The sequence below is a fragment of the Aquarana catesbeiana genome, linkage group LG03 (genome assembly GCF_042186555.1).
Source record: "Aquarana catesbeiana isolate 2022-GZ linkage group LG03, ASM4218655v1, whole genome shotgun sequence".
NCBI classification, from domain to species: Eukaryota; Metazoa; Chordata; class Amphibia; order Anura; family Ranidae; genus Aquarana; species Aquarana catesbeiana.
Window position 1 is genome coordinate 720764025 of NC_133326.1, and position 72089 is coordinate 720836113.

General features: G+C 46.5%; 2 protein-coding genes across 2 annotated transcripts; both read left to right on the top strand.

Annotated features, from left to right (window-relative positions):
* The first annotated feature begins 17349 nt into the window (after positions 1-17349).
* LOC141134371 (uncharacterized) lies at positions 17350-39156 on the top strand. Its single transcript, XM_073623938.1, has 3 exons — positions 17350-18917; positions 25297-25349; positions 36673-39156. Exons 1-3 carry the CDS (start codon positions 17350-17352, stop codon positions 38247-38249), a joined length of 3198 nt encoding a protein of 1065 aa, XP_073480039.1. The 3' UTR covers positions 38250-39156.
* Positions 39157-65378: 26222 nt separating this feature from the next.
* LOC141133721 (E3 ubiquitin/ISG15 ligase TRIM25-like) lies at positions 65379-67168 on the top strand. The gene has a single exon (XM_073623243.1). It carries the CDS (start codon positions 65393-65395, stop codon positions 66965-66967), a length of 1575 nt encoding a protein of 524 aa, XP_073479344.1. The 5' UTR covers positions 65379-65392; the 3' UTR covers positions 66968-67168.
* Positions 67169-72089: the final 4921 nt, after the last annotated feature.

Here is a 72089-nt window from a genome sequence, read left to right on the forward strand (position 1 = left end):
TTGGTTGGCGGGGGGTTGGCGGGCGTCCACAACGCATCGACGCCACGCACTATGGCTCCATCTGTGACGTCAATTCTGGCGCCGCAGTGCAGCCGTTTGAATCCCTCTGCCGACAGCACGGGTTTGGCGTCCCGCCTTGGGCGACGTGTGTCCCCGCACACGTCGACCCGCCCTAGTGCTTGTCGAGCGCGTGACGTTGGTGGCTGCCCCGCCCACCTCGGGGGGTACATGTTCGGCTCCTTCACGCACTCTCCTCTTCATCGCACAAGCGGCATGTTGCACGTTTGGGAAGCTCCTCCACTTCTCACCACTCCTTTCCAGGTACACTCCCCTGTGATCCCACGGTTTGTCTTTCCAGCACTTCCTCTCCGTTTGGGAAGCTCCTCCACTTCTCACTACTCCTTTCCAGGTACACTCCCCGGTGATCCCACGGTTTGTCTTTCCAGCACTTCCTCTCCTCTCCCTTCTCCCTTCCTCTGGTGGTTCCCACTATTTCATGGTTTTCACTGTACATTTCCAGGTCATACCCACTATCTTCCTTCTGCACCCCTGCATATGGTTGGCTTCATTCTTCCACCCCTCACTCTTCACCCAGATACAATTTTCCTTCCCCACTCCAATAACTCTTTTCTTTCATGCATCTAGATATCTCTTTTCTTGGTTTGCACCCTTGGACATGCCCTTGCGGTGGGAGGGTTGCGTTCTTTGAGGCTCCATGTGTGCGCCCCCTTGGTCGTGTGGCGGCCACCTCAGCTCCCGGGATGGACCACTTCCGTGGCCTCAGCTCTGCATGGACCATGCTCCGTTGTTACTTGTGGCATGTAAGCATTTTGGTTGACGCTATCACCAAAAATTTGTGTCAATATTCCAAATCCTTTCTAACATACTTCATGGTACATGTTTTTTAGATATCCTACAACATCCGCCCCTGAGGAAGTGTTTTTATACACAGAAACGCGTCGGGCCTTGAGGATGTAGCTGTGTGTTTTATCATGCTATATATCTGGATTTGATATTTTTAACTACAATTTGTCTATTGAACCACTGCCAATTAATTATGGGAATATGTGTTATACTTTTTTTCATGTGCTGATTATGTTATACACTATGGATTGGATGGTATTCTATCATGAACATGTATATAGATTATGGCATTTATCCATTGATCGTTTTTTGTATATAGAATATGGCATTTATCCATTGATTCACGTTATATATGAATTATACTACCTTCATGTAATTGCTTACCTCCTATTCCAATAAATTGTATTTCATTCACCCACATGAGTCAACCACTTCATTTAAAGTCCCAAATCTCCCCTTTGTTTTTATATAAGGAGGGACTTTGCTGGGGACAGCTGATATAAGCAGGAACTCCACTGGGGACACCTGATGTAAGGAGGGACTCCACTGATGACACCTGATATAAGGAGGGGCTCTGCTTGGGGCACCTGGTGTAAGGAGGGACTCTGCTGGGGACACCTGATGTAAGTAGGGACTACACTAGGGACACCCAATATAAGGAGGGACTCCGCTGGGGGCACCTGATGTAAGGAGGGACGCTGCTGGGGGCACCTGATGTAAGGAGGGACTCTGCTGGGGACAGCTGATGAAAGGAGGGACTACACTGGGGACACCTGAAATAAGGAGGGACTTTGCTGTGGACACCTGGTGTAAGGAGGGGCTCTGCTGGGGACACCTGATGTAAGGAGCGACTCTGCTGTGGACACCTGATGTAAGGAGGGACTCCGCTGGGGACACCTGATATAAGGAGGGACTCTGTTGGGGACACCTGATGTAAGAAGGGATTCTGCTGGGGACACCTGATGTAAGGAGGGACTCCACTGGGGGCACCTGGTGGCATAAAGTATTGCAACGATCTCCATTTTATTCTCTAGGGTGTCTGCTAAAAAAAATATATAATGTTTGGGGGTTCTAATTATTTCAAATTTTAAACAGCAAATGTCAGAAATAGGCTCAGTCCTTAAGTGGTTAAATACACTTTTTTGGTATTTTTTGGGTTAATCACATTTCTATTAAACATTTTGTATTTACACAAGTTCCACTCACAACATGTAGATAGCGTATTCACATATACCTATATTGTAAAAATATACACTTGGAACTTTATAAGTACTATAAATTAACATATTCACCCATATACCCATGAAGATCACATCCAAAAACAGTATACTTCTTTCATTTTTTTAAATAAAAAAAATTACTAATAAAGCCCCTTTTCCATATGCAAATAACCATTGCCATAATTGTAACAAAAGCATAATTTTAGTGTCATTTAAACTATAGAAAATAATGTTTGTTTTGTTTTTGTTTTTTACAATTGCTTTTTTAAAAGAAATATTTTCCAAATTAGGAGAAAAATCTTTTTTTTAGTTTGTCTATAGATAACAATAAATACATGTTTTATTTGCCTTCACTGGGCTCCATTTACAAAAGGAGACAACAGCACTTCTAACCAAGGGTGGGCCTCCCCTGAAGGACTAGGGGTTGAGCAGCTGACTGAAGAGGAGCCATACCCTCTCAGGATGAGACAGACGCTTGACCTCAGGAACTGTCCTTACCAATTACTGCCACACAGCCGGAACCCCCTGCCGTGGCATCTCCTGAGATACTCCTGGACTACTCCAGCTTATTAGTTGATATGTGCAGAACCGGAAAATACCTGCAGAAACCTTTGCAACCTCAACCCTTCCCTTCTTCATTCTGTTACTGGTGGCCTTTACGACAAAATTGCACTCCTGTTCTGCCCAGACCCAACCACTTCCATCTACAACAACACGCTCTCATCTTCCCTAGACGTAGTTGCTCCTCTTTCTACACGCAGAACCAGGCCCCATCTGCCACAACCCTGGCAAACAGATGACACCAGAAGTCTCAAGAGATGCAGCCGTGCTCTTGAGTGAGCATGGCGTAAATCTAAATCCCTGCAAGACTTTACCCTCTACAAATCTGCCTTTCTCAAATACAACTCCTGCCTCCACAGTACTAAACAAACCTACTACAACATTTTCATCAAAACCCTCTCATCCAAACCTTGTCAACTCTTTTCTACCCTTAATTCCTTACTTCACCCCACACTGCCCCCACCCACCAACTTGCTTGCCGCTCAACAGATTGCCAACCATTTCAAAAGCAAAATCGACACGATATGCAAGGAGATATCCAGGAATCAACTTCCTCCCCTACCCAACACATCAGCTTCAACACCACACTCAATACTCTCCTCCTTCTGCCAAGTTACCACCGATGATGTTAATAAACTCCACTCACAACTGCGACCACCTTCCCGCTCTATCCTAAACCCCCTAACCCACATGTTCAACTTCTTCCTCTCCTCCGGCACCTTTCCTTCCCTGCTCAAACATGCACTGGCACTGGTTACCCCCATAATAAAAAACCTTCACTAGACCCCACCTGTTTGAATAACTTAAGACCCATCTCCCTGCTCCCATTTGCCTCCAAGCTCATCAAACGCCTTGCTCATGACCGAATGAGTTGCTACCTCAAGGACAACAACCTTCTCAACCCCCTACAGTCCGGCTTCTGTCCGCAACATTCCACTGAAACTGCCCTACTAAAACTCTCCAATGACCTACTAACTGCTAAAACCGAAGGCCATTACTCCATACTCATACTCTTAGACCTCTCTGCTGCCTTCGACACAGTTGACCACCTGCTCCTCCTCATCAAACTACACTCCATTGCCCTCCGTGATTCTGCTTTATCCTGGTTCTCCTCCTACCTATCTCCGCGCACTTTCAGTGTCACTTACAACTCCATCTCCTCCACTCCTCTTCCTCTTTCTGTTGGGGTAACCCAAGGCTCCATCCTTGGGCCCCTCCTATTCTCACTCTATATCTTCCCTGGGCCAGTTGATAACCTTCCATGGCTTCCAATACCACCTCTACGCCGATGACACCCAGATCTATCTCTCCACTCCTATACTTACCCCCTTGATCTCCTCACGGATCTCAAACTTACTGAATGACATATCGGTATGGATGTCACACCACTTTCTCAAACTCAATCTTTCTAAAACTGAGATTGTTATGTTTCCTCCTTCCCGGTCCCCCCCATGACTTGACCATCAAGATCAACAGCACAACCACTGGTCCCTCCACACATGCCAGGGTGCTGGGTGTAATCCTTGACTCTAACCTCTCCTTCAGCCCCCACATTCAATCACTGGCTAAATCCTGCCACCTTAACTTCCGCCAGATCTCCAGAATTCGACCCTTCCTGACTAATGACACCACAAAGCAACTTATTCACTCCTTAATTATTTCCCGCCTTGACTACTGCAACTCTCTCATTAATGGCCATCTCTCTTACTCAGGCTATCCCCCCTTCAGTCTATTATGAATGCTGCTGCTAGACTCCTACACCTCACTAATCGATCTGTGACTGCTGTTCCTCTCTGACAATCCCTTCACTGGCTTCCCCTACCCCACCGTGTAAAATTTAAAATGCTAACCACGACATACAAGGCCATCCACAACAGCGGTCGTCTGAGGACTCGGAGGCCTGTAATGCTGGCTGCACAGCCTGCTAAATGCTGCTAAGGGAAGCACGCTACGGACTCGAGACGCTTGCTTGCTGGAAGCAGAAGAGGATGGAGCTCTGTGGAAACCAGAAGTTCATGAGGGTAAACGTCCCTGCCTCACAATATCATTTCATTTTCGTTTGTTAACCACTTCTCGACTGGCTTATGTCGATATACAGTGGCAACGTGGTTCGTTCCTGCGAATCAACGTATGGATACATCTTTACTAGGGATGAGCCGAACACCCCCCGGTTCGGTTCGCACCAGAACCTGCGAACGGACCGAAAGTTCGCACGAACGTTAGAACCCCATTGACGTCTATGGGACTCGAACGTTCGAAATCAAAAGTGCTCATTTTAAAGGCTAATTTGCATGATATTGTCCTATAAAGGGTTTGGGGACCCGGGTCCTACCCCAGGGGACATGTATCAATGCAAAAAAAACTTTTAAAAACGGGCGTTTTTTCGGGAGCAGTGATTTTAATGATGCTTAAAGTAAAAATAAAAAAAGTGAAATATTCCTTTAAATATCGTACCTGGGGGGTGTCTATAGTATGCCTGTAAAGTGACGCGTGTTTCCCGTGTTTAGAACAGTCCCTGCACCAAATGTCATTTTTAAAGGAAAAAATCTCATTTAAAACTGCTTGCGGGTTTAATGTAATGTCGGGTCCTGGCAATATGGATGAAAATCAGTGAGACAAACGGCATGGGTACCCGCCAGTCCATTACCAGGCCCTTTGGGTCTTGTATGGATATTAAGGGGAACCCTGCACCCAAATTAAAATAAGGAAAGGTGTGGGGCCACCAGGCCCTATATACTCTGAACAGCAGTATACAGGCGGTGCAAACAAGACAGGGACTGTAGGTTTGTTGTTAAGTAGAATCTCTTTGTAATTTTGAACGGGTACATTTTTAACGTGTTTAGCTTCAGCCAAAAAATCTTTTTTAAGCTTTTTGGAAAACATAGGGAAGGATTATCACCCCTGTGACATTTGTTTTGCTGTCTTTCCTCCTCTCCTCTTTTTCACCTCACTTTTTGTCCCAATGTAAAATGTTTTTTGAAAATTTGGGTTTTTTTGTGGAACAAGGATTGGAAAGCATCAGTGGAAAGGAGAAATGTTTTTCCCATATTAACTCTTACAGGAGAGAATTTCCCTTCCTAGGGGTAGATTTCATCTCACTTCCTGTTGTCTCCTTCCGTTTGCAAGTAGGAGTCGTTTGTAAGTTAGTTGTTTGAAAGTAGGGTCCTGCCCTATATATTCAGCAGAAATTTGGGTCTTAGGTGTTGCTGTGGCCACAACACTGTAAGCCCTCACAGGGCTCTGCTGTGAAATATTAGATCAAGAATTGTAATTACATGCCCCTGTTGAACAGGAGCTGAAAAATTAGGCCTTAGGCACTGGTGCTGGTGCCACAACACTGCAACCCCTCACAGACACTCTAGTTGGAACACAGGTACGAGCCCTGCTGCAAAGTATTGCATCAAAAATTGTAATTACACGCCCCTGTGAAACAAGGGCTGAAAAATTGGGCCTTAGGCACTGGTGCTGGTGCCACAACACTGCAACCCCTCACAGACACTCTAGTTGGAACGCAGGAACGAGCCCTGCTGCAAAGTATTGCATCAAAAATTGTAATTACACGCCCCTGTTAAACAGGGGCAGAAAAAATGGGCCTTAGGCACTGGTGCTGGTGCCACAACACTGCAACCCCTCACAGACACTCTAGTTGGAACGCAGGAACGAGCCCTGCTGCAAAGTATTGCATCAAAAATTGTAATTATACGCCCCTGTTAAACAGGGGCAGAAAAAATGGGCCTTAGGCACTGGTGCTGGTGCCACAACACTGCAACCCCTCACAGACACTCTAGTTGGAACGCAGGAACGAGCCCTGCTGCAAAGTATTGCATCAAAAATTGTAATTACACGCCCCTGTTAGACAGGGGCAGAAAAATTGGGCCTTAGGCACTGGTGCTGGTGCCACAGCACTGCAACCCCTCACAGACACTCTAGTTGGAACGCAGGAACGAGCCCTGCTGCAAAGTATTGCATCAAAAATTGTAATTACACGCCCCTGTTAGACAGGGGCAGAAAAATTGGGCCTTAGGCACTGGTGCTGGTGCCACAACACTGCAACCCCTCACAGACACTCTAGTTGGAACGCAGGAATGAGCCCTGCTGCAAAGTATTGCATCAAAAATTGTAATTACAGGCCCCTGTTAAACAGGGGCAGAAAAAATGGGCCTTAGGCACTGGTGCTGGTGCCACAACACTGCAACCCCTCACAGACACTCTAGTTGGAATGCAGGAACGAGCCCTGCTGCAAAGTATTACATCAAAAATTGTAATTACACGCCCCTGTTAAACAGGGGCTGAAAAATTGTGCCTTAGGCACTGGTGGTGGCGCCCAGAACCAAAAATGTTCTTACAAGCTATCAGCGTGATGATTGAGGAGGAAGAGGATAATTACTCAGGGATAGTCACTCAGCATCAGCATAGGCAGTCTTTGAAGGGATCTGAGATTTCAAAAAAAATGATTCGGTTACATCAGCATCAGGTGCTTGGTAGCTGGTGGTGATCCAAGACTGATTCATTTTTATGAAGGTCAGTCGATCGACCGAGTCGGTGGACAGACGCACCCTGTGATTGGTTACCACGCCTCCAGCAGCACTGAATGTGCGTTACGAAAGAACGCTGGATGCAGGACAGGCCAGTAGCTCAATTGCATACTGTGCAAGCTCTGGCCAGTGATCCATCCTCAAGACCCAGTAACCCAGAGGATTTTCGGTGGGAAAGGTGTCCAAGTCTGATCTTGCCCCTAGGTATTCCTGCACCATGTAAAACAGACGCTGGTGATGGTTGCTGGAACCGATCATACCTTGGGGCTGCGGACCAAAAAATTGTCTGAACGCATCGGTCAGACGGCCACCTTCTCCACTGCTCCTTCTTTGACTGACCGAAGCCTCAGCAACACGTTGTCCAGAAACAGGAGTTTGTAACCTCCCAGTCTCTGGGAACGCGTTGCACAGACCTTTCTGCAAGGCCTCCCGAAGATGTTTCACCCTCTGCTCCCTCTGCGATGGCAAGATAAGGTCCGCAACCTTACCCTTGTAACATGGATCAAGGAGGGTTGCCAGCCAGTATTGGTCCTTCTCCTTGATACCACGAATACGAGGATCCTTACGCAGGCTTTGCAGGATCAGGGAGGCCATGCAGCGTAGGTTTGCTGAGGCATTCGGTCCGGAGTCCTCTGGGTCACTAAGGACGACATGGTCCGCAGCCACCTCCTCCCAGCCACGTACAAGTCCATGTGTTTCTTGGGACTGATCCCTTAAAGACTGCTGCTGATGCTGAGTGCCAGGCTCCACCTCCATACTGACACAATCTTCCTCCTCCTCCTCGTCCTCTTCCTGTGTGATCGGCGGGCACGCAGGAACACTGTCTGGATAAAGGGGGCCTTGAGAGCTAAGGAAGTCCTCCTCTTCCTGCCTCTGTTCTGCCTCAAGTGCCCTGTCCATTATTCCACGCAGCGTGTGCTCCAACAGGTGGACAAGGGGGACAGTGTCACTGATGCATGCACTGTCACTGCTCACCATCCTCGTGGCCTCCTCAAATGGTGACAGGACAGTGCATGCATCCCTGATCATGGCCCACTGGCGTGGGGAAAAAAAAACAAGCTCCCCTGACCCTGTCCTGGTGCCATAGTCGCACAGGTACTCATTGATGGCCCTCTGCTGCATGTGCAGCCGCTGCAGCATGGCCAACGTTGAGTTCCACCTGGTTGGCATGTCACAGATTAGGCGGTTCTTGGGCAGGTTAAATTCCTTTTGGAGGTCCGTCAGCCGAGCACTGGCATTATATGACCACAGACTTTCCTGGCCTGCCTCAGGACATCCTGTAAGCCCGGGTACCTGCCCAAGAACCGCTGCACCACCAAGTTAAGGACGTGAGCCAAACAGGGCACATGGGTCATTTGTCCCTGTCGGAGGGCAGAGAGGAGGTTGGTGCCATTGTTGCAAACCACCATTCCTGCCTTAAGTTGGCGTGGCGTCAACCACCTCTGAACCTGCCCCTGCAGAGCTGACAGAACCTCTGCCCCAGTGTGGCTCCTGTCCCCCAAGCACACCAGCTCAAGCACCGCATGGCATCTTTTGGCCTGCGTACTTGCGTAGCCCCTTGAACGACTACGGAGCACCGCTGGTTCCGAGGAAGAGGCCATGGAGGAAGAAGAAGAGGAGGGGGTGGAGGAGAGAAGTGTGTCACAATCATTAGCATTTTGGAGGCGTGGTGGCGGAACAACCTCCAACACTACTGCACCTTGTCCTGCATCCTTCCCAGCTGCCAGCAGAGTCACCCAATGCGCCGTGAAACTTAGGTAACGTCCCTGTCCATGCCTGCTGGACCATGAGTCAGCGGTAATATGCACCTTACCGCTGACCGCCCTGTCCAGCGAGGCATGGACATTGCCTTCCACATGCCGGTAGAGAGCCGGAATCGCCTTCCGTGAGAAAAAGTGGCGTTTGGGTACCTGCCACTGAGGAACCGCACATTCCACAAACTCACAGAAGGGGGCAGAGTCTACCAACTGAAAAGGCAGCAGTTGAAGTGCTAGCAATTTTGCCAAGCTAGCATTCAACCGCTGGGCATGTGGATGGCTGGGAGCAAACTTCTTTCGGCGGTGCAGCAGCTGGGGCAGGGAAGTTTGCCTGGTACAATCTGACGTCGGTGTACCAAAAGCAGATTGCCCACAAGTACTTGGCTGTGACACACCTAATTCTACACCTTCATTCCTCTCAGTGCAGGTCTCAGAGAGGACTGAAGGTCTAGTGGGGTTGGAAATCTCAGCTGATGAGGAGCAAGGAGAGGTCCTCTTTGTTCTTTGGTGTGGGTCTTTTAGATGCGCTTGCCAACGAACTGCATGGCAGGTCAACATATGTCTGGTCAAGCATGTGGTACCCAAGCGGGAGATGTTTTGGCCACGTGAGATACGCTTGAGACATATGTTGCAAATAGCAGCGGTGCGATCTGATGCACTCGTCTCAAAAAAGGCCCACACCAAAGAACTTATTGAATAACGCGCAGAGACTGCAGCGCCCTGCACATGTGATGCAGTCAATGTGCTGCCCTTAGGCTGACCCCTGGAGGGCATCCTGCCTCGTTGGTGATGTGCTGCCTCCTCCTCCTCCTCCTCCTCTCTCCTATCAGGCACCCACGTTAAGTCAGTGACCTCATCATCCCCTCCCTCCTCATCACTGGAGCAAACCTGGCAGTATGCTGCAGCAGGGGGAGCATGACTGCCAGATTGCTGTCCTTCTTGGGCACCCCCTCTGTCCGTGCTCATGTTACTGCCTTCATTGAGCTCAGTATCATCATCAGAGCCTTCCAAACGCTGGGCATCCTCCTGGAGCATGTACCCAACACTGTGGTCAAACAGTTCGAGGGACTCCTCAGGAGGACATGGTGGAGCTAGGGAAGGAGTCACTGATGACATTGAGCCGAGGGAAGAGGCCGCTGCTTTGCCAGACAAAGCACCCTGGGCATGGGTGAGAGAGGATGAGGATGGCTTGGTCATCCACTCGACCAAGTCTTCCGCATGTTGCGGCTCAACACGGCCAGCTGCCGAAAAAAAGGCCAAGCGTGTCCCATGGCCACGTGCTGATGAGGATGCACCGTCTCCACGACCAGCACTAGACACAGAGCCTGCTTGCCCTCTCTTATTGGCTTGTGACTGTCTGCCTCTCCTTCTTGGCCTTCCAGACATACTAATGGCCTGTAGCTGCACTAAGCTGGGATATATATATATATATATACTGCAGCTAGCAAAATCAACTGCCTGCCTGTAGTATGATAACACCACCAACCTTCTACAGGTAGCTTTAGCTGAACACTGTGAGGTGGACGCAGGGCTGTCTTTAATATGGTTTGGGCCCTGGGCAAACTTTTTTTTTGGGCCCCCCCCTCAATGCAATTTTGCTCTTCACCACAACATCTCAAAAAACAGACACACACATATAGTTATCTAAATGAAACTTTGCAGACCCCCTTCACAGCAGTCCTACAGTGTCCTCAGTTTCCTTTCATGTAACAGCACTCCATTACACTGCAGACATTTTCACATTATAGTGCCCCTTTACACATCACAGCACTCCCATTACATTAGAGTCCCCTTCGTGTCATAGTGCCCATTCACACATCACAGCACCCCAATTACATGGCAGCCATTGTCACATCACACATTCACATGTAGGTGTTTTGGTGGCCCACATTTGCGCAGGCACAGCAGCCCATTCATTTGAATGGGCTGCCATGCTTTTCGTTTCCTGCAGAAAAAAAAGTGCATGCAGCATTTTAAAAATGCAGTGGCCTTGAAATCCATTCTGCACCATGCGACTTACCTGCAGTTACTGCACACACAAACGCACCGTGTTTTAAAAGTGTGGCCTAAACATCTAAAAATGCAGCAAGTTTGCCAGTGCAGGAACTGCAGGCAAGTCACATGGTGCAAAAGCAGAATGCACAGACAGTGCTGTATTTCACTGCTTGATGGGTAAAGGTGTGCGCAGCGTAATACATGATGCATGCACATTTTTCTTGCAGAAAACGCAGGCATGGCAGCCCATTCAAATGAATAGGCTGCTGTGCCTGCGCAAATGTGGGCCGCCAAAACACATACATGTGAATCAGCCAGGCCCAAAATAAGCCCATCGAGCAGTTAAATACACTAATGCTATCTATGTGCTGTAATGCTGTGTGCTCTGTAATAAAAAATACAGCCACAGCCTCACTCAGCCTCAGTGGCGGCTGGTGCTCAAAATTTTTTTTGGGGGGGCGCAAAAAATTTTTGAAAAAAAATCATCAATTGCAGCCGCTGTGCCATCAAACTCTGCCACTGTCCTATCAAATGCTGCCACTGTGCCCATAAAACGCTGCCACTGTGCCTTCAAACGCTGCCACTGTGCCCATCAATTGCAGCCACTGTGCCAAACGCTGCCACTGTGCCATCAATTGCAGCCACTGTGCCAAACGCTGCCACTGTGCCATCAATTGCAGCCACTGTGCCAAACGCTGCCACTGTGCCATCAATTGCAGCCACTGTGCCAAACGCTGCCACTGTGCCATCAATTGCAGCCACTGTGCCAAACGCTGCCACTGTGCCCATTAAACGCTGCCACTGTGCCTTCAAACGCTGCCACTGTGCCATCAAATGCTGCCACTGTGCCCATTAAACGCTGCCACTGTGCCCATCAAACGCAGCCACTGTGCCCATCAAACACTGTCGGTGTGCCATCAAACGCTGACAGTGTGCCCATCAAATGCTGCCAGTGTGCCCTTGATTGCCCCCAGTGTGACCCCCCGGCCCGCTTGCCCGGCACTTACCCTGTCTTGGTGAGGCAGCGGCTGACAGCGACGAGCCGGGTGCATCATGCGTCTCCTGCCATCCTCATCTCACGTCCTCTCCTCCTGATAGGCGTCTAATAGCGGTGCCTGTTGTTTCAGCCAATCAGGTGACAGGTAACAGACCTGATTGGCAGAGAGGCGGTTTAGTGTTAGGAAAGTGAATATTCATTCGCTTTTCCAACACAGCTGAGTGACCTGCGAGCGCCCAGCATGGCGCTCGCAGGTCACTTTTTTTTACGCCTATTAGAGCCTATGGCTCTAATCAGGTGCTTAAAAAAAACCCCCGCCGCTGTAATTCAGGCGCCCAAAAAGGGGCCTGGCGCCTGAATAGGGGGTGGCAGTGGCAGCCATAGATAGATTCATGCAATGCATGAATCTATCTATTGGTGCTAGAGGGGGTGGCAGGTTTTTAAAATTCCTACTGTTCTACACATGGGGTACGGGAGCCAGGGGAGGAGAAAGAAGACCTACCTTGTCCTCCTGGCCAGCTCAGCTCCGAACCCGATCAATTCCTCCACACTGCTGGTCTGCTGCTATTGCTACTTTCACTCCAGGCACCAGCACTCTCTCTGACAGAACTCCACAGTCTCCACTCCGCGCCGCCATCTAACTCCTCCTACCGAGGCCTCTGCAGCTGCTCCTCTGAGTCCGATCACATACACGCTTGCAGGCAGAATAGCAAGGAGCGGGGCCAGAGCGTCAGGGGAGCTCAAGGCCCCGCCCACCCACGGCTCTCTCCTTCATCGACACTAATGCAGCACTGGCACTGCTGCACAGTACTGTGTGCGTCGCTGCTGATGCCAGCTGATAACTGTCTGTGACAGACAGACACAGGGCCGTCTTTACCGCAGACAGTGGGGATTTTTAGCGCCGATTTGCGGGCACGGCATGGGCTTAAGGGGCAGCTCTGCTTTGGGCCCCAAACAGTAAAAGGGCCCTGGGCAGCTGCCCCGTTTGCCCTGCGGTAAAGACGGCCCTGGGTGGACGCACCCCACTAACTTGTAGGTTTAGCTGAACACTGTGAGCAGGACGCACTGCACTAACTGTAAATAGTCTAGCTGCCTGACTGTGGTACTAACAGGATCAAAAGAACACCAGTAATTTTCTTCAGGTAGCTTTATATACTGTAACAAGACAAGCCTGCCTGTCAGTAGGAAGATAACAGGAACGGATCTAGCTGAACACTGTGAGCAGGACGCACTGTACTAAATGTAAATAGTCTAGCTGCCTGACCGTGGTACTAATAGGATCAAAAGAACACCAGTAATTTTCTTCAGGTAGCTTTATACACTGTAACAAGACAAGCCTGCCTGTCAGTAGGAAGATAACAGGAACGGATCTAGCTGAACACTGTGAGCAGGACGCACTGCACTAAATGTAAATAGTCTAGCTGCCTGACCGTGGTACTAATAGGATCAAAAGAACACCAGTAATTTTCTTCAGGTAGCTTTATATACTGTAACAAGACAAGCCTGCCTGTCAGTAGGAAGATAACAGGAACGGATCTAGCTGAACACTGTGAGCAGGACGCACTGCACTAAATGTAAATAGTCTAGCTGCCTGACCGTGGTACTAATAGGATCAAAAGAACACCAGTAATTTTCTTCAGGTAGCTTTATATACTGTAACAAGACAAGCCTGCCTGTCAGTAGGAAGATAACAGGAACGGATCTAGCTGAACACTGTGAGCAGGACGCACTGTACTAAATGTAAATAGTCTAGCTGCCTGACCGTGGTACTAATAGGATCAAAAGAACACCAGTAATTTTCTTCAGGTAGCTTTATATACTGTAACAAGACAAGCCTGCCTGTCAGTAGGAAGATAACAGGAACGGATCTAGCTGAACACTGTGAGCAGGACGCACTGTACTAAATGTAAATAGTCTAGCTGCCTGACCGTGGTACTAATAGGATCAAAAGAACACCAGTAATTTTCTTCAGGTAGCTTTATATACTGTAACAAGACAAGCCTGCCTGTCAGTAGGAAGATAACAGGAACGGATCTAGCTGAACACTGTGAGCAGGACGCACTGCACTAAATCTAAATTGTCTAGAAGATAATAGGAACGGATCTAGCTGAACACTGTGAGCAGGACGCACTGCACTAAATGTAAATAGTCTAGAATTTAACAGGAACGGATCTAGCTGAACACTGTGAGCAGGACGCACTGCACTAAATGTAAATAGTCTAGAAGATAACAGGAACGGATCTAGCTGAACACTGTGAGCAGGACGCACTGCACTAAATGTAAATAGTCTAGAAGATAACAGGAACGGATCTAGCTAAACTGAATACAGTGTATATATATATATATATGCAACACCTGGGATGCATATATATACACAATACACTGTAAGTGCAGCTAACTGACTGACTGTTCTGCCTAATCTATCTAACTCAAATCAAATGACACTGTCTCTCTGTCTATCTCTTTCAACGCCGGAACACACACTACACAGGGCCGCCGTGCAGGCGGCCTTATATAGTGTGGGGCGTGTACTAAATCCCCTGAGCCATAATTGGCCAAAGCCTCCTTGGCTTTGGCCAATTACGGCTCTCTGTTCAGGCGGCGCTGTGATTGGCCAAGCATGCGGGTCATAGTGCATGCTTGGCCAATCATCAGCAAGCAATGCACTGCGCTGCCGCAGTGAATTATGGGCTGTGACGCGCCACACGAATTTGGCGCGAACGGCCCATATCGTTTGCAATTCGGCGAACGACCGAACAGCCGATGTTCGAGTCGAACATGGGTTCGATTCGAACACGAAGCTCATCCCTATTCCAGACATACTAATGGCCTGTAGCTGCACTAAGCTGGGATATATATATATATATATATATGTACTGATACTGCAGCTAGCAAAATCAACTGCCTGCCTGTAATATGAGAACACCACCAACCTTCTACAGGTAGCTTTAGCTGAACACTGTGAGGTGGACGCACCCCACTAACTTTTAGGTTTAGCTGAACACTGTGAGCAGGACGCACTGCACTAACTGTAAATAGTCTAGCTGCCTGACCGTGGTACTAATAGGATCAAAAGAACACCAGCAATTTTCTTCAGGTAGCTGTATTTACTGTAACAAGACAAGCCTGCCTGTCAGTAAGAAGATAACAAAACGGATCTAGCTGAACACTGTGAGCAGGACGCACCCAACTAGCTTGTAGGTTTAGCTGAACACTGTGAGCAGGACGCACCCCACTAACTTGTAGGTTTAGCAGAACACTGTGAGCAGGACGCACCCCACTAACTTGTAGGTTTAGCAGAACACTGTGAGCAGGACGCACTGCACTAAATGTAAATAGTCTAGCTGACTGACCGTGGTACTAATAGGATCAAAAGAACACCAGTAATTTTCTTCAGGTAGCTTTATATACTGTAACAAGACAAGCCTGCCTGTCAGTAGGAAGATAACAGGAACGGATCTAGCTGAACACTGTGAGCAGGACGCACTGCACTAAATGTAAATAGTCTAGAAGATAACAGGAACGGATCTAGCTAAACTAAATACAGTGTATATATATATATGCAACACCTGGGATGCATATATATACACAATACACTTTAAGTGCAGCTAACTGACTGACTGTCCTGCCTAATCTAGCTAACTCAAATGAAATGACACTGTCTCTCTCTCTCTATATTTCTCAGCACACCGGAACACACTGCACAGGGCCGCCGTGCAGGCGGCCTTATATAGTGTGGGGCGTGTACTAAATCCCCTGAGCCATAATTGGCCAAAGCCTCCTTGGCTTTGGCCAATTACGGCTCTCTGTTAAGGCGGCGCTGTGATTGGCCAAGCATGCGGGTCATAGTGCATGCTTGGCCAATCATCAGCAAGCAATGCACTGCGATGCCGCAGTGAATTATGGGCCGTGACGCGCCACACGAATTTGGCGCGAACGGCCCATATCGTTCGCAATTCGGGGAACGACCGAACAGCCGATGTTCGAGTCGAACATGGGTTCGACTCGAACACGAAGCTCATCCCTAATCTGTCCCTTTAAGGGTGATAGCAGGCGCACGCGCGCTGCACGATGGGGAACCCAAAGTGCATGGCCGGTGGGCGCGATTGCCGCCGTCCATGTGTGATCGTGTGCACGAGAGCAAGAACGGGGATTTGTGTTGTAAACACACAAATCCATGTTCTGAAAGGAGCGATGAGACATATTGTTTGTTCCTACTAAGTAGGAACAACGATATGTCTCCTCCTCTAGTCAGTCCTATCCCCCCACAGTTAGAACACACTGAGGGAACACACATTTAACCCCTTGATCGCCCCCTAGTGTTAACCTCTTCCCTGCCAGTGACATTTACACAGTAATCCGTGCATTTTTAATGCTCCGATTGCTGTATAAATGTCAATGGCCCCAAAAATGTGTCAAAAGTGTCTGATTTGTCCGCCGCAGTGTCGCAGTACTACTAAAAATCTCAGATCACCGCCATTACTAGTCAAAAAATAATAATAATAAAAATGCCAAAAAATGCCATAAATCTTTTCCCTAGTTTGTAGACGCGACAACTTTTACGCAAAGCGATCAATATACGCTTATTGCGAATTTTTTTTTAGCAAAAATATGTAGAAGAATACGTATCGGCCTAAACTGATGAAGAAATTTGTTTTTTAAAAACAATTTTGGGGAAATTTATTATAACAAAAAGTAAAAAATATTGTTTTTTTTTTCAAATTTGCCTTTTTTTTTGTTTATAGCGCAAAAAATAAAAACTGCAGAGGTGATCAAAGAGCACCAAAAGAAAGCTCTGTTTGTGGGTAAAAAAAGGACATCAATTTTGTTTGGGTACAGCGTCGCACAACTGCGCAATTGTCAGTTAAAGCGACACAGCGCCGTATCGCAAAAAAATGGCCTGGTCATTGAGCAGCCAAATCTTCCGGTCTGTAAGTGGTTAATGAAAATGTAATTGATTTTCATCAAAGTTTTTGTCAGTGGATGAAAATGTGGTGTACTTTTTGTTTTTTGTTTTCGTCACTTTACAAAAATGGCGCTGACTAAAATTTTTTGTCGAAAATGTTTATGAAATTAACACTGATGAAGAGTCAACATAGGACACACATAAGACCCGCACTAGGTGTTGGGCAGGTTTTATTCTGGTACTGGGAGGGAGGTAACAGAGGTACGCTGACTGGTAACAAACTATCTGTATGCAGTATATTGTATAAATACAAAAATGTCTTTTATATTCCCAGGAGATGAACATTGTCCTACATGAGATGTTTTTATTATCTGTGTCCCTCCATGTAACTATTTCTATGAATACAGTACAAGTCACAGCCCAGCATTACCCTGTGTAGAGGACGTGACCCTCCCAACTGCATTCTTCCCCGGTGTCAGAGATTTTAGTTTCAATTCCTCATCTGCTGTCAGCGATGGCGTCTGGTGATCTGAGAGCTGAGTTGAAATGTTCCATCTGTCTGAACATTTATAACGATCCCGTAAACCTAAGATGTGGACACAACTTCTGCCGGGTCTGTATTGATCGTGTGCTGGATACACAGGAGGGGTCTGGAGGATATTCCTGTCCTGAATGCAGAGAGAAGTCTCAGGATCGGCCTGCACTTAAGAGGAACATAACACTACGTAACATAGTGGAGAATTTCCTGTCTACTCAGCCAGATCGGGAGGAGTCCGGGGTCTTCTGTACTTACTGTGTGGACTCTCCTGTACCTGCTGTTAGATCCTGTCTGCACTGTGAGGTTTCTCTGTGTGATAAACACCTAAGAGTCCACAAAAAGTCCCCAGAACACGTCGTATGTGACCCCACCTTGTCCATGGAGAGCAGGAAATGCTCCGTCCATAAGGAAGTTTTGAAGTATTTCTGCAGTAAAGATCATACATACGTGTGTGTGTCCTGCTGTCTGATTGGAGAACATAAAGGACATGAGATGGAGTCACTGGATGAGGCTTCTGAGAAGAAGAAGGAGACACTGAGGAATGTTCTGCAGAAACTTCTGATAAAGAGAGAGGAGACGGAGGAAAGAGTCCAGAGTCTGCAGGAACACAGGAGGAAAGTAGAAGAAGAAGCACCTGGTGACACCGAGAGAGTCACTGCCCTGTTTAGAGATCTCAGGAGACGTCTGGAAGACCTGGAGAAGAGAGTCCTGAGGGACATCTCCGGGAGGGCAGAGCGGATCTCCATCTCTATCCGGGATCTGGAAATAAAGAAGGAGGAGCTGTCCAGGAAGATGCGTCACATTGAGGAGCTGTGTAACATGACGGATCCACTGACTGTCTTACAGGAATCAGACACAGGTGACTTGTGTGATACTGAGGATGGAGATAATGAGGACAGAGAGAGACATGAGGAACTCCTCCATGATGGAGGGCGTCTGGATGTGGCGGGGGTCTTACACACAGGTTTATCTGATATAATAACAGAGGTAAATGTATACTCCTATATACAGGGAGCTGCAGACATATTACTGGATGTAAACACAGCTCATAATGATCTACAGATATCAGATGACAGGAAAACTGTATCCAAGTCAGATATAAACCAGAATCATCCAGAAACACCAGAGAGATATCAGAATTATCCTCAGGTGTTGAGCAGTCGGAGTTTCTCCTCAGGGAGACATTACTGGGAAGTGGATGTCGGGGGATCAGATAGATGGAGAGTCGGGATGTCTTACCCCAGTATAGAGAGGAGAGGACTGCAGTCAAGGATTGGAAGTAATAAGAAGTCCTGGGGATTGTACAGGAATTGTAATCAGTATTTGGTGATACATGACAGTAAATCGATCCCCTTACCCACCAATCTCTCCAGTAACAGAGTCAGGATAGATCTGGATTATGAGGCCGGGCGGATCTCCTTTTATGATCTGTGTGACCCGATCCGACATCTCCACACCTTCACCACCACCTTCACTGAGCCCCTCCATGCTGGGTTAGGTGTATGGGGAGGTTGTATAAAGATCTGTGGGGGGAAACGGGAGATGTGAGAGCTCCGCCCTGAGACTGATGACATCATAGTAAGGGAGGGTCAGATCGGTTAAATATTCATCCAATGGGGCAGATGGTGGGGACTCCAGTCAGTGTCTCTTTTATTGTAGTTTGGGGTACAGTACAAATCAGGGTGCAGGGTTACAGAAATAGGAGGCCGTGCTACAAAATCATGCTGATCTGCAATGTAATAGAGGAAATAAATGAGTAGAATAGAAAAAGTCAGTTTATACTGTAGGTGTGAGATTTTTTTTTGGTTTGTTGATGTACAAAGTAACATTATTGTGTGACCGGGTGTACCCCTCTCAGGAGGACTGAACCCCCAGAAATGTGGGGGAGGGGAGATAAAGTTTAGGGTTATGCCCTATACACACGGTTGGATTTTCCAATGGAAAATGTGTGATAGGACCTTGTTGTCGGAAATTCCGACCGTGTGTGGGCTCCATCACACATTTTCCATCGGAATTTCCGACACACAAAGTTTGAGAGCAGGATATAAAATTTTCCGACAACAAAATCTGTTGTCGGAAATTCCGATCGTGTGTACACAAATCCGACGCACAAAGTGCCACGCATGCTCAGAATAAATAAAGAGATGAAAGCTATTGGCCACTGCCCCGTTTATAGTCCCGACGTACGTGTTTTACGTCACCGCGTTTAGAACGATCGGATTTTCCAACAACTTTGTGTGACTGTGTGTATGCAAGATAAGTTTGAGCCAACATCCGTCTGTAAAAATCCAATGGATTTTGTTGTCGGAATGTCCGATCAATGTCCGATCATGTGTACGGGGCATTAGAGTGAGAAAAGAGAACAAAACGGAAACGTCTGTCATCTATCTCCTCTATACAGGGTTGGGGGGTCTGAGCTCTGCAGTGCTCTATGTCGCCCCCTGGAAATTTACACCAGAACATGTTTTTATTAATGACTCATCTTAATACAATCAGAGTTCTTGTACTCTGTGATGTCATTAAATCCCAATAGAAATTTCAGCTTAACCCCTTGGCGCCAACTCCTCCCAGCCCATTAAGGGGTTTAGGGTGGCAGGAGGTGGGGCGGGGCTTATAATCCTGGGACCGCTGTGATTGGCTGTCACGGGGGACACAGGATTGGAAAGCTCCCGATCGCAGCTTTCTGTTTGCCACCAGAAATGTGCCGGCACTGGGCGCGCTCTCGGCACAGCTGTATTTGCCATATTGCACACAAATATGCAGCCGCTCAGTACCAAGGCTCACCCTCTGAGAGGCGGCATATTTCCATACTGTCGGCACCAACAGGTTAAATCTGATAAATACATTCCAAGGGCTTCAAACCAAAAACTGTGCAAAGTTGTTTTTTTTTTTTTTTTTTTTTTAGAAAGCAGCCACAGCCTAAGTAAAAAAAGCCTTCGCCTTTCCAAAATGCTTCAAAGAAGAACCCTTGCTCTCTGTGTGGAAGCAGCTGTCTCTCTGCAGAGGTCCAACCTGCCCATTTCTGAGTCACAACTAGTCACAGCCAATTAACAGGGAGTATGAGCTTTACGAATTGGAGAGATCTAGATTTGACTCAACAGAGGGTGTGTCAGATCTCTGCAGAGAGACCACTGCTTCCACACATGGCAAGGGTTCCGCGCAGGGGGCTGGTGTTTCTACTCAAGTTTGATTTCATTTTGAAATAATTTTATGTACATTTTTATGAATAATTGGGGCACTTTAATACAGGAGGTTTGTTACTGGCCAGATCACCAGGTGAAAAAAAAGAGGGAAAAAAGCGTAAAAAATGCCAAATGCAGCCGCCACGTCTAATGATTGGTAAGCTGCAATATATGCCATTTTTGATTTCGGGTTTATTATACCACTTTAATTGGTAGAGTAATTCTAGTAGAAGGTTGGTGTCATATTGGGATAGGACATACATTAATGTTTTGGTCACATACTACACTATATTACCAAAAGTTTTGGGACGCCTGCCTTTACACACATGAACTTTAATGGCATCCCAGTCTTAGACTGTAGGGTTCAATATTGAGTTGGCCCACCCTTTGCAGCTATAACAGCTTCAACTCTTCTGGGAAGGCCGTCCACAAGGTTTAGGAGAGTATCTATGGGAATGTTTGACCATTCTTCCAGAAGTGCATTTGTGAGGTCAGGCACTGATGTGGATGAGAAGTCTCTGCTTTAATTCATCCCAAAGGTGTTCTATCGGGTTGAGGTCATGGCTCTGTGCAGGCCAGTCAAGTTCCTCCAACCCAAACTCACTCATCCATGTCTTTATGGACCTTGCTTTGTGTACTGGTGCACAGTCATGTTGGAACAGGAAGGGGCCATCCCCAAACTGTTCCCACAAAGTTGGGAGCATGAAATTGTCCAAAATGTCTTGTTATGCTGACGCCTTAAGAGTTCCCTTTACTGGAACTAAGGGGCCAAGCCCTAAAATGTGAAAAACAACCCCACACCATAATCCCCCCTCCACCAAATAATTTGGAGGGGTGGCCCAATACTTTTAGCTATATAATGTGGATGAGTGAGTTTGGTGTGGAGGAACTTGACTGGCCTGTGCAGAGTCCTGACCCCAACCCGATAGAAAACTTTAGGGATCAGCTAGAGCGAGCCAGGCCTTCCTATCCAACATCAGTGCCTGACCTCACAAATGGGCTTCTGGAAGAATGGTCAAACATTCCCATAGACACACTCCTAAACCTTGTGGACGGCCTTCCCAGAAGAGTTGAATCTATTATAGCTACAAAGAGTGGGCCAACGCAATATTGAACCCTACGGACTAAGACTGGGATGCTATTAAAGTTCATGTGTGTGTAAACCCCAGATGATGTCTAAGCAGACAAAACGCGTCGGATCGAGTCCTGCCAGTGCCAACATCATTGCGCTAATCCATGTCTCTGTAGGAGCCCTTTTATCTACATTTGAAATGTGAGTGTTCCTGTTTACCCTCTTTTTAGTAAAATCTATTTTTAAGTGATATCACACTATGTGGAACCTTTCTTTAATTTTTGGTTTCATGGTGTGAGTACGTGGATACCCTTTGGTCCTCCTTCCCTCCATATGAACTTCATCCGAATCTTTTACTGTGAACTTGCCAATGACCAGTACTGTTCAGACCCAGAATTGTGATGGTGGTGACCTGGATCTGTGATTGTTTCCACTTTAAACGGTGAATATCACCACAAGCCTGCATGACTTAAGAGGTATATGTCCCTTTAAGTCCACTGTTTCCGGTAAGCCTTCACACAATTGGTGGTGGTTCCTCTCACAAGATCCCCTTTCTGTCATGTTCCCACTGATGCCTCCTGTGATGTCAACTTACTGACCGCGTCTATTGACACCGGGACTTTTTCACTCAACCCTTCCCCTCCTGTTTTGTACACTTTTTTTCACATTGGTGGACACTATTTATTCATTCATTTTTTGTTTTTATATCCCACTTGTGTTTTTACACTCATATTGTGTTATATTTGGTCACACATATATTATCATTATTTTTCAACTGTATATGTAAGCGCTGCATTTTCTTTTTGGGCCATTAAAGTTCATGTGTGTGTAAAGGCAGGCGTCCCAATACTTTTGGCAATATAGTGTATGTATTAAGGGAGGGGGTGTAAGTAAGGTTTTATCCAATCACAGGCCTGTCTGTAAGGAAAAGTGTGTGGCTTGTTCGATGTCTTATAGCTGCATATATCCAGATTGATCTTCAGTGCATACCCAAATGTTTATGGGGCTCTCCACACACAATCAATCATTTCCTCTTTTTCTGTATCATTTTCTATCATTTATAATTTTTTCACTTTTTTGTTTTGAAAATAAAAAAAAATAAAAAAATCACAAGAAACTCTCAATGGTGTAAATCAGCGGTCCCCAACCTCCCCGGCACCAGGGACCAGGTTCCTGGAAGACAGAATGGGGGGCAGCCTGTCACTTCAGGGGGGTTGGGGTATGCAGCCGTGTTGCCTGAAGTCAGCTCACAGGTCTTACCAGTGCTCTATGATGGTGAGGAGCCTTTCCCTGGCCCGGCTCTCCTCCCCTTTCTCCTCATCTCTGCTCCTCTTCTTCCCAAGGTGACCAGAGAGGGGAGGGAGTACTGGTGCTGGGAGAAGGGGAGCGGGCACCCTCCGGTGGTTGGAAGGTGGCATTGCAAGTTGTGCTGGCTCAGTCTACCCACTGCCCCCCCCTCCGCCCCGCGTGGTGCGGCCCCAACAGGCCACAGACTGGCACCGGAGTTGGGGACCTCTGGTCTAAAAGAATAATGCAGAAATATAGGACATATGTGAATTGGCCTTTATTTATGTCATGTCATTTGCAGACAATTTAACCTTTATCATATTTTTCTTTGTGAATGTATTTTTTTGTTAATGTTTGATTAAAAAAAAAAAGGAAAAAGAAAACAATTCCATGTTTGATTCCGGTATGGATTTCTCGTCTTTCCTCCCCTTCATACCTGTGCTCAGATCCCAATATCTTATACATATATAAAACCCATCAGGTGCTAAAGGGGTGTGGCTACAAATTCTGGATGAGCCCTCTGCACATTGCTAGATACCGTTTCTATCCTACAACTTGTGTCTATCTGCCCCATATTGGCACTATATCCACTGGAGTATTTGTATTTTACACAGCAAATATTCAATGCACTATGGAAACCTGGTGTACAGAACACCCCCAGAAATGTCATTTCCTGCCGCTGTGATTGGCTCACTGAATATCTCACATTTGCACACAAGTACATTATTAGGCACCCCCTTCTTTTTGGTTGGAATACTTTCAAAGGGTTAAATATTTCCAAAAGGATGCAAACACAGCAACTGTCCTCAATAGAATACTTAAATTGCACCAGGTGGTTATAATTAGTACTAGGGTTGCACCGATACCACTTTTTTAAGAGTACAAGTACCAATACTTTTTTTTCAAGTACTCGCGGATATCGATTAACGATACTTTTTTTTATGTCATGTGACAGTGGACTGTGTCAGTAGTTTTTTATTTTTTTTTTTTACAATTTTATTTTTTACAATTTACATATTTTTTGTTCTTTTTTTTTGCAATGCTTTCTTTTCATTTTTTGGGGTGGGGGGAGAGGGGAGGGGACGTGCCAGTGTTTTTATTTTTTTATTTACATTTTTACCTTTTAACCACTTCAATACCAGGCACTTTCGCCCCTTCCTGCCAAGGACAATTTTGAGCTTTCAGTGCTGTCGCACTTTGAATGACAATTGCGCGGTCATACAACACTGTACCCAAACTAAATTTTTATCATTTTGTTCCCACAAATAGAGCTTTCTTTTGGTGGTATTTGATCACCTCTGCAGTTTTTATTTTTTGCTAAACAAACTAAAAAAGACTGACATTTAAAAAAAAAAAAAGTTTTTTCTTTGTTTCTGTTATAAAATTTTGTTTTCTCTTTCACTGACGGGCACTGATGAGTCGGCACTGATGGGCACTGATGAGTCGGCACTGATGGGCACTGATAGGTGGCACTGATATGCAGCACTGATGGGCACTGACAGGCGGCATTGATGGGCACTGACAGGCGGCATTGATGGGCACTGACAGGCGGCACTGATTGGCACTGATAGGCGGCACTGATTGGCACTGACAGGTGACATTGATGGACACTAATAGATGGCACTGATGGGCAGCACTGATTGGGCAGGTACTGACAGGTGTTAATGCTGGACACTGATTGGCACTGTGATGGACACTGATTGGCACTGTGATGGACACTGATTGGCACTATGGTGGGCACTGATTTGCACTGTGGTGGGCACTGATTGGCACTTTATTGGTCACTGGCAGGGGGTTATGATGGGGCACTGAATTGGCACCAATTGGCAGCTTATTGGTACATTTGATGGGGCTGTGCTGATAATCAGTGTGCTGATTATCAGCACAGACACCCCCTCTGACAGGGAGAGCTGCCGATCGGCTCTCCCTGTCAGCGCGAACCCAGAAATGCCGTTTAGCGGCACTTCCTGGTTCACGTGATGCTCAGCTGTGATTGGTCGCGCGCCAGTATGTTATCCTGCTTGACGTCATATGATGCCCAGTCAGGATAACAGAACCACTTTCCGGTCGTCAATCTGTTATAGGCCGGGCGGGAAGTGGTTAAATACTTATTACAATTTTTTTTATTATTATTATAATTATTATTTTTTTTTTATCAACCCTGTTGGGGGGGGGGGGGCTTTGCTGAGATATTAGGGGTCTAAACAGACCCCTGACATCTCCCCTTTGAGACAGGGAAAGGGATTGAGGACACAGATTCCCCAGTCCCTTTCTCTGCAGCCAAAGCTGCACTGAAAATGAATGGACAGGAGACAGAGGCTCCTCTCCATTTATAGTTGCTAACTGTATTTAGACCTTAGTCCCGGTCTTACTGTATCACAGGAAATGTCCCGGGAAATCTGTGTTTTCCCGATTTTTCTCCAACGCTGCTAGAGGTCCGTGGCTGGCACTGGTGAATTGTCTCTGCCGCCCCCCATTTTATAGAAGACCAGCTGAGCTTTTATGTAAAAGGTCACTCACCCAGGGGAGGAAACAAGAGGTGGAGCCCAGGCAGGCCCGGATTTACTCCCTTTGCCGCCCCAAGGCCGGGTCCTTCAATGCCGCCCCCCCCCACACTCACACACACACACCACCATTCTTGTCCTTTATCGATGATTGCTACAATAGATCAGTTAAAAACATATCTCCACACACGAGAACACTGAAAATAACTGACTTTAATTGTACAGACTAAAAATACTTTAGGGTAAGCGCGCGAGGGGTAAGGATTTTTTGCGGGCAATTTTTCAGGGCAATGGCTGGTGTTAGTGCTTCAATCATCTCCGGCACCATGGTTGTTATGGTGTCAGGATGAATGAAACACATTATTTCTATCATTACATTGTAATATAAACTGAAATAGTTCAACTCACCATAATGCAGAATCATTGGGAGCCCTGAGCGTGTCACTTGCCACTATGCCTGCCACCAGATGGGGATGTCACTTGCCACGCTGCCACCAGATGGGGATGTCACTTGCCACGCTGCCACCAGATGGAGATATCACTTGCCACGCTGCCACCAGATGGGGATGTCACTTGCCACGCTGCCACCAGATGGGGATGTCACTTGCCACGCTGCCACCAGATGGAGATGTCACTTGCCACGCTGCCACCAGATGGAGATGTCACTTGCCACGTTGCCACCAGATGGAGATGTCACTTGCCACGCTGCCACCAGATGGAGATGTCACTTGCCACGCTGCCACCGGATGGAGATGTCACTTGCCACGCTGCCACCGGATGGAGATGTCACTTGCCACGCTGCCACCGGATGGAGATGTCACTTGCCACGCTGCCACCAGATGGAGATGTCACTTGCCACGTTGCCACCAGATGGAGATGTCACTTGCCACGCTGCCACCAGATGGAGATGTCACTTGCCACGCTGCCACCGGATGGAGATGTCACTTGCCACGCTGCCACCGGATGGAGATGTCACTTGCCACGCTGCCACCAGATGGAGATGTCACTTGCCACGCTGCCTGCCACCAGATTGAGATGTCACTAGCCACGCTGCCTGCCACCAGATGGAGATGTCACTTGCCACACTGCCTGCCACCAGATGGGGATGTCACTTGCCACTATGTCTGCCACCAGATGGGGATGTCACTTGCCACTATGTCTGCCACCAGATGGGGATGTCACTTGCCACTATGTCTGCCACCAGATGGGGATGTCACTTGCCACTATGTCTGCCACCAGATGGGGATGTCACTAGCCATGCTGCCTGCCACCAGATTAAGATGTCACGTGCCACGCTGCCTGCCACCAGATGGGGATGTAACTTGCCACGCTGCCTGCCACCAGATGGAGATGTCACTTGCCACACTGCCTGCCTGCCACCAGATGGAGATGTCACTTGCCACACTGCCTGCCTGCCACCAGATGGAGATGTCACTTGCCACGCTGCCACCAGATGGATATGTCACTTGCCACACTATGGAGATGTCACTTGCCACACTGCCACCCTATGGAGATGTCACTTGCCACACTGCCACCCTATGGAGATGTCACTTGCCACACTGCCACCCTATGGAGATGTCACTTGTCACGCTGCCTGGCTGCCACCAGATGGAGGAGGGTGGATTAGCGGTGCGGGCAATGAGAGATGTCATCTCCCTCCCCCGCCGCCGCACCGCTGACATTACTCCTTGATCTTTTCAAAAATGGCGCCGGGCAGCGTAATCACGCTACTGTGCATGCGCCGGCCAGCCGAGCATGTACGAGCTTTCCCGAGCCCGGCCGGCTTCGGAACGGCGCATGCGCAGTAGTGGGCGGCTCGCGGCCATCATTTCTAAGGGCACCGGTGCCCTTAATCGACTCAACGGGCAGCCTGAAGGGGGGGGGGCGGCTGCGAAATCACCGCAGGAGCGGCGCCGCCCCTGCACCACTGCCACCCCGAGGCCTGGCCTCGGTGGCCTTGTGGCAAATCCGGCCCTGAGCCCAGGTGGCTGCCAATAGAAATGGAGCTGCTGCCAACCCCCCGCCCCCCCAGGCTGCTGCCGGTCTGTGAATTGTTGTGGGAAAGGCTGCGGGGTGGGGGGTAGGCAACAGCTCTATTTCTTTTGGCAGCCACCCAGGCTCCGCCTCTTATTTCCTCTCCTGGGTGAGTGACCTGTTACACGAGAGCTGGTTTTCTGTAATGGCGGCAGAGTTCAAACCATGCATGATTATCCGACGAGAGGCAGAGCCAATGCACTCCGCTGGGGACATCTGATGTAAGGAGGGACTCCGCTGGGGACACCTGATGTAAGGAGGGTATCTGCTGGGGACACCTGGTGTAGGGAGGGACTCTGCTGGGGGCACCTGGTGTAGGGAGGGATTCTGCTGGGGGCACCTGATGTAAGGGGGGACTCTGCTGGGGACACCTGGTGTAGGGAGGGACTCTGCTGGGGGCACCTGGTGTAGGGAAGGACTCTGCAGGGAGCACCTGATGTAAGGAGGGACTCTACTGGGGGCACCTAGTGTAGGGAGGGACTCTGCTGATTTACCAGCTCCTTCTTCTGCTCTCCATCCTTCCAGATCCGAGACAGAGGGGAACCAGAGGAGCATGGAGGACATGGCGGGGGACCGGAGAAGCAGGGAGAACATGGCGGGAGACCGGAGGAGCAGGGAGGACATGGCGGGGGATCAGGGGAGCAGGGAGGACATGGGGGGGATCAGGAGAGCAGGAAGGACATGATGGGGGACTGGAGGAGCAGGGAGAACATGGTGGGGGAGCAGGGAGGACATGGCGGGGGACCGGAGGAGCAGGGAGGACATGGTGGGGGACCAGAGGAGCAGGGAGGACATGGCGGGGGACCAGAGGTGCAGGGAGGACATGGCAAGGGAAAGGAGGAGTAGCGAGGACATGGTGGGGGACTGGAGGAGCAGGGAGGACATGGTGGGGGACTGGAGGAGCAGGGAGGACATGGAGGGGGACCAGAGGAGCAGGGAGGACATGGAGGGGGACCAGAGGAGCAGGGAGGACATGGAGGGGGACCGGAGGAGCAGAGAGAGGGGACATGGAGGAGGACACAGAGGATAGTCAGGGGCAATGGGTGCGGCAGTGGGGAGAGTTACAAGCACCGATCTCCCTGTATAGATTTCAATAAATCAGGCCGCAGGAGTAAAAGGTGGAGAAGCGGCTGTCAGCTGCTTTATGGAAATCTATACAGAGAGATTGGTGCTTGTAACTCTCCCCACCGCCACACCGATCACCCCTGAGTGTCCAGGTATCGGGTCAAGGCTTCGGAGCATTTTCAGGTACAAGTACTCCTACAAATGCTCAATATCAGCACCGATACAGATACTAGTATTGGTATTGGTGCAACCCTAACTAGTACCCACTCCTCCCATTCAGGAATTAATCTGGAAAGGACATGGTGGAAAACACAGCTTTTTCTTTGCAACAAAAAAATAAAATAAATCAGCAACAGTGTTTTTTTTTTTCTTTCAATAAGTTTTTATTAAATGTATGCAAAAGCATTAGAACAATGCATAATTGAGAACAGGTAATAAGAAATACATAGCGGCTAAATCCAACAGTGCTCTTACATTTCAATGTAGAAAGATGGAAACAGAATTGCGATTAACCTCTTGTCTGCCGGGTACTTTCACCCCCTTCCTGCCCAGGCCAACTTTCAGCTTTCAGCACTGTCACTCTTTGAATGACAATTGTGCGGTCATACAACACTGTACCCAAACAACATTTTTATCATTTTTTTCACACAAATAGAGCTTAATTTTGGTAGTATTTATCACCACTGTATTAATTTATTTTTTACTAAAGGAACAAAAAAACACTGAAAATTGTGAAAAAAAAAAAATTTTTCATAGTTTGTTATAAAATTTAGCAAACAGGTAATTTTTCTCCACTGATGAAGCTGCACTGATAGGCTGCACTGATGGGCACTGATAGGTGGTGTAGTGATGTAGAAGTAAGAGGATGATGATTATTCATTAATTATTTATATAATGCGAGTCATTTTCGCAGCAACCCAGTTCTTCCAGAGAGGTACATTTGTTGAGTCCAACACTTCAGATACTTGCAACAGATGACAAATATTACAATGAACAGCAGCCTTCAGAGTCCCATCCCTCCCAGCATATATTAGCAACCATAGAGACTCTACAATGCAACATAATATGCACCTCAGTAGCTTCCATGCATTCAATAATGTGTATTATAATCTAGACCTGTGCTCTCATCTCATGGGGAAAGAATGTAAGAAAGAATGACTGCCTCCTTACCAAATTGCAAACAGCCCCCTTTGAGTCTTTTACTATTCTTTTCAAGTCTGGGCACAAAAATCTACATTTTACAATCCCCTGTAGGTCACTGTTTTGGCCCTTTTGAAAAATGCAACTTGCCTGCCAGCTGTGTTAGGCCATAAATCATAGCCTACAGTACACACCTATGTGCACATAAAAAAAGACTGTGTGTCTTAAACGGGTGACCCCGCCCCGCTCTGACACCAGGGGGGAAGCCATAGGGAAGTCCCCGTGCATCAGAGGGGGAGGGGCCACCGGGTGGCCCCGCCCTCAGTTATATAAGAGCTGTCACAAGAACAGAAGCGTCACACAGCGGGAGACTCCCATTGTGGCGGATCGTCCGGAGGACGAAGCGGGGAAGAAGAAGTCAGAGGAAGATGCCAGAGGAGAAGACCGGAGGAAGAAGCAGAGGACCGGAGGAAGACCAGAAGAAGATGGCAGAAGAAGCAGGGAAAGAAGAAGACATTTATAAAGAAATTGTCAAAAACTGGCTATTGTCTTTTTTAACATTTTTGACACTTTTTTTGTGAAATGATAGGGGTACAGTTGTACCCCATTGCCAATTCACATGGGGGGCTGGGATCTGGAGGTCCCCTTGTTAAAGAGGGATTCCAGATTCCAATAAGCCCCCCACCCGCACACCCCCACAACCACCGGGCAAGGGTTGTGGGGATGAGGCCCTTGTCCCCATCAACATGGGGACTTCCTCCCCATGTTGAGGGCATGTGCCTGGTACGGTTCAGGAGGGGGGGGCGCTCTCTCGTCCCTCCCTCTTTTCCTGCGGCCTGCCAGGTTGCATGCTCGGATAAGGGTCTAATATCCATACGAGACCTGAAGGGCTTGGTATGGAATTTTTGTTTAAATTTTGGTTCTGGGTTCCCTTAATATTCTTACTAGATCCAAAGAGCCTGGTAATGGAATGTGGGGGGATCCCATGCTGTTTTTTTTCAATGACGTTTATGTGTATTACTGGGACCGACAATTCATTATATCTGCGAGTACTTTTAAATGACTTTTTTTCCTTTAGAAATGTTCTTTTGCTCTCGGACTGTTCTAAACACGGGAAACATGTGCCACTTTACAGGCATACTATAGACACCCCCCAGGTACGAAATCTAAAGGAATATTTAACTTTTATTGTTTCACTTTAAGCATTATTAAAATCACTGCTCCGGAAAAAACGTTAGTTTTTAAAACTTTTTTTGCATTGATACATGTCCCCTGGGGCAGGACCCGGGTCCCCAAACACTTTTTATGGCAATAACTTGCATATCAACCTTTAAAATTAGCACTTTTGATTATTCATGTTCGTGTCCCATAGACTAACGGTGTTCGCATGTTCAAACTAATTTTTTGGCTGTTCGCATGTTCTGCTGCGACTGAACCGGGGGGGGGGGGGGGGGTTTGGCTCATCCCTATATACAATTATATATTGTAACATTGGGGACTGTTTAGCTTAGTGTAGAGCATACCAGTGAGCGGAGTCCACACCAGATATGCCGTTTTAAGGGCTTGTAGGCCCACTTTTATTAAAGAAAGAAAATGTCCACCCAGAATTCCCACGCAGGGGTTTCAACTTCACAGCAGTAATGTAGTAATAAATGAAAAATACCAAGCCACCTGGCTCTCGAGCAGCACCGCTGCTCAGGCTTATGCTTCAGCCCTCTTGGCTCTATAAAGGAGTTCCTGTACAAACCCTGTACCACAGCACTCTTTTCCAGCTTCCTTGGTGTTCCAAACTGATCAAACCAATCCGGGTGGCATTGTCAGCAATGAGGGCGAATGTCCGTCCTCCCCAGAGGCTGTCATTCCACAGCTGTGGTTCCCGGAGGAAATCCTAGAACCACCCAATGCACGCACCTGGCCTCAGGGAAGGCCATGCCATCCCGATGACTCTTACCTCCTGGAAGGCGCAGTTCCCCTGGGTGGCAAGCTAACTCTGCTGGCCAAGTTGCAAAGACTATTTGAAGCACACATGCACCTTCCCGTATGTCCCTGAGCAGTTGGTCTCGCAATTAAAGAAGGGCAGGTTTCTCTGGGAAAAGTTAAGACTACAGGAACACCTCCAAGAATTCCTGTAGAAGAACAAATTTATCAAAGTTAGATATATCAAGAATGGAACATTGGGCATCATATTTACATTGACCGGGTCGAGCTGGTTATGCAGCACTATGCATACCCGGTTGTACACCAAGTCGATGGGAGACACCCAATTACGGGAGAGAGGGTCCTTCTTCCGGACCCATACTATTATTTCTGAACTGTGAACTCTTTGCATTTATCTGTTCCTGTTATAACTATATTTATTGCTGTTTTGCTGCATGTGTTATTTTTGATGTTCCAACATGGTTTTGTACATTATGGAAGTGTGATGTGTTGTTTAGCCAGGATGACTTGCAAAAAATAAGGGGCAAGTGTAAGCTGTTTGAAAACTAGTTAGACAGGTACCAGTTCAGACTGGGTTGGATGAGGGTTAAACTCTTTGTACCAGTTTATGGACTTTTGAACTTTGGACGGCCCATTTGAGGTATAAATTTGGGGGAAGGCTGAAGCCTCGAGCTTGGGAGGGTTTGCTCTGGTTACCCGCACATCCCGTTGTTTTGTTGTTGCTGCTGATTCCGCTCCTAGAGGAGGACCACTGATACTGTGGATCCCGGGATGCCACCAGACATGGACCATGCCACCAGCTATAGACCATGCCACCAATTATGGACTATCATTCTGAAATTGTATGCCTGGGCCATCTGATAGTTAGTAGTGGTCATGAAAAGAAACCTTTGCACTTTGTTTTGTTATCTCGTTTGCAATATAGAGATTAGTAAAGACTGTTAAACTTGTCCTTAAGCCTGGTCTGAAGTCATATAAAGGGGAGCATAATGGGGCTGGTGTATACAAAGAACATGGCCCTGTTTAAAGCACATATGAGGTGTGAAGTGCACGGTATTACAGTGTCAAGCAAGCACAAGAAGGAAGAATAAGGCTGTCACTAAAGGCAACCAAGTTCACAATGTAGAGTCACAAGCAACCAGTGGAGGTGTGGTACCTCGGTTAGGTGGGGTATCTTCTGGTAGTGAGAGGGGGGCCTCCCTCCCTAGCGGTCCATCTCCCAGGACAACCGGGAGTAGACAAACATTATGGAAGCTCTCATCCTGACCAATAGGTACGGTACATGAAGAGCAGTGTTAATTTTGGCATTGATTTTTGATTTAGTTTTAATTATAGTCTTTTGACTAAAATGCCATTTTAGTTTTAGTCCCATTTTAGTCATCTGCAGTTGTTTTAGTTATATGTTGGGCACAGTGGCTGCATTTGATGGGCACAGTGGCAGTAATTGAGGGTACAGTGGCTGCATTTGACGGGGCACAGTGGCTGCATATGATGGGCACAGTGGCTGCATATGATGGGCACAGTGGCTGCATTTTAAAGGGCACGGTGGCTGCAATTAATGGCAGGGTGGCTGCATTTGATGTTTTTGTTTCAGTATTTTTCAGAATTTTTTAGTTGGTTTGCGCCCCCCCCAAATATTTTGAGCACCAGCTGCCACTGCCTGTAATGCTGCACAGTGCTCTGGATGGTGGTCTGAGGGGAGGCCTGTAATACACAGTGCTCTGGATGGTGGTCTGACTCTGAGAGGCCTATAATGCTGTACAGTGATGGATGGTGGTCTCAGGTCTGAGGAGAGGCCTGTAATGCACACAGTGCTCTGGATGCCGGTGGTCAGAGGAGGCCTGTAATGCACACAGTGCTCTGGACGGACGGTGGTCTGAGGGGAGGCCTGTAATTATAATGTACACACTCAGTGTGCTTTCTGCTCTGGACGGTCATCGTCAGGAGTGGGACTCTCATTGTGAGGCCTGTAATACACAGAGCTGCTCTGGACGGTCGTCTGAGCACTCGGAGGCCTGTAATGCTGGCTGCACAGCCTGCTAACTGCTGCTAAGCAAAGCACGCTACGGACTTGAGACACTTGCTTGCTGGAAGCGGATGGAGCTCTGTGGAAACCAGAAGTTCATGAGGGTAAACGTCTCTGCCTCACAATATCATTTAATTTTCATTTGTTAACCACTTACCAACCGGCTTACAACGCTATACGGCGGCAAAGTGGTTCGTTCCCGCGAATCTCCATACATCTGTCCCTTCAAGGACGATAGCAGGCACGCGTGCGCCCGCTGCATGGCGGGGAACCCGATGCGCCTGGCTGGTGGGCGCGATCACCGCCGGCCACCCGCAATTGTGTGCATGAGAGCAGAAACAGGGATTTGTGAGTGTAAACACAGAAATCCCTGTTTTATCAGGAGAGAAGAGACATATTGTTTGTTCCTACTAAGTAGGAACAGCAATATGTCTCCTCCTCTAGTCAGTCCTATCCCCTCACAGTTAGAACACACTGAGGGAACACATTTAACCCCTTGATTGCCCCCTAGTGTTAACTCCTTCCCTGCCAGTGACATTTACACAATAATCAGTGGATTTTGTATGTATGAATATAAACGGTATAACATGTCACAACAGTATACATATCTCAATGGGAGGGGGTGGGGTTTAAAAAATATCACCGAACAGATGTATTACCTGGGAGCATATCTCCTCGTACTGTCCTGGTTTCTAAAGTCACCAGACCCAGTACGGCATATATTCCACTACCCCATCAGAGCAATTCTGACAGCATGTAATATAAGATGGTGAGTTGTCCCATGGGTCTCGCCTCTAATGATTTTCCTGATTTTCAGAATGTGGAGAGAAATAGAAAAGAAGAAGAAAAAAGCAAAAGTATAGGTTAGGAAAATTAGAGAGGGTATGAGTCAGGGATAGAGGGAAAGGAGGGGGGAGGTCATGAACATGAGTCTACAGAGTATCCCCCGGTTCGGTGCGGGCATCACACAAAGTCAATTTAAAAAGAATATTCATAAGGAGAGGGGCCTTGAAAGTCAGGCTTCTGTATCATTTCCCAGGAGGGATTGACCCTCGCCCGAGAACACAAATAGGTTCCACAGGGTCCAGGTTTTGGAATATTGTTCTCTCTGATGTCTGGCAGTAAGGATAAGGTCTTCCATTTTGTTTATGTCCATGACTTTTCTAAGCCATAGGTCAATGGTCGGTGGGTGGGGTGATTTCTAGAGAAGGGGAATACATGCCTTGGCAGCGTCAAGAAGGCGGCGGATTTTTTATACATTTTCGCAGGGGTCTCCGAAGCATGTAGGAGGAAAAAGGCCAGGTCGTTTGGAATAGATCGTTCCGTAAACTTTTGCCTAATTTGACATATTTTCCTCCAGAAGTCTGCCAGTTTAGGGCATGACCAGAAAATATGTAGAAGACTTCCTCGCTCACTCTGGCATCGCCAGCAAAGGTCAGAAATCAAGGGGAATTATTTATGTAGGTGTCCCGGGGTTCTATAGCATCGCGACATGATTTTAAAATTGGTCTCCTGTTCTTTTGTGCAGTTGGAAGATTTGTGTATGAAGCAGAGGATGTGGAGGCTCTGGTTTGGGTTAAAGTGACCATCTAACTCCCGTTCCCACCCGATCAAGCATGGGGGTTGGAAATCATCTGGAGGTGTGATCAGCAGCTTGTATACGAGTGAGAGTGTATGTGGTAAAGGTCCAGTCTCTGAGCAGCAATCCTCAAAGATTGTGAGCGGTTGGCTAGGGTCTCTAGGGTGTGGTAAAAATTTCAAGAAATGGCTTAGCTGAAGCGCTCTCAAAAAATCTAGGCAAAAGGGACCCACAGGGTCTCTAAGATTCGTTATGGACACCCATCTACCCATGGTCCGGGAGTGTGAGGCTTCATAATGACCTGATCTGATCAGATTCTGAAAAATCCCATCGCAAAGTCCAGGCGTAAATTGTGGGTTGCCCAAAATCGGGGCTAGAAGCGAGTTCATAGACGAGATAGCGGCCCAGGAGAAAAGGTTAGCGCAAATGCGTGAGGTAGGACCGATGAGAGGGTGTCCTTCTTAATCGTGGTCGTTTGAGGGGCCCAGATGAATTCTATAAATAGTGAGTGTGTCAATTTAAAGTCAGCTCATCTCTAAGCCTTAATGATGAACTTTGCTCATGACTGCAGTTCCTGCCGGGCCCCGGGCACTGGTGCTCATGGTGTAAGGGTGTGCTAGGCCCCCCCACCCACCACGTGGTGTAGTCAGAGTATCAGTCACAATCTGAGTTCCACCACCATCTCTCATCTTTCCTCCCCTTCATACCTGTGCTCAGATCCCAATATCTTATACATATATAAAACCCATCAGGTGCTAAAGGGGTGTGGCTACAAATTCTGGATGAACCCTCTGCACATTGCTAGATACCGTTTCTATCCTACAACTTGTGTCTATCTGCCCCATATTGGCACTATATCCACTGGAGTATTTGTATTTTACACAGCAAATATTCAATGTACTATGGAAACCTGGTGTACAGAACACCCCCAGAAATGTCATTTCCTGCCGGTGTGATTGGCTCACTGAATATCTCACATTTGCACACAAGTACAGTATTAGGCACCCCGTTTGTTTTTGGTGGATATCTTTCAAAGGGTTGAATTTTTCCAAAGGTATGCAAACACAGCAACTGTCCTCAATAGAATACTGAAATCGCACCAGGTGGTTATAATGAGTGCCGACCCCCCCACTCAGGAATCAGTCTGGAAAGGACATGGTGGAACACACAGCTTTTTCTTCAGAACAAAAATAAAAGGAATCGGCAACAAAGTTGTTTTTTTTTAAATGCTTGTAATCTTTATATATCATCCAGATAGCAGTATATTGTATAAATACAAAAATGTCTGTTATATTCCCAGGAGATGAACATTGTCCTACAGGAGATGTTTTTATTATCTGTGTCCCTTCATATAACTAATCCTATGAATACAGTACAAGTCACAGCCCAGCCTCACCCTGTGTAGAGGACGTGACCCTCCCAACTGCATTTTTCCTCGGTGTCAGAGAATTAAATTTCAATTCCTCATCTACTGTCAGCGATGGCGTCTGGTGATCTGAGAGCTGAGTTGGAATGTTCCTTCTGTCTGGACATTTATACAGATCCTGTAAACCTGAGATGTGGGCACAACTTCTGCCGGGATTGTATTGATCGTGTGCTGGATACACAGGAGGGGTCTGGAGGATATTCCTGTCCTGAATGCAGAGAGAAGTTTCCGGATCGGCCTGCACTGCAGAGGAACATAACACTACGTAACATAGTGGAGAATTTCCTGTCTGCTCAGCCAGATCGGGAGGAGTCCGGGGTCTTCTGTACTTACTGTGTGGACTCTCCTGTACCTGCTGTTAGATCCTGTCTGCTCTGTGAGGTTTCTCTGTGTGATAAACACCTAAGAGTCCACAAAAAGTCCCCAGAACACATCTTATGTGACCCCACCTTGTCCATGGAGAGCAGGAAATGCTCCGTCCATAAGAAGATCCTGGAGTATTACTGCACTGAGGATAATACCTGTGTCTGTAAGTTTTGTGTGATTGGAGAACACACAGGACATAAGATGAAGTCACTGGATGAGGCTTCTGAGAAGAAGAAGGAGACACTGAGGAATGTTCTGCAGAAACTTCTGACAAAGAGAGAGGAGACGGAGGAAAGAGTCCAGAGTCTGCAGGAACACAGGAGGAAAGTAGAAGAAGAAGCAGCTGGTGACACCGAGAGAGTCACTGTCCTGTTTATAGATCTCAGGAGACGTCTGGAAGACCTGGAGAAGAGAGTCCTGAGGGAAATCTCCGGGAGGGCAGAGCGGATCTCCATCTCCATCCGGGATCTGGAAATAAAGAAGGAGGAGCTGTCCAGGAAGTTGCGTCACATTGAGGAGCTGTGTAACATGACGGATCCACTGACTGTCTTACAGGAATCAGACACAGGTGACTTGTGTGATACTGAGGATGGAGATAATGAGGACAGAGAGAGACATGAGGAACTCCTCCATGATGGAGGGGGTCTGGATGTGGCGGGGGTCTTACACACAGGTTTATCTGATATAATAACAGAGGTAAATGTATACTTCTATATACAGGGAGCTGCAGACATATTATTGGATGTAAACACAGCTCATAATAATCTACAGATATCAGATGACAGGACAACTGTATCCTGGTCATATAGAAAACAGAATCGTCCAGAAACACCAGAGAGATTTCAGTATTGTTCTCAGGTGTTGAGCAGTCGGAGTTTCTCCTCAGGGAGACATTACTGGGAAGTGGATGTCGGGGGATCAGATATATGGAGAGTCGGGATGTGTTACCCCAGTATAGAGAGGGAAGGATGGCATTCAGTGATTGGAAAGAATAAGAAGTCCTGGGGTTTGGACAGGTCTGGTAATCAGTATGAGGTGATACATGACAGTAATAAGATCCCCTTACCCACCAATCTCTCCAGTAACAGAGTCAGGATATATCTGGATTATGAGGCCGGGCGGATCTCCTTTTATGATCTGTGTGACCCGATCCGACATCTCCACACCTTCACCACCACCTTCACTGAGCCCCTCCATGCTGGGATATGGGTATATAGAGGTTGTATAAAGATCTGTGGGGGGAAACTGGAGATATGAGAGCTCCGCCCAGAGACTGATGACATCATAGTAAGGGAGGGTCAGATTTGTTAAATATTCATCCAATGGGGCAGATGGTGGGGACTCCAGTCAGTGTCTCTTTTATTGTAGTTTGGGGTACAGTACAAATCAGGGTGCAGGGTTACAGAAATAGGAGGCCGTGCTACAAAATCATGCTGATCTGCAATGTAATAGAGGAAATAAATGAGTAGAATAGAAAAAGTCAGTTTATACTGTAGATGTGAGATTTTTTTTTGGTTTGTTGATGTACAAAGTAACATTATTGTGTGACCGGGTGTACCCCTCTCAGGAGGACTGAACCCCCAGAAATGTGGAGGAGGGGAGATAAAGTTTAGGGTTAGAGTGAGAAAAGAGAACAAAACGGAAACGTCTGTCATCTATCTCCTCTATACAGGGTCGGGGGGTCTGAGCTCTGCAGTGCTCTATGTCGCCCCCTGGAAATTTACACCAGAACATGTTTTTATTAATGTCTCATCTTAATCCAATCAGAGTTCTTGAACTCTGTGATGTTATTAAATCCCAATAGAACTTTCAGCTTAACCCCTTGGCGCCGGCGCCTCCCAGCCCTTTAAGGGGTTTAGGGTGGCAGGAGGTGGGGCGGGGCTTATGATCATTGCCACCAGAAATGTGCCGGCACTGGGCACGTACTCTCGGCACAGCTGCATACTGACGGCACCAACAGGTTAAATCTGATAAATACATTCCAAGGGTTTCAAACCAAAAACTGTGCAAAGTTGTTTTTTTTTTTTTTTTTTTTCAGAAAGCAGCCACAGCCTAAGTAGAAAAGCCTTCGCCCTGCCAAAATGCTTCAAAGAAGAACCCTTGCTCTCTGTGTAGAAGCAGCTGTCTCTCTGCAGAGGTCCAACATGCCCATTGCTGAGTCACAACTAGTCACAGCCAATTAACAGGAAGTATGAGCTTTACGAATTGGAGAGATCTAGATTTGACTCAACAGAGAGTGTGTCAGATCTCTGCAGGGAGACCACTGCTTCCACACGTGGCGAGGGTTCCGGGCAGGGGGCTGGTGTTTCTACTCAAGTTTGATTTCATTTTGAAATAAGTTTATGTACATTTTTATGAATAATTGGGGTGCTCTAATACAGGAGGTTTGTTACTGCCCAGATCACCAGGTGAAAACAGGGAAAAAAGCCTAAAAATAAAAGAAAATGAATGCAGCCGCCACATCTAATGATTGATAAGCTGCAATATATGCCATTTTTGTTTTTCAGGTTCATTATACTGCTTTAATTGGTAGAGTAATTCTAGAAGAAGGTTGGTGTCATATTGGGATAGGACATACATTAATGTTTTGGTCACATACAACACTATATTATCAAAAGTTTTGGGACGCCTGCCTATACACACACATGAACTTTAATGGCATCCCAGTCTTAGACTGTAGGGTTCAATATTGAGTTGGCCCACATAGACACACTCCTAAACCTTGTGGACGGCCTTCCCAGAAGAGTTGAAGCTGTTATAGCTACAAAGAGTGGCCAACTCAATATTGAACCCTACAGACTAAGACTGGGATGCCATTCAAGTTCATGTGTGTGTAAACCCCAGATGACGCCTAAGCAGACGGAACGCGTCGGGTCGAGTCCTGCCAACATCGTGGCGTTAATCCATGTCTCTGTAAGAGCCCTTTTATCTGCATTTGAAATGTCAGTGGTTCCTGTTTACCCTCTTTTTATTAAAATCTATTTTTTAAATGATATCACACTATGTGGAACTTTTCCTTAATTTTTGGTTTCATCATGTGAGTACGTGGATTCCCTTTGGTCCTCCTTCCCTCCATGTGACCTTCATCCGAATGTTTTACTGTGAACTTGCTGATGACCTGTATGTTCAGACCCAGAATTGTGATGGTGGTGACCTGGATCTGTGATTGTTTCCACTTTAAACGGTGAATATCACCACAAGCCTGCATGACTTAAGAGGTATATGTCCCTTTAAGTCCCCTGTTTCCGGTAAGCCTTCACACAATTGGTGGTGGTTCCTCTCGCAAGATCCCCTTTCTGTCATGTTCTCACTGATGCCTCCTGTGATGTCAACTTACTGACCACGTCTATTGACACCGGGACTTTTTCACTCAACCCTTCCCCTCCTGTTTTGTACACTTTTTTCACATTGGTGGACACTATTTATTCATTCATTTATTGTTTTTATATCCCACTTGTGTTTTTACACTCATATTGTGTTATATTTGGTCACACATATATTATAATTATTTTTCAACTGTATATGTAAGCGCTGTATTTTCTTTTTGGGTCATTAAAGTTCATGTGTGTGTAAAGGCAGGTGTCCCAATATATTTGGCAATATAGTGTATGTATTAAAGGAGGGTGTAAGTAAGGTTTTATCCAATCACAGGCCTGTCTGTAAGGAAAAGTGTGTGGCTTGTTTGATGTCTTATAGCTGCAAATATCCAGATTGATCTTCAGTGCATACCCAAATGTTTATGGGGCTCTCCACACACAATCAATCATTTCCTCTTTTTCTGTATAATTTTTTATCATTTGTAATTTTTTCACTTTTTTGTTTTGAAAATCCCCTCAAAAAAATCACAAGAAACTCTCTATGGTGTAAATCAGCGGTCCCCAACCTCCCCGGCACCAGGGACCAGGTTCCTGGAAGACAGAATGGGGGGCAGCCTGTCACTTCAGGGGGGTTGGGGGATGCAGCCGTGTTGCCTGAAGTCAGCTCACAGGTCTTACCAGTGCTCTATGACGGTGAGGAGCCTTTCCCTGGCCCGGCTCTCCTCCCCTTTCTCCTCATCTCTGCTCCTCTTCTTCCCAAGGTGACCAGAGAGGGGAGGAAGTACTGGCGCTGGGAGAAGAGGTGCGGGCACCCTCCGGTGGTTGGAGGGTGGCATTGCAAGTTGTGCTGGCTGACTCTACCCACTTCCTACTGCCCCTCTCCCTCCCTGTGGGGTGCGCCCCCAACAGGCCACAGACTGGCACCGGAGTTGGGGACCTCTGATCTAAAAGAATAATGCAGAAATATAGGACATATATGAATTGGCCTTTATATATGTCATGTAATTTGCAGACAATTTAATCTGTATCATATTTTTCTTTATGAATGTATTTTTTGTTAATTTTTGATTAAATAAAAAAGAAAAAGAAAACAATTCCATGTTTGATTCCGGTATGGATTTCTCGTCTTTCCTCCCCTTCATACCTGTGCTCAGATCCCAATATCTTATACATATATAAAACCCATCAGGTGCTAAAGGGGTGTGGCTACAAATTCTGGATGAACCCTCTGCACATTGCTAGGTACCGTTTCTATCCTACAACTTGTGTCTATCTGCCCCATATTGGCACTATATCCACTGGAGTATTTGTATTTTACACAGCAAATATTCAATGCACTATGGAAACCTGGTGTACAGAACGCCCCCAGAAATGTTTACCCTTTAAATATTTATTACAATTTTCTTCTTCTTCTTCTTTTTTAATCAGCCCTGTTGAAGGGGGGGGGGTCTTTGGTGAGATATCAGGGGTCTAAACAGACACCTGACATCTCCCCTTTGAGACAGGGAAAGGGATTGAGGACAGAGATTCCCCAGTCCCTTTCTCTGCAGCCTCAGCTGCACTGAAAATGAATGGACAGGAGACAGAGGATTTCCCGGGACATTTCCAGTAGTTAGACCTTTGTCCCGGTCTTATTGTATCACAGGAAATGTCCTGGTAAATCTGCATTTTCCCAATTTTTCTCCGCCGCCCCTAGAGGTCTGAGGGCCGGCACTGGTGAATTGTCTCCGCCACTCGCTGTTTTACAGAAGACCAGCTGAGCTTTCGTGTAACAGGTCACTCGCCCAGGGGAGGAAACAAAAGGTGGAGCCCGGGTGGCTGCCAATAGAAATGGAGTTGCTGCCAACCCCCGCCCCCCGGGCTGCTGCCGGTCTGTGACCTGTTGTGTTAAAGGCCTTGGGGTGGGGCGTTGGCGGCAGCTCTATTTCTATTGGCAGCCACCCAGGCTCCGCCTCTTGTTTCCTTCCCTGGGTGAGTGACCTATTACAAAAGAGCTGGTCTTCTGTAATGGCGGCGGAGTTCAATTCATGCATGATTATCCGACAAGAGGCAGAGCCAAGGGACTCTGCTGGGGACAACTGATGTAAGGAGGGACTCCGCTGGGGACACCTGATGTAAAGAGGGACTACACTGGGGACACCCCATATAAGGAGGGACTCCGCTGGGGACACCTGGTGTAAGGAGGGACTCTGGTGTGGACAACTGATGTAAGGTGGGACTATACTGGGGACACCTGATTTAAGGAGGGTCTCCGCTGGGGACACCTGATGTTAGGAGGGACTCCATTGGGGACACCTGATGTAAGGAGGGACTCAGCTGGGGAAACCTGATGTAAGGAGGGACTCAGCTGGGGAAACCTGATGTAAGCAGGGACTCAGCTGGGGACACCTGATGTAGAGAGGGACTCCACTGGGGACTCTTGATCTCTTGATGTAAGGAGGGACTCTGCTGGGGACACTTTATGTAAGGAGGGACTGTACTGGGGACACCTGATGTATGGAGGGACTCCGCTTGGGGCACCTGGTGGCATAAAGTATTGCAACAATCTCCATTTTATTCTCTAGGGTGTCTGCTAAAAATATATATATATATATATATATAATTTTGGGGGTTCTAATTCATTTTAAATTTTAAACAACAAATGTTAGAAATAGGCTCAGTCATTAAGTGGTTAAATACATTTTTTTTTGGTATTTTTTTGGGTTAATCACATTTATAATAAACATTTTGCATTTAAACAAGTCCCACTTACAGCATGTAGATAGCGTATTCACATATACCTATATTGTAAAAATATACACTTGGAACTTTATGAGTACTATAAATTAATATAATCGTCCATATACCCATGAAGATTACATCCAAAAACAGTATACTTCTTTCATCAGCATAAAAAAATAATAATATAAAAAAAATTACTAATAAAGTAGAAGCATAATTTTAGTGTCACTTAAACTATAGAAAATCAGTTTTGTTTTGGTTTTGTTTTTTTTACAATTGCTTTTTTTAAAAAGAAATATTTGTAAAATTGGGGGAAAAATCTTTTTTTTTTATTTTGTCTATAGATAACATTAAATACATTTTTTATTTGCATACACTTGGCTCCATTTACAAAAGGAGACAACAGCACTTCTAACCAAGGGTGGGCCTCCCCTGAAGGACTAGGGGTTGAGCAGCTGACTGAAGAGGAGCCACACCCTCTCAGGAGACACTTGACCTCGGGAATTGTCCTTTCCAGTTACTGCCACACAGCCGGAACCCCCTGCCGTGGAATCCCCTGAGATACTCCCGGACTCCTCCAGCTTATTAGCAGGGATGGGGTGTCTGTTCGGGTCGAACATGAGTTCAACTCAAGCATTGGCTGTTCGCCCGTTCGCCGAATAGCGAACAATTTGGGGTGTTTGCGGCAAATTCGAAAGCTGCAGACACCCTTTAAAAGTCTATGGGAGAAATCAAAAGTGCTAATTTTAAAGGTTAATATGGAAGTTATTGTCATAAAAAGTGTTTGGGGACCCGCGTCCTGCCCTAGGGGACATGTATCAATGCAAAAAAAGTTTTAAAAACGTCCATTTTTTCGGGAGCAGTGATTTTATTAATGCTTAAAGTGAAAAAATAAAAGTGAAATATTCCTTTAAATTTCGTACCTGGGGGGTGTCTATACTATGTTTCCCGTGTTTACAACAGTTCGAGAGCAAAATGACATTTCTAAAGGAAAAAAGTAATTTAAAAGTGCCGGCTATTAATGAATTGTCGGTCCCAACAATACACATAAAAGTTCATTGATAAAAATGGCATGGGATTCCCCCACAGTGCATTACCAGGCCCTTTGGGTCTGGTATGAATATTAAGGGGAACCCCGAACCAAATTTTTTTTTAAAAATGCATTGGGGTCCCCCAAATTCCATAACAGGCCCTTCAGGTCTGGTATGGATATTAAGGGGAACCCCGCACCAAAATAAAAAAAATGGTGTGGAGGTACCCCTCAGAATCCATACCAGACCCTCCAGGTCTGGTATGGATTTTAAGGGGAACCCCGCACCAAAATTTAAAGAAAAATGGTGTGGGGGTCCCCCTAAAAATCCATACCAGATCCTTATCCGAGCATGTAACCTGGCAGGCCGCAGGAAAAGAGGGGGGGACGAGAGAGCGCCGATATGTCCGCCATAATGTCTCAGTCACAATAAAAATTTCAGATCACCGCCATTACTAATAAAAAAAAAAAAATAATAATAATAATAATAATGCCATAAAACTATCCCCTATTTTGCAGACACTAAAACTTTTGCGCAAACCAATCAATATACGCTTATTTTTTTACCAAAAATATGTAGAAGAATACATATCGGCCTAAACTGAGAAAGAAATTCATTTTTTTATATATTTTTTGGGGGATATTTATTTTAGCAAAAAGTAAAAAAAAATATTGCTTTTTTTTAAAAAAAATTGTCGCTCTTTTTTTGTTTATAGTGCAAAAAATAAAATTTGCAGAGGTGATCAAATACCACCAAAAGAAAGCTCTATTTGTGGGAAAAAAGGACGTAAATTTTGCGCAATTGTCAGCGAAAACGACGCAGTGCCATATCGCAAAAAAATGCTTTGGTCAGGAAGGGGGTAAAATATTCCGGGGCTGAAGTGGTTAAGAGACAATAAATCGGGGGTGTGGCCGGCAGCCGAGGAGATGGCATCTTGAGGAGTGAGCTCCGTGAGAATCCACAGCAATCCAGCAACTAACAGCGACACAGAACGGCATGGAAAGGTGATATTGATAGCCCAAACACTCAGCTATCACCCTCCAGCAATATGTACAAAAGAAAGCCCGAGAGGGGTCCCAAAAAGCTGACGGACTTTCTTGGCCTAGCCCAGGACCGCGGACCACAAGATGGCGGCACGGCCTACACCTCGAGGCGCGGCCGTGGCGGATGCAGAGTATCCAGGAACGATCGGCAGTACATGGCATCATCCCCAGGAAACAGCAACAGATCCTCACCGAGCCGAACCCCTGTGCAAAGCCCGCAGAAGGCGTCACAAAAAAGGTCAGTGGAGCACAAATATCCAGGTGATCTGGGGGGACATGATACCACACAGGACAGTACAAAAGAATCGATTGGCCAAATGCCTGACTTTCCCACTAACTAATGCATGACCAGCCACTAACTGACACCATGATGGGAGACATGCTTGTCACTCTAATGCCGCGTACACACGAGCGGTCTTTTCGACCGGACTGGTCCAACGGACAGAATCCGGCGGACAATTCGACCGTGTGTGGGCTTCATCGGACCTGCAGCTGACTTTTTCGGTCAAAAATCTGAGGGACTTTAGATTTGGAACATGCTTCAAATCTTTCCGACGGACTCGAGTCTGGACGAAAAATCCGCTCGTCTGTATGCTAGTCCGACGGACAAAAACCGACACTAGGGCAGCTATTGGCAACTGGCTATAAACTTCCTTATTTTAGTCCGGTCGTACGTCATCACGTACGAATCCGTCGGGCTTTGGTGTGATCGTGTGTAGGCAAGTCCGGTCGTTAGAAAGTCCGTCGTAACTCTGTTAATAGTCCGTCGGAAAGACCGTTGGACCTTTGTTGTGGAAAAGTCCGCCCGTGTGTATAAGGGGCTCACTGCACAGGGACCTGATGGAATGCACAACTCAATTGAAAGCTGAAGTTGCTGCTATTGGGGACAGAGTATCTCCCGCAGAGGACAAAATGGGGGAATTTGCCACGGCCCATAATGAGCTGGTTGATGCTTATAACGGTGCGGAGGACGAAATACTAGCGATTAAAAAAAAAATGGCTGACTTAGAAGACCGCACAAGGAGGAATAACGTAAAGCTGAGAGGGGTGACTGAATCTATAGCACCAGCAGACCTCAGGAAATATGTTCAGCAATTCATTTCTACATTGCTGCCGGATATACCAGAGAGGGAGGTGATTGTAGACCGGGCACATCGTCTGCCTAAACCCAAGCACTTGCCTGATAAGGTACCAAGAGATGACATTGCACGCATTCATTTTATTCATGTGAAGGAGGATTTGATGAGATACACCAGAAAGAACTCCCCCCCCAAACCCCACCTGACCCCTATGAGGATATTTCTGTGTACTCTGACATATCACAACACACCATGCTGGATTGGAAGAACCTCGCCACGCTGACTAAACTATTTCCAAACCACAAAATACCCTACACATGGGGGATTCCAACCAAAATGATCATAACAAGAGATAACAAGACCTATGCCATTACTAATCTGGAGAATGGATTAAAATTAGCCAAGCAGTGGCAGCTTATCCCGGATGAAGGAGAGGCCCCCAATGCTTCTCCAACTCACAAGATTTCCTCTGATTGGCTAAAAATCAAACCAGGGTGAAAATACAGTTGATCGGCACTTGTACCTTGCAATACCTCACGTCTTTCTGTAACAAATCACAGACAGGATTCTGGATCTCAGGGGGTAAAGACCCCCCACGTGTTGAAGCAAATGTTTTCGCACATTGTGAACTGTTTCACAATTTTTATATGTTTTCTTGTTTTTTTCTTGTTTTTTTGTCTGTTTTGCATGTACCTACAAGCTATGATGTACTCCAACATTGGAAGTCGCATATGAGCTCGGTACAACTAAACTTACAACTTGTACCATCTACAGGTAATAACAGAAAACTGCACCATATTACCACATGTATTGACCCTCACTTAGCAATGACTCCACAAAATAACCATGACAATTAACCACTTCAGGTCCGGGCCATAGCCGAATGACGGCCACAGCGCGGACCTCAATTTCCGGGAGGCCGTCATAGAACCTCCTCCCCTGTGCACACACACATCACGCACCCTGCAGGGCGCGCTGTGATCACCGAGTCACGGAGACTCGGATGATCACAGGTCTGAGTAGGGGGCCGGTCCCGGCCCCTTACCATGTGATCAGCTGTCAGCCAATGACAGCTGATCACATGATGTAAACAAAAGCTCGGTAATCGTTTTTTTTTCTCCTCATGCTGTCAGATCACCGGCTTATGTTAAAGGGACATCAGTCCTGAAGAGGAAGGAGGCACATATGCCTCATCTGTGCCAGCCAGTGCCACCTGCCATTGCCACCTGCCAGTGCCCACAAGTGCCACCTATCAATGCCCACAAGTACCACCTATCAATGCCCACCAGTGGTGCCAATCAGTGCCAACTAGCAGTGCTGCCATCAGTGTAAGCAATCAGTGCCCATGACTGCCACCTATCAGTGCCCATCACTGCCACCTTTCGGTGCCCATCAATGCCGCCTCATCAGCGTACATCAATGAAGGAGAAAAATTACCTGTTTGCAAAATTTTATAACGAAATATTAAAAAAATATATATATATCTTTTTTTAAATTCGGTCTTTTTCAATTTTTTTTTAACAAAAACTAAAAACAAAATAGGTGATATAATATGACCAAAAGAAAGCTCTATTTTTGGGAAAAAAAATGATAAAAATGTCATATGTGTACAGTGTTGTATGACCGCGCAATTGTCATTCAAAGTGCTGAAAGCTGAAAATTGGTCTGGACGGGAGGGGGGTTTAAGTGGCCGGTAAGCAAGGGGTTAAAGTGATTTCACGCACATGGCCTGAATAGCCCATTTAAAAGAAGGATTATGTGGAAAGAAGCTAAACAGCTTAAAGGTGATATCCTATACATACAGGAGACACATTTTTCCAGGGACAAACAGCAAAAATGTTCAGATAAATCTTTCCCTCATATATTTCAAGCTTGCGCCCAAACTAAAAAACGTGGCACAATGATTGCAATCAATAAATCAGTAGCATTCAAACTTCATACATCTATAACAGACTCCAAAGGCGGGTACATCATTCTGGTTTGTGAACTGAACAATTTGTTATATACTATAGTCAACTTGTATGCACCAAATACTGGACAAGCATCATTCTTAAAAGCTCTTCACCAAACAATCAATAAGAACAAACAAGGAGCTTTGCTTGTGTAGCCGTCACATTTTTGCTTAATAATTCAATGTTAGGTTACAGCTTAGTATTTGGCGCCATCTAGAGACCAAAATTGTGAATGGATTGATTTTATTTTTTCTTTCTGAAGAATGTGAGAAGATGATAGGAAGTGACTATCTTGTTTACATTTCCACATTAACTTGACCTACCCACAAGGCCTAATGAGGCCTAATGAGCACCAAGAGAACCGAACTGCATTGTGGGAAGGCTATAAAAGGACTCGGCGTGGCCATCTTAGGCCTCCTGGGAACGTATGGCCAGCCTGTGAGGATCTGTGTGGAGGTCTCCAGCGAAGCACGGCCTACACCCATTGCGGAGCGATCCGATCAGCAACCCTGCAGCACATCAGTGAGCTGGACTGACGGCGAGGTGAAACTGAGGAGGATCCAGGCTGCCTGTCGGGGCCACCTGAGAATCCCAGAGCATCTCGCTGAGCGGAGCGGAGCAGCGTAGCGGTGTCGGCCGGCCGGAAACAAGACCCAGAACTGTTCTACATTGCAGACCTGGTCGTGAGAGGGCTGCTGCCCAAAGTTTCATTGATGCACTTTCACACATCTTCACTTATAACATAGTGTTGCTGGGACCTGTAGTCCCACAGAGGAAATTCAAAGAATTAAGACTGAGTTCAATACAGGCCTCAAGCCTGTACTTCATTCCAATTCTGACTCTGTGTTATTTGCACTGAGATAGTTGCAGTACTGTTATACCACAACACTAATTCAACATTCAGTTTGCTGTGACTCGGGAGTTGTTAACCATTGGATTACAGTTAAACCTTCACATAGCTAGCAGAAGAAAGAAGAAAAGAAGGACTGTCCCATAAAACGCAAGGCTTTGCATTATATTATCTCTCATGGTTATTGTAGTATCAAGCAGTGGGAGCTCCCTAGGTATTGTGCTATGATTTGTTAAAATAGCATTTCTACAGTTACAGAGCGTGCTGAGAGTGGGGCAGTGTCCATAGTGAAGTCAGTTCACTCTGTCATTGGTCCCGTCTCATAAACGCATCGCTAAAAGGTTCATTTAACCACTTCAATACCGGGCACTTATACACCTTCCTGCCCAGACTAATTTTCAGCTTTCAGCGCTGTCGCAGTTTGAATGACAATTGCGCGATCATACAACACTGTACCCAAACTAAATTTTTATCATTTTGTTCCCACAAATAGAGCTTTCTTTTGGTGGTATTTGATCACCTCTGCGGTTTTTATTTTTTGCTAAACAAATAAAAAAAGACCGAAAATTTTGAAAATAATAATAACTGATGGGTGGCACCGATATGCAGCACTGATGGGCATTGATAGGCGGCACTGATGGTCACTCATGGGTAGCACTGGGTGGCACTGATGGGCACTGCTAGGTGACACTGATGGGCACTGAAAGGCTGCAAAGATGTGTTCTTATGGGTGACACTGATGGGCACTGATAGGCCGCAGTGCTGTGCACTGATGGGCACTGATAGGCGGCACTGCTGGGCACTGATACGTGGCACTGATGGGCACTGATACACGGTACTGATACACGGCACTGATACGCATCCCTGGTGGCACTGTCAGTGGTAGGCATTGTGAGTGGGCACTGATTGGCAGCTGCCTGGGCACAGATTGGTATTTCCCTGGGGGTCTAGGGGGCATACCTGGTGGTCCAGTGTGGATGGCTTCCCTGGTGGTCCTGGGTGGGATTCGAGGGGGGGCTGTGCTGATAAACAATCAGCACAGACCCCCCCTGTCAGGAGAGCAGCCGATCAGGTCTCCTCTACTCGCGTCTGTCAGACGCGAGTGAGGAAAAGATGATCACCGGCTCTTCCTGTTTACATCGTGATCAGCTGTGATTGGACACGGCTGATCACGTAGTAAAGAGCCTCCGTCAGAGACTCTTTACCTAGAACGGTGTTGCGGGGTGTCAGACTGACACCCCACAACAACGATCTCCGCTATGGGGCGCGCAGCGGCTCAATATCCTGAGGATGTCATATGACGCCCAGTCAGTATATTGAAACCACTTTGCCGCCGGCGGCAAGTGGTTAAACACTTTCCATTTGCGTAATACTCTATATTGTGAATTGATCCTGTTGGCTGTCACACTACGTTGGTCTGACAGTACATCTGCTGTAATCATTATTTTGAAGTAGATATAGTAAAACATTGTTCTTGGTTAAGTATTCCTGTGTGGAGTGTCGCTTCCTTTGAATTGCTGACCAGGTGGAAGCTGGAGGTTGAAGGTAAAGACAAAAGGTATATTATATTGTATATTGTGAAATTGTCTGTAAGTTTCTACCGCACACTAACATTACACCACAGCTGTGTCAAGGGGACTGAGTCAAAATGAAGGGGGCGTAATAGCAGAGTACAGGCCCAAATCAAATACCAACAGCTCCTTCGGGGGTCAGTGCTACACTTGTTTGCAGGGACTTTAATTGTGTTGTGGACAAAACCTTGGGCTGCTCCTCCCATCAGAGCATACACAGATATGAGCTAAAACCATTTCTTGAAGAGACCAATCTCTATGATACTTGGAGATGCACAAACTCCTCAGAACGGGACTACACATACTTCTCAGCCCTTCATAATTCCTACTCAAGGATTGACCTGATGTTATCTGACCTCACCATTCTACAAAGAACTTTAGAAGTGAAAATACATGTGATAACTTGGTCAGACCATGCCCCAGTGACCATTACCATACAAGAACAGTACTCATGCAACCCTGCCTACCTTTGGAGAAATAATATTTCCATCCTCTCTAATCCACTCCATAGGGAACAAATTTCTAAACTAATTACAGAATATTTTCAGATTAATAACAATACAGAAGTGAATGTAATGTCATGTTATGGTGTGCTCAAAAAGCCTTTTAGTAGAGGCTTGCTGATCCAAGCTGCGGCAAGGGAAAAGAGACAGAAGACTAAAATTCTTACCAAACTATCAGCAAACTTAAACACATTGGAGACCCAAAACAAAGCCCCTCCCCCATCATCAAATCTGAACCCTAATGCCCCGTACACACGATAGGTTTTTCCAGTGGAAAATGTGTGATAGGACCTTGTTGTCGGAAATTCCAATGGAAAATGTGTGATAGGACCTTGTTGTCGAAAATTCCAATGGAAAATGTGTGATAGGACCTTGTTGTCGGAAATTCCAATGGAAAATGTGTGATAGGACCTTGTTGTCGGAAATTCCGACCGTGTGTGGGCTCCATCACACATTTTCCATAGGAATTACCAACACACAAAGTTTGAGAGCAGGCTATAAAATTTTCCGACAACAAAATCCGTTGTCGGAAATTCCGATCGCGTGTACACAAATCCGACGCACAAAGTGCCACTCATGCTCAGAATAAATAAAGAGACGAGAGCTATTGGCTACTGCCCCGTTTATAGTCCCAACATACGTTTTTTACGTCACAACGTTCAGAACCATCGGATTTTCCGACAACTTTGTGTGACCGTGTGTATGCAAGACAAGTTTGAGCCAACATCCGTCGGAAAAAATCCATGGATTTTGTTATTGGGAATGTCCGATCAATGTCCGACCGTGTGTACGGGGCATTAGAATGTAGGCAAAAACTTTGGATAGCCCTATTAGCAGAACACACAACATCATTAAACAGCTTTAAAGCCGCCTACTACACACGCGACAACAAGGCCAATTATATACGAAAAAAGCAACAAAATTCTAAATTAAGCTCTATCACTGAGCCCCATACAGGTCAAATAGTCTACCATCCTACTAAAATCACCCAACGCATTCCAGAAATATTATAGTGACCTATACAACTTAAATTCGGACCCCAAAACTCCACAACCAAATGATCTCAGTATAAACGCCTTTCTTAATTCTGTAAACTTGCCCAAACTTGCCCAGAAAAAGAAGTATTAGACACAATTAGATCACTCCCAGCATATAAATCTCCTGGTTGTGATGGATTCTCTGCAGAATACTATCAGGCCTTTGTAACAATTCTGTCTCTGCATTTGCAAAAACTGTTCAACTATGCAGCATCAAATGCCTCTTTTCCCAAAGAAATGCTGGAGGCCTCTATTATAGCCAAAACCAGGTAAGAAGCCGGATTGTCCTCAAAACTTCAGACCAATTTCGTTGCTAAACACTGTATTTAAAAATCTATGCAAAACTCATTGCCAATCGCCTGGCTATAGTGACCCCACACACACCTCCCAACTTTTGAAGTTGAGAATGAGGGACATTTAGGGGGGAGATTGACCTGTGGTGAGCGTACTGCGCCGCAGTAAAAAAGTGGGTGTGTTTTAAAAGTGGGTGTGGTTAAATTATGATGGCTGAGAGGGGACAATCTGGCATCCCTGTGTGCCTCTTCCACTACACCCCTTTATCTACGGTGGCAGCACCTGGGAGTGTAAACATACTGCGCCCACAATGCTTTGCTTCACAGCTTCGCCCCCCCTAATAAATGTGACCCATTCAAGTGCATGGCACTGCTCTGCAAGTGCCCCAAACCTGTGTGCAACACGGCTGCAGCATGCTAGTGCGGGGCTGAAGTGGTTAATGCAGGTGGTGAAGAGGTGATACAATACCTCTTTATCGCCGGTCAAATATTATCTAAAAAGCAATCCAAAATGTCGATCACCCTTCAGAGACCAGAGTGTGAACAAACCCTTAAAGGTAAAAGAAATATGTTGCGCTAAAGTGTGGTGAAATAATAAATAATTAATAAATCAAGATATGTGTAGGTCCATGGACATGAATAGAGCCATATAGTGGCACTTAAAAATGAATATAGTGATAATAATAAACCCAATTTAAACACACAAAAAAAAAATAAACTATACATAGTCTCATTAAGGTATAGTATATGCAACCAATACAACCTTATATTAGGGTGCAAAATATAAATCAATACAACCAGGCATGCTGCAGTGAAAACAAAATCTAATTCAGCGAACCGCTGAATTTCTATGTAATGAACACCCACGCTGCCCTATCATTTACGGCCTACCAAAAATTCATAAAGGCACAAATCCTTCGAAATTTAGACCCATTGTATCTGGCACAGGGTCGATCACCCAGCCTCTGGCCCAGTTCCTCAATCATCTCCTACAACCTTTGGTAAAAAAGCTACCAGCCTATATAAGAGATACAAAAGACTTTTTGGAGAAACTCAGTGCATTTACAGACTTTGGTGAAGGATGGAAACTTGTGACTATGGATATTGGATCCCTATACACATGCATATCCAATGATGCAGGATTGCAGGCTGTTCAACATTTCCTGACCAACGAGGAATCCACACTAATACCCAAAGAGTTTATCACCAAATGTCTTGATTTTGTACTTTCAAACAACTATTTCATGTTTGAGGGCACCAAGTATGCACAGATCTGAGGTACAGCTATGGGGAGCTCAGCAGCCCCATCTTTTGCCAATCTTTTTGTAGGCCTACTCGATGAACAGTACATTTATCCATCCGATGCCTTTACCAACCATATTAAATGTTGGTTTAGGTATATTGATGACATTTTTCTTATTTGGACCAGTGAGGACGTCCAATTCTTTGACTTTGTTGATTTTGATTACCACAAGTTTCTGGAAAGGGGGTATCCTGCAGAAGTCCTTGACCAGGCATTAACCAAGATAAAGACTACCCGTACCGGGCCCTCTGGGCCTTCCGATCGACCTCTGTTCATACACACGTTCAACCGTGAATCTGACCATATTAAACGGGCCATGACAAAAAACCTACATATTCTACGAGCTGACAACGCATTGGCATATGAACTTAAAATGATGCCCCTAATCACACATAGACGCGGCAAAACCCCTCGTGACTTCCTCGTACAAGCGGATCCTAGGCACAAATACGCTAAAACCATACCGCTAATTTTCCAGAAGACTGGCTCCTACAAATGCCACAATTGCAATGTTTAAAATTCCCTTATATGCGGCAAACATTTTATGCACCCCCGTAGGGGTAACCGCTTTCGCATAAGTGAGTACCTGAACTGCAACACCGACTACTGCGTTTACATCCTTAAATGCCCATGCACACTCACTTATGATGGCAAAACAACCGGCCCTTTCAAAAGGAGGTTCCAAAAACATAGAAGTGATATTAGACTCGACCTATCTCAAACTGGGGATGATATACAGATCGATCATAATAAAACAGTGGCTGCACATTTTTTCAAACACAAACATCAGATACATGAACTAAGAGGTATGGTCATAGAACATGTCCATCAACCCATTAGAGGTGGTGACCATAACCGTCTACTACTACAACGTGAAGCCTATTGGATCCACACACTGGGCACGGTGCATCCTGGAGGACTCAATGCCAACTTATCATTCACATGCTTCTTAAATGAGAGATAACAGACTTGTGTTTGTGTTTTCGAATGATGGTTGAACCCTTTTCCTTTTTTCCTTTTTTCTTTGACCGTTTGATCCTTTTTCCTCCTTTTTCTTTCTTTTTGATTATCTCAGTGATGACCTGATGATAAATTCATGGCATTTTATTTAGGGATCATTATGAAATTGTGGTGACTCCCTCACCTGCAATTTTCCCTGCAATACACGTACTTTAAATTTCCTTTTGTATTTAGCCTTTCATGTTCTCCGCAAATGTCATCATAGCCCCCCCCCCCTTTTTTGTCACCTTTTCTTTTCCCTTTTCTCTTTCTTTTTCCTTTTCTTTTTCCCCTACTCATGATCCTGCCCCCCCCCCACCTCCCCCTAGCCTCTTGCTTTTCGATTCTTTTCCTTATTCTGTGTTTTTTGTTTTCTCTTTTTCTCGTTTTTCGTTTTTCTTATTTCGTTTTTTCCGTTTTTTGTTTTTTTCCACCTCATTTCCACCTCATCTTCCTCTCATTTCACTCTTATCTTCATTTATATATTTCTTTTTAATTTTCTTTTATCAATTTTCCTTTCTTCTCTATTTCTTTCTGAATTTCTCCATTCCCTTATTTTCTATTATTATTTTTTATTTACTTTTTTTCTTTTTCTTCCCATTTATTCTTTTCTATTTTTTATTTATTATTAATTTTTATTTTTATTCTCTTTCTTCTTTTTTCTTTTTTCCATTTACTTTTATTATTATTTATTTATTTTTTCTATTTATATTTTTTCTTTTTTCTTTTATTTCATCGTTCTCTTTAATCCTTTTTCCACTTCTTATCTGCACTTCAGCAACATCCTTTCTGAGTATCATTTCTCCTTGTTCCCTGTCTGTCACTTTTGCTTCGTCTGTTTAAACTCTTCGCTTCTATTTCCTTCTCTTCTCTCTTCCCACTCTCTCTCCTCTATTTCGTTCCCACTTCTTGCACTCTCACTTCACCCAACTTACTCACCTCCCGTGATTTGACACATCCCAGCTTAGGGGCGGGGCCTGCCGACGTCACTCGTCTCCATGACATCAGCGGCCCCAGCACAGCAGCGTCCTTCGTTGCTCAGTTACGACCGGCCCATCGCGCAAGCGCAGTCGGCGACCGCTGTTATCTCCCTCACACGCTGGTATGCCAGGGACTTCAGCGTCTCCTGTTGCCCCAGCTACCGCTGCATGACGCAATATGTTTACTATTGGAATCTCGCCCCACAGCATCCGATCCCTACACTAGCGCCGATCCGTTGCAGGATCGTGCACTGCAGCCTGATGTTCCCCAACAGCTGTTCCGTCCCCACAACGGTTTGCAGCATTATCGAGGAGGTACCATGATGACAGTTTTACAATACTTTTCTCTGTACCCTCCTTTGTCATTTGCTTTTCTTTCATTCTTGAAAACTTTTTTTTAAACATTTGTTAGTGTCTTTTTGGCGGGATTTATGACGTCATACCAGTCGGGGGGTGGGAGGAGTCTTTGTTTTTTTTTTTTTCCTTTTCTCTTTTTTCTGATTGGTTGATGTTTCTTTATATATTTTTCACAGTTTTTTTCACATTTATCACATGCCTGACGAAGGGGTCCTGCGTGACTCCGAAACGTTGCACTCTCCTTGTGTTGTGATTGTGTAATAAATTACACGTTTGGACGCTATCTACGCCGTTCCATGGTGTGCTGGCAAATAACTTCATTGTGACTTGAACCAGTATCCAGCTGGTTGTTGCTGCAGCACCCATATCCGTGAGCTCATCCAGGAATGTGTGCGATGGCAATATGAAGTATTAAACGCGGCATGCAAACGCAGCAAAACAAGCATTTCTAAACGCCGGTTTCAGCTTTTAAAAAGATGTGTTCAGCAGCGTCTCGTGTGCATGAGGCCTGACACGGCACATACATTGGCACAGTTTCCTATCCTCTTCCTGCAGCTTACTGTCAGCTCATCACTCTACAGCTGGGCACCAGATCTCCAGCACCGTACCCGGGAGAGCAGTGGGCTGGTTGTAGGATAGGATGCTGGAGAACAGGGCTGTGCCACCTTTTCTTCAAGACAAACCCAAAACATTGAAGCTGAAAGTCTGCTGGACACGAGGTTCACACCGAGGGCGGGTTTGGAATCTTGTCTATTCCAATCGCTCCAGAAGTTGCCAAAAGTCATGCAGAAACGACTTTTGGGAATCTGTGCCAGCGCCGCACCAATTCAGATGGTGCTATTGCTGGCCATAGGATTCGATTTGGCGTGTGATTTGACATGTCACAACAAGAACCCAGGCTCAATATCCAAGAAGCTTTATTGCAAGTAGTGCAAACTCACAAAGCCAGACTGTAGGAACAGACCCTCTCCTACTCCTTCAATGTGCTTCTCCTCAACAGGGGCTTATGGTGACCATACACAACACACAATGTCATTGTACAATCTCCTTTAGACTTCTCAAAACAATGTAATGTGAGAACACTACTAAACAATGCATCGCATTTATATAAAATAAACAGATTCTTACACTATATAGTTCTTGGCAGATCTAAAGCGGATTGTACAGTCACATCGTACAGATTGTACAGACACAGGCGGTCCTGGCAACCAATAACTGGAAGGAAGATTGAGGGGGCTGGGAGAAGCTGGCAGAAATCCTTAGTGGCTGCAGTGAGGATACTCCCACTGAGTGGAGCCCAGTGTCTGAACTCGCTTGTTCTGGCACTGGACTCCGAGACTCCAGCCCAGATCCGCGGGGCCCCGGGACTTACTTCAAATTGCAGGAAGGTCTCGCGGAATCCAGGACAGTTGGGAGGTATGACCCCCCACATCTGGTAAAAGCAGACCAGGTAGGCTTTGTAAAGGGGCGCCAAGCTCCAGATGGCACACGTAGACTCTACAACCTGATACATATAACAGAAACTCGCGGAACCCCCACCGTAGTCCTGACGCTAGATGCCAAAAAGGCATTTGACAGGGTGCACTGGGGGTTCCTGAGCGTGACCTTGGAGAAATTTGGCTTTAACGGCCTTATGTATTCTGCAATTATGGCATTAAACACAAAGCCATCAGCTAAAGTATTTACTTCTAATGTTTTATCAGACAAATTTCGCATTACAAATGGTACCCGTCAGGGATGCCCTTTGTCTCCCTTGACTTTTTTCTTTAATGATGGAGCCCCTGGCGGAGACCATTAGAACTTGCGACGCAATTTATGGGACCAACATTGGGGGATACTCCCACAAAAATTGGGTTATTCGCTGATGATGTTGTCTTAGCGCTGACCAGTCCGGCTTCCTCACTTGAAAAAGTACAATCGATCTTGCATGACTTTGGGTTGGCGTCCTACTATAAGCTCAATGCAAACAAATCTACTATCCTACCCATAGGGCTGACAAGTAAGTTGAAAAACATCTCAAAGCAACACTCCCATTTCAATGGGCATCTAATAACCTAACATACCTTGGGGTCACACTGACATCACCATCAGCTTCCACGTATGAAGCAAACTTCCCTAAGTTGATAGGCATTATTTAACAAGATCTGCAACATATATCCAAATTTGAATTATCCTGGAAGGGGAAGATAGCCGCTATGAAAATGATGACTTTACCTAAGATAATATACCATTTTAGAACTATACCGATAACTATACCAGAGCGCTTCTTTACAGAAGTGGATAAACTATTTCGACAATGTATATGGGGTACAAAAAAGATCAGAATTTCATATCCCCTATTAGGGAGGCACAAGTCTAGAGGAGGGGTGAACTTCCCCAATCTTAAAAACTATTATTTAGCGGCCCGTCTAGATCAGATGAAAGCTTGGTTCCACCCACATACAGACAAATTGTGGGTTCAGATCCAGAAGGGCGCGGTGGGGAATAAACACTTGCCTACCTTGCTGTTGTCAAGCTTGACCCATATAAAACTAAACTGTAAGGCCTTTCCCTCAGTGGACTCTACTATATTAGCATGGAACAAGCTACATACCACACTACCACAAGATGAAATGGATACATGCACTGATTTTCCAATACAAATATACGAATGTATCATTCCGAACGTAAATAGCCAACCATGGATCAGAGAGGGAATACTGACCTACAAAGAGTTGTTATCTAAACAACCTAGACCCATATCATTCTCTCATATTCAACTTACATATTTTCAAAGAAATAACCCAAATATATCTTATAATATTCACAGAGAAACCTGGTCATATTTGATGTCTAGCCATGACAAGCCCAAAGGGATGTCATGGTTCTACAACAAGCTACAATATAGGGGATCCTTTCAAAAATCTTCTAACATGCAAAATTGGGAAAAAGAGATTGAAACCCCATACACACATAGAGAATGGAAAAGCGCCATTCAATCTCACTTTCGCTACTCCCGTTGTGTGAACCACTGGGAACTGATGTTGAAGATGTTATACAGGACATATGTAACCCCAGTCAGGCCGGCACCAATTTATCCAGGCTCATCTCCTAATTGTTGGAGAGTGTGGAGAAAAAGGAAGCATTTTGCATATTCTATGGAAATGCAGAGGAGTGAAAAGCATTTGGAAATCAGTCTTCTCCCTAATTACTAAGGTCACTGGCCTAATTATTTCACCGTCACCTCAAATGGCTATACTTATCATAGGGATACACACAATACCTACGCAATTCAGACCTATAGTCATGCATGTTCTAATAGCAGCAAAGCTAACTATTACCTCTAAATGGAAGTCTTTAGAAGCTCCTAATCTATCTGAAGTCATTTATAGAGTTAAACTGCAATATTCTTATGAAAAATACTTTGCTATACGGACTCAAAACCTACCCAAATTTAAACCCCACTGGGGCATTTGGATTGGGAACTACCCAACTGACGTTTAGTGGCATATTTTAATCTATTTCTAAACATATTATTTTCTATTATTTCTTCTTGATTTTCTTTGGTTTGTTTGATTTATGTTCGGATCTCTGAATTATAATTCTAGAAAAATTGATTACACGGTTTAAAATAACCATATAGTCAAAGGTAAAACACTGTAAAGGGTGCGGCCCCGTACTCCAAGGCACAGTTATCTCCCTTTAAGGTAAGGTGACCAGATTTTTAAAATGAAATCCGGGGACATTTTTTTTTTTATTGGCAAATAGTAAACTATTTTATAAGCATATTTTCCTCAAATTATATATGCAGTGTATGTGGTATGTGTTTATGTAATGATTGTATGATATATACAATTATTTCTGGAAATCATTTCATACCAGCCCCATAGCATTATTATGCCAGCCCAACCGCATAACGTCATTATTTTCTTGTTCATAAAAGGGAAAACCATACATTTTAAAGAACATTTGAAGAGTGTATTATACTCACCAGTGCTTATCAGCGCGGCCTCATCAGTGCCCATCAATGCAGCCTCACCAGTGCTCATCAATACAGCCTCGCCAGTGCCAACCAATGCAGCCTCACCAATGCCAATCAATGCAGCCTCACCAAATCTAATCAATGCAGCCTCACCAGTGCCAATCAATGCAGCCTCACCAGTTCCAATCAATGTAACCTCACCAGTGCCCATCACCTCAGCCTGTTCAGTGCCCATCAACTCAGCCTGTTCAGTGCCCATTAGCTCAGTCTGATCAGTGCCCATCAATGCAGCCTGTTTATTGCCCATCAATGCAGCCTGTTCAGTGCCCATTAGCTCAGCCAGATCATTGCCCATCAATGCAGCCTGTTCAGTGCCCACCAGCCCAGCCTTTCCAGTGCCCATCAGCTCAGCCTGTTCAGTGCCCATTAGCTCAGCCAGATCATTGCCCATCAATGCAGCCTGATCATTGCCCATCAATGCAGCCTGATCAGTGCCCATCAATGCAGCCTGATCAGTGTCCATCAATGCAGCCTGCTCAGTGCTCATCAATGCCACATGATCAGTGCCCATCAATGCAGCCTGTTCAGTGCCCATCAATGCCACGTGATCAGTGCCCATTAGCCCAGCCTTTTCAGTGCCCATCAGCTCAGCCGGTTTAGTGCCCATCAGCTCAGCCTGTTCAGTGCCCATCAGCTCAGCCTGTTCAGTGCCCATTAGCTCAGCCTGTTCAGTGCTTATCAATGCAGCCTGCTCAGTGCCCAGCAGATCAGCCTGTTTAGTGTTCATCAATGCAACCTGTTCAGTGCCCGTCAGCGCAGCCTGTTCAGTGCACATCAATGAAGCCTGCTCAGTGCCCATCAATGCCGCCTGCTCAGTGCCCATTAAAGCAGCCTGCTCAGTGCCCATTAATGCAGCCTGCTCAGTGCCCATCAATGCAGCCTGCTCAGTGCCCATTAATGCAGCCTGATCAGTGCCCATCAATGCAGCCTGCTCAGTGCCCATTAGCTCAGCCTGCTCAGTGCCCATCAATGCAGCCTGTTTAATGCCCATCAATGCAGCCTGTTCAGTGTCCAGCAGCTCAGACTGTTCAGTGCCCAGCAGCTCAGCCTGTTCAGTGCCCAGCAGCTCAGCCTGTTCAGTGCACAGCAGCTTAGCCTGTTCAGTGCACAGCAGCTCAGCCTGTTCAGTGCACAGCAGCTCAGCAGCCATCAGCTCAGCCTGTTCAGTGCCCATAAATGCAGCCTGTTCAGTGCCCATAAATGCAGCCTGTTCAGTGCCCATAAATGCAGCCTGTTTAGTGCCCATAAATGCAGCCTCACCTAGAGGAGAAGAGATGAATTATACAGAGCGGGGATTTCCTGTTTACCCCGTGTGGCTGCTGTTCTCAGAGGATGTCCTGCCTTCTTTAAAAGGTATCACCAGTGTGCTGCCTATCATAGGAGGCAGTCCAGGAGACGGGACTTCCTCTGACAGTTGAGTAAGTGGGAGATCCCCACTCTGTATAATCCAGCAGCGCTCGAAACCCCCCCCCCTCACCATCCAAGACAGCCCAAGCCCCAATGGGCCCAGTGGGACTTAACTTAAATATAGAGTAAGGTTATCCAGAGGTGTAACTAGAACCTTTAGGGCCCTGGTGCAAAAAATCCTTAGTGGACCCCCCTAATTTATTTGGTCCCGGGGCCCTTTTTTCTGGTCCCATGGCCCTTCCCACTGATCTTGGGGCTCTTTACTCCTGTTGCGGGGCCCTTTTATTATGGCCCGCAGCAGTGCCTTTTCATGCAGTGAGCTCCCTTCCTACATCTTGGACCCACCCTACGGTGACAGAAAGCAATATATATGTCACCAGCACACCAGGGAACTCCATATAAGGGTCCAACGCAGTGGCACAATTACCTGGGTTGCAAAGGTCACACTTGTGATCAGGCCCTGGTGATCTGCTGCCATTAGAGCACCTGCTTTTGATAGCGCTGCTCTGACTTCTCTTTCTCCATGGCAGCGGTGGAAGTCTGGTTACATAATGGGTCTGATAGGGTGCATGCGGGGGAGGGCTGGCACTATTGGTTGTAGACAGCTGAGTCCCACGTCGGTCACCTGGAAGCAGTACTATTGTCATGCCGATCGAGATGTGATCCAGGTGACGCTCCCAGTCGGATCCAATAAACACAGTATTTATAGGAATCAAAAGTACAATCATACTGTATATATCAAAAATATGTTTAGCAGATACGTGGGCTCCATGCCAGTAAAGTTGGGGCTCTGATCAATTAAATTACTATTTTATTTAATATTAGATCCGACTGGGAGCATCACTTGGATCGCATCTCGATCAGCATGTCAGAGATGGCTAGGCAGTGCTACCGCTGCTAAGCGACCGTGGAAGGCTCAGCTGTTTACAACCAATTGTACTCATGCTTCTGCACATGTGCCCATCAGCCCCATAAAGTAACCAGCACTGGGTCCTAATGTGCTGCCATGGAGACAGAGACTAGAGACCAGCGCTGTCTATTACAGGGGCAGAACCGCAACCCTGGTTGTTTGGCCACTGGATTCCCCCATCCACTTAGAATGTGTAGATGGGGGAATTGGATCATATATATTTTTTTTTTCAAAGCTAAATCTGACAAGGCCCAATGTCACATCTAAAAACGAGCGCTCAGGGGAAGTGAATATAGTAAGCAGAGTAAATAACAACAGCCAAAAATTAATGGCAACAGCAGCCGCCTCAAATAGTGCCTCTAAAACTAGAAAAAACACTGCGAAATCATAAATGAAAAGCTTAAAAAGCTAATGGCAGCGCTTGTGTAATGATTGATCAAAAACTGAACAATCTAAACCATATATAATAATATGAAGTCCATGTACACTTTTAAATGCTAACATGGATGATCCTGAAGACAAGTGTGAGTCCTTCAAAAGTCTATGGAGCGTGATCATCAAGGATAGTTGTATTCATTCCACAATGTTTCACATCACACAAAAAAAAAAAAAAGCAAAGTATTTGCTGCATAAAAGTGCTAAATGGAAATTGGAAGGGGGGGGGAGAGATAGAGGAGAGAAGGGAGGGAGATAGAGGAGAGAAGGGAGGGAGATAGGGACAGTTCACTGATCAAAGTGTAAATGCAGAGCTCACTCATTGGAGGGACGAGGTTGGATGTTGGTGGCTCAGGCATACTTCACACAGCTTGGAATGTGTAGCTGGTTTTCTTCATATCTCCCATGCACATTTCCCCTCTCTCTCCTGCACACAGCTGTATGTCGGGATAGGAGAGTGGGCGGGGAACCGGGCAGACACAGGGGGAACAGGGACAGGAGGAGGAGCTGTATGTCGGGATAGGAGAGTGGGCGGGGAACCGGGCAGACACAGGGGGAACAGGGACAGGAGGAGGAGCTGTATGTCGGGATAGGAGAGTGGGCGGGGAACCGGGCAGACACAGGGGGAACAGGGACAGGAGGAGGAGCTGTATGTCGGGATAGGAGAGTGGGCGGGGAACCGGGCAGACACAGGGGGAACAGGGACAGGAGGAGGAGCTGTATGTCGGGATAGGAGAGTGGGCGGGGAACCGGGCAGACACAGGGGGAACAGGGACAGGAGGAGGAGCTGTATGTCGGGATAGGAGAGTGGGCGGGGAACCGGGCAGACACAGGGGGAACAGGGACAGGAGGAGGAGCTGTATGTCGGGATAGGAGAGTGGGCGGGGAACCGGGCAGACACAGGGGGAACAGGGACAGGAGGAGGAGCTGTATGTCGGGATAGGAGAGTGGGCGGGGAACCGGGCAGACACAGGGGGAACAGGGACAGGAGGAGGAGCTGTATGTCGGGATAGGAGAGTGGGCGGGGAACCGGGCAGACACAGGGGGAACAGGGACAGGAGGAGGAGCTGTATGTCGGGATAGGAGAGTGGGCGGGGAACCGAGCAGACACAGGGGGAACAGGGACAGGAGGAGGAGCTGTATGTCGGGATAGGAGAGTGGGCGGGGAACCGGGCAGACACAGGGGGAACAGGGACAGGAGGAGGAGCTGTATGTCGGGATAGGAGAGTGGGCGGGGAACCGGGCAGACACAGGGGGAACAGGGACAGGAGGAGGAGCTGTATGTCGGGATAGGAGAGTGGGCGGGGAACCGGGCAGACACAGGGGGAACAGGGACAGGAGGAGGAGCTGTATGTCGGGATAGGAGAGTGGGCGGGGAACCGGGCAGACACAGGGGGAACAGGGACAGGAGGAGGAGCTGTATGCATCGCTCACCTCCTGTCAGTTGCTGGGAGGGGGGAGTGAACTCGTTGAGCTGTGTGTGAGACAAGTGTCAGAGACACTCTGCTCAGCTGCAGCCACCAGCCCCTAATATGCAGACTGATTCTCCTGTCCTATGGACGGGAGAAAGCAGTCTGTTCTCTCGAACTGTCAGTGACCAGACTTCCCCAGCCCTGCAAAGCGGGGACAAAAACGGGGACAAACTTCCTCCGGGGACTGTATGGTCAGTCCGGGGACTGTCCCTGGAAATCGGGGACGTCTGGTCACCCTACTTTAAGGGGTGCCGGGAGTGCAACAGCAGCACCAACGCTGAGAATGAGCATAAGGATCAAGTAGTCACTTGACTTATAAGATGCAGGATTTCTTTATGATATTTATCTACATACCTGTACCTATGTATCTTCTAATGATTATTCAGATATCTATTACGTTTATGTTATGTAACTATTTGTTTTACTGCTGAAAATGTAATAAAAACAATTGAAAAGAGACAATAAATCTCTTTTTTCATTCTCAAAGTGTCTGGCGCTCGTCTTCCTCTATCTACACCATACCCACTATGCCTAGTAATCCACACTGTGAAGATGAATGTCAGCTCTCCCTGACTCTGGAGGTCACCATTAGGCCTCTAGGGGTCGGGGGTCATGGCTACATAATCTATATCGATTATCCAGATAGCAAACCATCCATGTGCTTGATGGGGGGTTATTTACTAAAGGCAAATCCACTTTGCACTACAAGTGCACTTGGGAGTGCAGTCGCTGTAGATCTGAGAGGGACATGCAAGGAAAATAAAAAACAGCATTTTTGCTTGCACATGATTGGATGATAAAATCAGCAGAGCTTCCCCTCATTTCAGATCTTCTCCTCGGACCTACAGTGACTGCACTTCCAAGTACACTTGTAGTGCAGAGTGGATTTGCCTTCAGTAAATAAGTCCCACTGTATAAATAGAAAAATGTCTGTTATATTCCCAGGAGATGAACATTGTCCTACAGGAGATGTTTTTATTATCTGTGTCCCTTCATATAACTAATCCTATGAATACAGTACAAGTCACAGCCCAGCCTCCCCCTGTGTACAGGATGTGACCCTCCCAACTGCATTCTTCTCTGGTGTCTTTCACTTTCATTTCTCTTCTACTGTCAGCGATGGCGTCTGCTAATCTGAGAGCTGAGTTGGAATGTTCCGTCTGTCTGAACATTTATACAGATCCTGTAATGCTGAGATGTGGACACAACTTCTGCCGGGTCTGTATTGATCGTGTGCTGGATACACAGGGGGGGTCTGGAGGATATTCCTGTCCTGAATGCAGAGAGAAGTTTCCGGATCGGCCTGCACTGCACAGGAACATAACACTACGTAACATAGTGGAGAATTTCCTGTCTGCTCAGCCAGATCGGGAGGAGTCCGGGGTCTTCTGTACTCACTGTGTGGACTATCCTATACCTGCTGTTATATCCTGTCTGCACTGTGAGGTTTCTATGTGTGATAAACACCTAAGAGTCCACAAAAAGTCCCCAGAACACGTCTTATGTGACCCCACCTTGTCCATGGAGAGCAGGAAATGCTCCGTCCATAAGAAGATCCTGGAGTATTACTGCACTGAGGATGATTCCTGTGTATGTAAGTTTTGTATGATTGGAGGACACAAAGGACATGAGATGGAGTCACTGGATGAGGCTTCTGAGAAGAAGAAGGAGACACTGAGGAATGTTCTGCAGAAACTTCTGACAAAGAGAGAGGAGACGGAGGAAAGAGTCCAGAGTCTGCAGGAACACAGGAGGAAAGTAGAAGAAGAAGCAGCTGGTGACACCGAGAGAGTCACTGTCCTGTTTATAGATCTCAGGAGACGTCTGGAAGACCTGGAGAAGAGAATCCTGAGGGAAATCTCCGGGAGGGCAGAGCGGATCTCCATCTCCATCCGGGATCTGGAAATAAAGAAGGAGGAGCTGTCCAGGAAGTTGCGTCACATTGAGGAGCTGTGTAACATGACGGATCCACTGACTGTCTTACAGGAATCAGACACAGGTGACTTGTGTGATACTGAGGATGGAGATAATGAGGACAGAGAGAGACATGAGAAGCTCCTCCATGATGGAGGGGGTCTGGATGTGGATGGGATATCACATACATTACACACATTATCTGATATAATAACAGAGGTAAATGTATCCTTCTATATACAGGGAGCTGCAGACATATTACTGGATGGAAACACAGCTAATAATAAGCTCCATATATCAGATGACAGGAAAACTGTATCCAGGTCAGATAGAAAACAGAATCGTCCAGAAACACCAGAGAGATTTCAGGATTATTCTCAGGTGTTGAGCAGTCGGAGTTTCTCCTCAGGGAGACATTACTGGGAAGTGGATGTCGGGGGATCAGATAGATGGAGAGTTGGGATGTGTTACCCCAGTATAGAGAGGAGAGGAGGAAAGTCACTGATTGGAGATAATAAGAAGTCCTGGGGTTTGGACAGGTCTGGTAATCAGTATGAGGTGATACATGACACTAAACAGATCCTCTTACCCACCAATCCCTCCAGTAACAGAGTCAGGATAGATCTGGATTATGAGGTCGGGCAGATCTCCTTTTATGATCTGTGTGACCCGATCCGACATCTCCACACCTTCACCACCACCTTCACTGAGCCCCTCCATGCTGTGTTATGGGTATATAGAGGTTGTATAAAGATCTGTGGGGGGAAACTGGAGATATGAGAGCTCCGCCCAGAGACTGATGACATCATAGTAAGGGAGGGTCAGATCGGTTAAATATTTATCCAATGGGGCAGATGGTGGGGACTCCAGTCAGTGTCTCTTTTATTGTAGTTTGGGGTACAGTACAAATCAGGGTGCAGGGTTACAGAAATAGGAGGCCGTGCTACAAAATCATGCTGATCTGCAATGTAATAGAGGAAATTAGGGATGAGCTTCGAGTTCGAGTCGAACTCATGTTCTACTCGAACATTGGCTGTTCGCAAGTTCGCCGAACAGCGAACAATTTGGGGTGTTCGTGGCAAATTTGAATGCCGCGGAACACCCTTTAAAAGTCTATGGGAGAAATCAAAAGTGCTAATTTTAAAGGCTTATATGCAAGTTATTGTCATAAAAAGTGTTTGGGGACCCGGGTCCTGCCCCAGGGGACATGGATCAATGCAAAAAAAAGTTTTAAAAACGGACGTTTTTTCAGGAGCAGTGATTTTATTAATGCTTAAAGTCAAACAATAAAAGTGAAATATTCCTTTAAATTTCGTACCTGGGGGGTGTCTATAGTATGCCTGTAAAGTGGCACATGTTTCCCGTGTTTAGAACAGTCCGAGAGCAAAAGGACATTTCTAAAAGAAAAAATGTCATTTAAAAGTACTCGCAGATATAATGAATTGTCGGTCCCGGCAATACACATAAAAGTCATTGAAAAAAACGGCATGGGATCCCCCACATTCCATTACCAGGCTCTTTGGATCTGGTAAGAATATTAAGGGAACCCAGAACCAAAATTTAAAAAAAAATTGCGTGGGGGTCCCCCCAAATTCCATACCAAGCCCTTCAGGTCTCGTATGGATATTAAGGCTAACCCTGCGCCAATCTTTTTTAAAAAAAAATGGCGTAGAGGCCCCCTTCAAAATCCATACCAGACCCTTATCCGAGCACGCAACCTGGCAGGTCGCAGGAAAAAAGGGAGGGACAAGAGAGCGCCACCCCTCCTGAACCGTACCAGGCCATATGCCCTCAACATGGGGAGGATGTCCCCATGTTGATGGGGACAAGGGCCTCATCCCCACAACCCTTGCCCAGTGGTTGTGGGGGTGTGCGGGCGGGGGGCATATTGGAATCTGGAATCCCCCTTTAACAAGGGGACCCCCAGATCCCAGCCCCCCATGTGAATTGGCAATGGGGTACAACTGTACCCCTATCATTTCACAAAAAAGTGTCAAAAATGTTAAAAAAGACAATTTCTTTATTAATGTCTTCTTCTTTCCCCGCTTCTTCTACCATCTTCTTCTGGTCTTCCTCCGGTCCTCTGCTTCTTCCTCCGGTCTTCTCCTCTGGCATCTTCCTCTGACTTCTTCTTCCCCGCTTCGTCCTCCGGACGATCCACCACAATGGGAGTCTCCCGCTGTGTGACACTTCTGTTCTTGTGACAGCTCTTATATAACTGAGGGCGGGGCCACCCAGTGACCCCTCCCCCTCTGATGCACGGGGACTTCCCTCTGGCTTCCCCCCTGGTGTCAGAGGGGGGGCGGGGTCACCCGTTTAAGACACACAGTCTTTTTTTATGTGCACATAGGTGTGTACTGTAGGCTATGATTTATGGCCTAACACAGCTGGCAGGCAAGTTGCATTTTTCAAAAGGGCCAAAACAGTGACCTACAGGGGATTGTAAAATGTAGATTTTTGTGACCAGACTTGAAAAGAATAGTAAAAGACTCAAAGGGGGTTGTTAGTGCAATTTGGTAAGAAGGCAGTCATTCTTTCTTACATTCTTTTCCCATGAGATGAGAGCACAGGTTTAGATTATAATACACATTATTGAATGCATGGAAGCTACTGAGGTGCATATTATGTTGCATTGTAGAGTCTCTCTATGGTTGCTAACATATGCTGGGAGGGATGGGACTCTGAAGGCTGCTGTTCATTGTAATATTTGTCATCTGTTGCAAGTATCTGAAGTGTTGGGACTCAATAAATGTACCTCTCTGGAAGAACTGGGTTGCTGCGGAAATGACTCGCATTATATAAATAATTAATGAATAATCATCATCCTCTTACTTCTACATCACTACACCACCTATCAGTGCCCATCAGTGCAGCCTATCAGTGCAGCTTCATCAGTGGAGAAAAATTACCTGTTTGCTAAATTTTATAACAAACTATGAAAATTATTTTTTTTTCACAATTTTTGGTCTTTTTTGTTCCTTTAGCAAAAAATAAATTAATACAGTGGTGATAAATACTAACAAAATTAAGCTCTATTTGTGTGAAAAAATGATAAAAATTTTGTTTGGGTACAGTGTTGTATGACCGCACAATTGTCATTCAAAGAGTGACAGTGCTGAAAGCTGAAAGTTGGTCTGGGCAGGAAGGGGGTGAAAGTACCCGGCAGACAAGAGGTTAATCGCAATTCTGTTACCATCTTTCTACATTGAAATGTAAGAGCACTATTGGATTTAGCCGCTATGTATTTCTTATAACCTGTTCTCAATTATGCATTGATCTAATGCTTTTGCATACATTTAATAAAAACTTATTGAAAGAAAAAAAAACACTGTTGCTGATTTCTTTTATTTTTTTTGTTGCAAAGAAAAAGCTGTGTTTTCCACCATGTCCTTTCCAGATTAATTCCTGAATGGGAGGAGTGGGTACTAGTTAGAGTTGTGCCAATACCAATACTAGTATCTGTATCGGTGTTGATATTGAGCATTTGTAGGAGTACTTGTACCTGAAAATGCTCCGAAGCCTTGACCCGATACCTGGATACCTGGACCAGGGGTAATCGGTGCGGCGGTGGGGAGAGTTACAAGCACCAATCTCTCTGTATAGATTTCCATAAAGCAGCTGACAGCCGCTTCTCCACCTTTTACTCCTGCGGCCTGATTTATTGAAATCTATACAGGGAGATCGGTGCTTGTAACTCTCCCCACTGCCGCACCCATTGCCCCTGACTATCCCCTGTGTCCTCCTCCATGTCCCCTCTCTCTGCTCCTCAGGTTCCCCTCCATGTCCTCCCTGCTCCTCTGGTCCCCCTCCATGTCCTCCCTGCTCCTCTGGTCCCCTGCCATGTCCTCCCTGCTCCTCCAGTCCCCTACCATGTCCACCCTGCTCCTCCTTTCCCTCACCATGTCCTCCCTGCTCCTCTGGTCCCCCACCATGTCCTCCCTGCTCCTCTGGTCCCCCACCATGTCCTCCCTGCTCTCCTGATCCCCCCCCATGTCCTCCCTGCTCCCCTGATCCCCCGCCATGTCCTCCCTGCTCCTCCGGTCCCCCGCCATGTTCTCCCTGCTTCTCCGGTCCCCCGCCATGTCCTCCATGCTCCTCTGGTTCCCCTCTGTCTCGGATCTGTCAGGATGGAGAGCAGAGGAAGGAGCTGGTAAATTAGCAGAGTCCCTCCCTACACTAGGTGCCCCCAGTAGAGTCCCTCCTTACATCAGGTGCTCCCTGCAGAGTCCTTCCCTACACCAGGTGCCCCCAGCAGAGTCCCTCCCTACACCAGGTGTCCCCAGCAGAGTCCCCCCTTACATCAGGTGCCCCCAGCAGAGTCCCTCCCTACACCAGGTGCCCCCAGCAGAGTCCCTCCCTACACCAGGTGTCCCCAGCAGATACCCTCCTTACATCAGGTGTCCCCAGCGGAGTCCCTCCTTACATCGGGTGTCCCCAGCGGAGTGCCTTGGCTCTGCCTCTCGTCGGATAATCATGCATGGTTTGAACTCTGCCCCCATTACAGAAAACCAGCTCTCGTGTAACAGGTCACTCGCCCAGGAGAGGAAATAAGAGGCGGAGCCTGGGTGGCTGCCAAAAGAAATAGAGCTGTCGCCTACCCCCCACCCCACGGCCTTTCCCACAACAATTCACAGACCGGCATCAGCCTGGGGGGGCGGGGGGTTGGCGGCAGCTCCATTTCTATTGGCAGCCACCTGGGCTCCACCTCTTGTTTCCTCCCCTGGGTGAGTGACCTGTTACATAAAAGCTCAGCTGGTCTTCTGTAAAATGGCGGGTGGCAGAGACAATTCACCAGTGCCAGCCACGGACCTCTAGCAGCGCTGGAGAAAAATCGGGAAAACACAGATTTCCCGGGACATTTCCTGTGATACAGTAAGCCCGGGACAAAGGTCTAAATACAGTTAGCAACTATAAATGGAGAGGAGCCTCTGTCTCCTGTCCATTCATTTTCAGTGCAGCTTTGGCTGCAGAGAAAGGGACTGGGGAATCTGTGTCCTCAATCCCTTTCCCTGTCTCAAAGGGGAGATGTCAGGGGTCTGTTTAGACCCCTAATATCTCAGCAAAGCCCCCCCCCCCCCCAGGGTTGATAAAAAAAAAATAATAATAATTAAAAAAATTGTAATAAGTATTTAACCACTTCCCGCCCGGCCTATAACAGATTGACGACCGGAAAGTGGTTCTGTTATCCTGACTGGGCATCATATGACGTCAAGCAGGATAACATACTGGCGTGCGACCAATCACAGCTGAGCATCGCGTGAACCAGGAAGTGCCGCTAAACGGCATTTCTGGGTATGCGCTGACAGGGAGGGCCGATCGGGGGAGGTCTGTGCTGATAATAAGCACACTGATTATCAGCACAGCCCCATCAAATGTACCAATAAGCTGCCAATTGGTGCCAAGTCAGTGCCCCATCATAACCCCCTGCCAGTGACCAATAAAGTGCCAATCAGTGCCCACCACAGTGCAAATCAGTGCCCACCATAGTGCCAATCAGTGTCCATCACAGTGCCAATCAGTGTCCAGCATTAACACCTGTCAGTACCTGCCCAATCAGTGCTGCCCATCAGTGCCATCTACTAGTGTCCATCAATGTCACCTGTCAGTGCCAATCAGTGCCGCCTATCAGTGCCAATCAGTGCCGCCTGTCAGTGCCGCCTGTCAGTGCCCATCAGTGCCGCCTGTCAGTGCCCATCAATGCCGCCTGTCAGTGCCCATCAATGCCGCCTGTCAGTGCCCATCAGTGCTGCATATCAGTGCCACCTATCAGTGCCGCATATCAGTGCCTCCTCATCAGTGCACCTTATCAGTGCCAACTCATCAGTGCCCGTCAGTGAAGGAGAAAACAACATTTTATAACAGAAACAAAGAAAAAACTTTTTTTTTTAAATGTCAGTCTTTT

What these genes read in the sequence shown, in the direction of transcription:
- LOC141133721 (XM_073623243.1), top strand. Translation starts at nt 65,393, where the DNA reads ATGGCGTCTGCTAATCTGAGAGCTGAGTTGGAATGTTCCGTCTGTCTG.
- LOC141134371 (XM_073623938.1), top strand. Translation starts at nt 17,350, where the DNA reads ATGGCGTCTGGTGATCTGAGAGCTGAGTTGAAATGTTCCATCTGTCTG. An exon ending in TGTGGGGGGAAACGGGAGAT is followed by an intron (nt 18,918 to 25,296) that starts GTGAGAGCTCCG and finishes ACTGTATCACAG; the next exon opens with GAAATGTCCCGGGAAATCTG. An exon ending in TTTCTCCAACGCTGCTAGAG is followed by an intron (nt 25,350 to 36,672) that starts GTCCGTGGCTGG and finishes TTCCTCATCTAC; the next exon opens with TGTCAGCGATGGCGTCTGGT.